Here is a 72,089-nt window from a genome sequence, read left to right on the forward strand (position 1 = left end):
TGTAGCTCAGCACATTAATGGCCCTGTGCTTATCCTGGATTCATGAGTCTGCTTTAGAGAACGGTCTTCTTCTCTTAGGAAACGGCCTGATTTCCATACTCATATAGGTAAGTCTTGAAGATGTTTCTGCGAGACACCTTGTGATAAAAGTTAGACTTATTAAGGATTTTCATCCATCTTATTTTCTTGCAGAACCTGCACTAAACAGAAATGAGAAGTTTTATACTTAGTGCACCATAATCACTTCCATAACTTGTTGGTACCACATTGAACCTTGTTTATCTTTTTCAAAACATAGGTTGGGTTTCTGCTATGGGTGATTGAACTTTCATTCACAGACCTTAGTCCCATTTCTGTATACTTCATTGAAATTATTTCCTTTGGGAGACTCTTCATAATTGGTCTTCCAAGTTCTAGTCCATTTCAATGGCTAACTGCAATTACTCCTTTCTTGAGTAATTGACTTACCGTTCAATTTCCAAGACTTGCATATCTTGACTTTTTCATTATAACTCTCATTAGAGACATTATAGATTCATATCCTGATTCTCACAATTAATCAAGGCCACTTTAAATGGCTTCTTCCAAAATGGGATCTCTACAAATTTGTTTCCAAGCCATTCCTCCTCATTAATTGCATCTACTCATGCAATCAATTTTCGAAACATTATTAAAAATGTTCCTCTTTAATTTCACAAAATAATTATAACTTCTCTAGTTATCCTTATTAACATTTATGGTTAATTCACAAGAAGTCATTATAGACTTGCTAACACTAGAGGTATAGAAAATTTGTAGGCAACTTACTTGCTATTTTAACAAGCACATTATTACGATGAGTAACTCCTCTACTCATGCCCAATCCTCTATAAATTTATACCCAAAAATCATAGACAATGTCTATTTAACATTTAACATTATGTAATGCAAATGTTCATAATTTATGCATCGGCAATATCATAACACCTCATTGTCGGATATTTGGTTGGCCGCCCAATTTTCCAATATGTTACATATTAGCCGGTACTCCACTCCTTTCAATGTCATTTAAGACATGCCCATTTCCAAGTTTTGGAACTTATAATTCTTTTTGCAAGAATTATACTCATATCATATAATTTGTTATCTCAACAATTATTGATGATTTTGGTAAAATAACCTACCGACTAGAAAATTTTGTATGATATTCTCATACAAATTTTCCCCCATTTCATGATAATTTTCAAATGCTGAGATGCAACTAAATGTCATGAAATTCGTTTAGAAACTTGTATGCATCATTTCCTTCGCTTTAAATGGCATACAGGTCCTAATAATGGGAGAACATCTCATGTCTCCAGATTTTAAAAAAATCTACAGAAATATAAAATTTCTAGTTCATGCATACATATGTGACTAGTAGTCTTCGCATGATCTTTTGGTAAGTGACTATACAGAAAAGGTACTTCTCATTAAAATGAGGAACAAACGGCCTACCAAAATGTCTAGTTTCATGACACCCCACTCAAACGAGCATATGAAACTCAATTTCAAACAGTCAGGGAGAAATGGTCATGTGCAAATTAAAGCACGTCTAAAGTAGTTCCAAGACAGACTTAAAATGAACATCACAATCACCGATCGGGTGACATCTTTTATAGTGCCCGCCTGCCCGGAATCCGGATACCTAACCTACTGTTTAAGTTCCCATTGTATATTTTCTCATAAATTCCTAAGAAAGGAAATTATCAAATCTTCCATACACAAAACAGATGCAAGATCGAGTATCATTTCAATATGCATGCGTAAAAGCAAATACCAATCATGTCATACAAAGGGAACAAGAAACCACTTACAATGACAAGTACTCGAATGAAGAAACATGTAAGCTATCTTACTTCGTTGCAATCATAGGTCTAAAACCTGATCACAGATAACCAAAACGGGGCATCATCATCACATGAATTCCACTGATCCATAATTCCTAAAGAAGGATATCTTCAAACCCATATAGCAATACAGTCACTACTCATTGGGTCTGGCTCTCACTTGACCATTAATGATGATTAGCCTCCACTGCATACCCTTTCGTGGTTTTGCTAACTATCTCAAATCCCAATAACAATACACATAACAATGGTGATTCTTAATTAATTGAAGCGACATGCTTATGTTAATTATGTTTTCACTAAATTCAATCAACATATTGATACTTTATCAAACAGTTCATGTGCAATACGGGATTTAGAGATTCCAAAACCATAATGATAATGCTGACATTTATTTATTTTTCCTTTTAACATTCCTTTTCAAACGAAAGGACACTTCATACAAAACATTCCTTTTCAAATGAAGGACACGTCTGTCTAATTTGAGATTAAACAATTAAGAGGTCAAGTATGGCTTTAGAATCCAAACTAGTGGATTTATATATTAATCATAAATTATCAGGGGCTAGTTCTCCAATCCATTATCTATACTTAATTAGACAATAGAAATTATGATCCATGTAAACACGGTAAGAATAGAACAGAGTCAGAGATGAAGGGGTACTTATCTGATTTCATGGAAGTTTCCCTTAGCGAAAACCAAAGAACCATGTTCTGTCTACCGCAAGTTCGAAGTTTATTGTCCAACTTCCCTCTTCTAGTTTCATCTGTCTTGTTTCAGTTTCATCGTTTTGCAAAGAATACAAGCCGCTGGCTCCGTGACTTAATTAAACACAGTTCCTGAAGTAGCGAAAATCAACCAGGAAGTCCTTAAAATCCATCAATGTTCCATCCTCATCCTCCGTTGTCAGAAAAATTAATTGGTGAAAACTGTTGGAAATTTCGGGCTAAAAAACCGAGATTAAGGAAAACAGAGAACGAAAAGAATGTTGTATCATTGGAGTTTCAAGGCCTTGCGATTCTTTTCAGCAATTATTTCGACCATTCCCAAATAATTGGCGAGTACAACCGGTTAGCGAAATTTTGCTTTCAGGATACAATGAAGCCCTAACAACTTAATTGGATTCAAGAGTTGTACTTCCCTTGACCCAACCAAAAACACACGGTATTTAGATTCTGATGATGCTTAGAGAGAAAAGAAATCAGAGATTATGATGTGTTTTTCCATTGTTTGAATGAAAACAAATCATCACTACTTATAGGGAACTCATGCTTATTGGAAATGCCTCTTCACTTCCAAAAGACACATAACGTATCTATTGAGAATGGTTATGTCTTTTATGAACCATCACACCCTTTAGAGGTGTCTCTTCATCTCCAACTAACATCCATTGTGTTTATTCAACACAGGAAGCTCCCCGTCATAGCGGCAAACCAAAAACGAAAACATTTTATTTTCTATGTTATTGAAAATATCCAACAGACAATTGGCATTGTTGATATTCTTAAACACATAATCGAAAATTACATGAGCAGAATCTCCAACAAGTTTGTTTATTTGGGAAGAGTTAATCGAGATTCTATAGTATTGCAAAACATACGAATAACTTTGGATTCATAGATCCATATTATAAGTTTCATGATGTCTTCGGAGTACTTAAACGATATTTCAGTTTCTTCCAAACACTGATCTTTCTCTTCCCTGCTCCAGCTCTGATCCAGGGACGTTACACATGATATATATTAGCCAATTGTGCTGATTCTTTAAAAAATATTGAATAAAGATTTTTACTTACTTGAGCAACTTTGTTTAGCTTTTCTCTGTCATTCTGTAGTAGTTCTGAAAGCACCCCACTATTCCACTTGTAAAATTCCAACTCTTTTTTCTCAAGTATCTTCTCAGATGCCTGAACCGATATTTAATGAAACGTAAAGATCTAAATATATAGCTAGACTTTGAATCTATCCTCCTTAAATTAATTACCATATGCATACGTCCACCGGTTGCAAGCCCGAAGTAAATATCATAGAAATGGCAAAATATTGCTTTAGGATTCTTCACTGCTATTTCCTCTAGATAGGACGCATATGCAATCCCAGCGGTAGTTGGTGGTGGAATTTGAATTCCCATCTCTTCTGTAAACCACTCCAAATCTTTAGCTAATGCTCTTGACCTTTCTAACCCTGTATTTCTCAGCTCTGCATCTGCATGCAATAAAAATAGATGCATTATATATGTGAACAATATGTACTTGGGGAGGTTATTGAATGTGAATCATAAACAAATTTCCTACGAGGTTTTTAATGGCATATTCACACTTACAAGAAGAATAGTCTGCATCCCTGACGATTTTCTCAAGTGCATCGTAGACAACTTTGCCATCAACAAGAAAATTAACATACCCATGTAACGAAGGCTTCTCTTTCATTAAAATTTGAGCCATTGTTTCGTTATTGACACCTTTTCTGGATGGATCTTTTACGTGTAATTTCATTGCCGTAGATCGTAGTTCCTCTACGAATGTCATGTTTTTATGCTTATGATATTCATCGCTTTTGTTCATATTAGCGGAGGCAACAACAGCACGGGATATTGATGGCACATGTAATATTCTCCCATGACTATCATTTTTACTCTCCCATAGAGCAAAATGATTCAGCTTCAATGAGAATGACGACTTATGGAAACCATGACGGGATTTCATAAGATCATGAGAAACATAAGTGATCCTAGTAAAGGAATCGATTTTGTTTAGTGTTTTGCTCGAATGAGTTTTGTTCGAAGAGTACTGAGATTGAGATACCAATGTTTTTGAAGTAGCCATGAAATGAGATAACAATATTTATTTGTTGAAGAGAAATGAAGAACAAGAATAACAACTGCAACAAAGATAGAGAGGAAGAGAGTATACGAGGTGGAGTGATGGAAATGCATCCACCCTTCAGTATTTATTATCGACCATATCATTAAAATATATTCTACAGGAGTTACTGTACAAAGTAAACTCCGTAATATAAAATATGTGGTATTTGCATGCAACTTGCAAATCTAGATTTCATCAAGGCCGCCCAAACACGCCATGAATAATTTTTACTATCATTGACTTAGAAAGACGAGCATTTAGCTTAGAAATATCAAATTATCAACTTTTAGTATCCGTAAAATAGAAAAAAAATTATTGTTTAGAATTCAAGACTCAAAACAGTGCCGAGTCTTAATAAAAAAATATCCATAACGGGTATGATATCTTGCAACTTGCAAATCATAATATAGATGCAGAACCTTGCTTCTCGGAGAAGCGACAACCAAAATAAAATTTGCCTGCAAAGCATTTTGAATACATTGACTTATAAAAATCATTTCAAGTAAGTATTACAGTTCTTGCTTCTCCACTTTAAGTCTAAAACAATGTACTAAGCAAGAGATTCCTAATGCGGGATGGAATCAGTCCTACAAATTAAAGTGGGAGAGTGTTATTACGTGATTTATACACCGAGAGTGGATTGGACGTCCTGGATTTAGGCCTGTCAATGGATACCGATTTTCCGTTAGCCGATACCGATAATCCGTTAGCCGTTACCGCTACCGTCCGACATAGCGGTAAACGGATATCCGATACCGATAAGTTAACGGATAATCCCTTCTTAACGTAACGGTAGTGGAACCGTGCATTTCCATTAGGTTTAGTTCCGTTATCCGCTAACGTGCGTATTGCACGTGTAAATTTTTTCACTTGTGTTGTGTTTGTGTATCGTCGAAAATGGAGATGGAGTCATGGAGATGTCTTTTTCTTTTCAAAAGACATGATTTTTTCTTTTGCTAGAAGCCTAGAACATCTGAATATTTGTATGTCTGTTTTTGTGTGTGTGTGGCATGGATTTAGAACCTATTTTGTTGGATTTAATAGCTGATATGTGTTTTTAGCCTATTTTCTGTTTGTACCGGATGGTAACGGATAAATATTCGTTATCCGGTAAATCCAACGTAACGGCAACGTTTTTGATTTTCCTATTTCCGCCGGAACTTAACGGATAATGGATATCCGCTAATTTTTAATGGCAGTGGATATACGGATATCTTTCGGGTCATTTCGGTTCTGTAGCAAAGGAAGACAAATTAGATAGTTAACATTACAGTTGGCATCATGATTAAAATTAACGGAAATCCAAGAAAGCTATGGTCAAATAAGATTTCCGTTTACTCTAGACAGTGTGTAAAGTAGGGCTGCATAAGACCCGCCCACGATATCCAAACCCACCCGTACCCGTTAAATTCGTGGGTTTTTAATCCATACCCGCCCGTTGTGGGTGCGGGGTTGGTTATGGAAAAAAAACAGCCGCTGTCTGTGGGTGCGAGGTTGGTTTAAGCTAATACCCGCTCATACCCGCAGATTATATACCATTAGATAAAACTAATCCTAGTCGTCCATTATGAAACCCTAATACTAGTAGATAGGATAACTGATAACCCTCATTCACTTTCTACACTCTTCTTTCTGTTCGGCCTCTCCTCTTCTTCCTCCTCGGTTCTTCTTCTTCACCTACGAACGACAATTACCAGAAATCTTCACCAGAAATCGACAACAACAACTTCGAATCTTCACCAGAAATCGACAACAATCGAAAAATCAACAGATGCAACACTTAATCTTCATCTGTAAACTTCCTAGATATGAATATTTTGGGGGTTTTGGTTTTTTTTTTCTCACTTAATCAAGGAGAATAGAAGTTACTCTAAATACTTGAATATAAAGCGGGTTTAGACCCGTTTAAACCCATACCCGCCCAACCCGTAGCGGGCGGGTAACAAAACCCGCCCGCTGTTTGTGGGTGCGGGGTTGGTTATGAAAAAAAAAACCGCAGTCTGTGGGTGCGAGGTTGGTTTTAGCTTATACCCGCCCATACCCGCCCATGTGCAGCCCTAGTGTAAAGTGTAAACGAACTCTAGCTGTTATTTTTCTTACAGAGTACCAGGAGTTTGATATTTGAGGAGAGTAGCAAATAAATTTTGTATCGGCGCTGATAACTTGAACTATCGGTAGAGAAAACAACAGTTAGACTCGTGAGTAAGGGTACTTGTGGGCGCTTATCCATAATCCTGCAGGCATCTAGAATAGGGTACATTATTTATATGTCTCTATTTTTGACACTGAATAAATATATCCTTATACAACAATAAATATGTCCTACTTTTTAATAACCTTCTCCATTTAAAATTAGATTACCCTAATACCCTCATCCATATAATATTTTTCTTTATTTCAAAATGAAACAAATTTCTTCCACCACCACTAACATTCAACTACCATTCCACCACCACCGTTCAACAACCACCACCACTAATATTCCACCACCACCTACCAACCGCTAGTCCTCAACCGCCAATAATCCGTCACCGCCACCAGTAGTTCGCCGCCATCGCCACCACCGCCGTCGCCACCACTGGTTCAGCTATTTTTGTATCAACAACAGTAGTTGATCCAAATAAAAATAGAACCAACAGTAGAAGTTGATCCAATTTAGGGGATCAACAATAGTAGTTGATCCAAAAAAAACAGGGATCAACAGTAGAAGTTGATCCAATTTAGGGGATCAACATGGTAGTTGATCCCCTAAATTGGATCAACAATGAAAATTGATCCATATAAATGGAGTGAACTTAGCGTGAGTCGAACACGCATCATCTGACATGGAGTCAGTCATGCTACCATTGCACCACAAGTTCAACATTGGAAGAAATTTACATGATTTAAACTACAAGCATGATTATACTTATCCAAGGACATATTGTCAACAATAGGAGTTGAAAGGATCAACAACAGTAGTTGATCCCATAAAAAATTGGGTCAACAACAGGAGTTGATCACATAAATGGATCAACAACCGTAGTTGATCCCATAAAAAATTGGGTCAACAATAGCAGTTAATCCCATAAATTGGATCAACAACAACAATTGATCCCATAAAAACATATAAACAACAATAATTGATCATCACCTGTAGCTTCATGAACAACAACAACTTCAAGACCAATCTCTCCATATGAACACCAATACAACACCCTTGTTCTGCACTACCATATTGCAGCTGCTATATCACTGCCTGATTCAACCCAGATAACCACCATATTTCATTCAGCATCAGGCTTCAATCTCTGTAACAGCAACTCATACCAACACTGCCACTAGCCAGCATCAACTGAACACCAACATTCATCTGCTTTTCAAGAAACCCTAATTCAACTTTACTCCATCTGAATCTTCGATTCTTCTTCAATTGATTTAATGGCAACAGTACCCTTAAACCCATTTTAACACCATCGTCTTCTTGTTTCAATCAAGAGCAGAAATATCTCTTCTTCTTTTATGAGTTCTGCGAATCAGCCTCAGATCCAATCCAACCCCATCTTTTCTTCCAATCAACCCCATCGTTTTCTTCGAATCAACACCATCTTCTTTTAAAACTTAGTTTCTGATTCAAATCTCTATATCATAACCTCTGTTTTTTGTTAGATCTTAGTTTTGGAAAAGAAAATTGTTGTTAAAACGGTGAAATCTGAGATCGAATCTAGGATATGAATCTGAATAAACATATAAATATGAGTTTAAGAGTTATCGATTCATGAATCTTTTGCAGCGATGGGGTCATGTCGGAGGAGGTGTGGTAATGGCGAAGGAGGTGTTGCTGAATATATTTGCAGCGGCGGAGGAGGCGATGGGAACTGTCGTTGGAGAGAGAGAAGAAAAGAGAATTTCGATCTAAACTGGAAAGAATAAAAACGCTGATTTGATTTATTGTGTAGAGAGGGTAAATAGGGAAAGAATGAAAAATATTAGTGGACTCAAAGAAGCTTATAGATGGAGAGGGATATATTTATTGTATGATAAGGATATTTGTGAAACCCTTCAAAAAAAGGACAATAATTCAATTTCCACGCTAGAATATATAGTTTGACTGACCTGCATCATTAGCTGCTTCTGGGCTTAGCGCATTATCCCATGAAGTCGTCAGATAGTCCATTTTAAAATTGCCAATTTGCCATATGACTTGCCATTTTTCAAGAACTTTTTCAAACACAAAAAGAACATTACATGTACAGAATGTCAGCATCTCCTACGAGTTTTTTTCGTTGAAATCTTTTTTTTCTTTTAAGCAAAGAAAACAAACAGTTCACTACTCTCTTTTATTATCGGCATAGAGGGCCCATACTACCCAAACAGGTGGGGACGGGACACACCATATGGCTTACATTTTTCTTAGCCCATTGGGTGAGTTTCATGCTACCTTATTATCCCTATGGTTTACATAGACAAATTGGAGTAAACTGAATTTTTGACTTAGGGTTCTTATTTCATCAAAGCTTGAATGAATATGATGATCACCAAGGAAGATCTTCTTGTTAATCTGTTTAACAATTCCGGCTGCATCACTCTCTACAATAACATTCTTCTCATTCCTCACCAAGGCTATCATTAGAGCTTCTCTGATTGTTTTCACTTCTGCTTCTTCTGCTGAGTAGCAAATTAGGTTTATTGATTCAGCATATATGAATGATTCCTTCGAATCCCAAATAATTATACCCATTTCTCCATTGCTAGAGTTCATATTCCATGCTCCATTTGTATTAATTTTTATCTAATTTTCAGGCGGAGGCACCTAAGTCGAATTTTCTTGACCAGATTTATCCATTGTTGCAAGTCAATTAAGCGGTGAAGACATATTTGGAATCAACATCATTGATTGAGCTCTTGTCATAATAAAAATTGGTTCTTCTGTCTTGTTATTGTGAGTTATCTCGTTTCTGTTAGCCCATATGTACCACAGAAAGCAAGCTACCATGGGGAAGCTTTCAGATCTACCAGAAGAGTCTTTGTAGGGACTTAATTGGAGCCAGTGTCTGATTCATTGATGAAAGTGATGATTCTGAAATTGTTGATTGTTGACATTGATCATAAGCCAAACTCTTTTTAGTTTTCTACAAGTGAATGCATATATAATTGATTCTGACTTTATTTTGCATTTAGTACAAACGAATTCAAAGATATGTATGTGAGAGTGTAGAATCGCGCTCACTGGTAACACCTTCCAGAGCTTTCCGGACAAAAGGTTGAACTCTTGCAGGTATTTTTGTTTCCAGACTGCCATCCATAGATCAGCATTAGAATTATCATCCCTTACACTAAGGAAATTGTAAGCAGATTTAGTAAAGAATTTTTCATCTTTTGATGGTGTCCAGATTCTTCTATCACTAGAAGTTTATAGAGTTAGGGGGATTTTTTCAATCAACATTGTTTACTGTTGATCAAACATATCTCTAAATTTTGTTGTGTCCCTAGCTCTTGATTCCTGATCAATCAAGTTGAAAACGTGGGGGTACCAAAATACACCACCAACTTTTTCTTAGGCAACCTGTATGGACTAAACTCAAATGCAATTCCGAGAGTTCAACTTAATGAATCTCAATCAAGGAATTATACGAAGAGTTTATATCTTTTTCTCTCACAATTAGAATGTTTACAGAACCAAGTCCGTGAACGTAATTATGTGTGAGAGTTCTTGGACGATTTTAAAGATCAGTGTCCAAGAATCAATCAAGTCGTACCTAATAAACAAGGATGGATGTATCTACTTTGATTGATTAACGTACAACCTGTGATATTTCAATTATAAAGATAAACAATATAATGCGGAAAAAGAAATAACACAGACACCAGAGTTTTGTTAATGAGGAAACCACAAATGCTGGAAAAAACCCGGGACCTAGTCCAGACTTGAACACCAAACTGTATTAAATCGCTACAGACACTAGCCTACTATCAGAACATCGAACTTGAATGTAGTTGAGACTGAATTAAACCGTCACAGCAATTCAGTTGCAGTCGCGCTCCGTATGTCTCTTGAATCCCAGCAGGACTTTGTGCAAATGATTCCCTTAGCTAAAGTCCGTTATAGCCAAAGAGTTGTTTCAACTAAATTGAAGACTTTAAAACCAAACTGCCTCACATAGAAAAGCGTTTTTGTGATTTCCGTTCTGATCAAATATCAAGGTGAGGTAGGAAATCGATTGCAATAGACAAAGTCTAGCAAACCTCAAAATACGGTCTTATGACTCCCGAAGAGCATCCTAGATTATTATTCACCTCACAAGTCGAAACTTGTGGAATCATAAAGTCGGATACGAAGATACTTTGTGATTTCTATTTATCTTGTTTGAGTGAGAAACTCAACGATCAAAACAAGATCAGGATACACAAACTATCAAGATAAAGATAGTTGGACCTGGCTTCACTAATCCCTTGGTGAAGACTTTTTAGTCGCTAAACCCTAGAAGGGTTTGAGGGAGAGGACGACTCTAGTTTACAACTAGGATACACAAGAATAGTGTCAGGGATTCAAAGATCCCAGTTGTTAGAAGTTCTCCTTTTATAGACTTTCAAGACCAAGGTTCTTTTAGGTTTAAGCTAAGATAACTTTGGAACCAAGTAATCAATAATCACCGTTAGATGAAAAACTTGACTTAAGATTAACATATCAGAATATGCACTCTGGTTAGGATGGATCGTAACCGAACCATGTATAATGACATGTTCATGTGGGTTAGCCGAAACCATCCAATTGAACTATATACTTAACCATTTTCATATAACACTTTAAGACTTTTGATGAATCACACATATGATCATAAATGTCTAGAAAGTGTTTTCAGAGAGTTGATCAAATGCCGATTATCTCACAGAAATAATTTTGATGCATCTGAAAATTTTCGACAGGGTAAGTACGTGTACCTGGTATGTGTACTGTACTTGCTCGTGAATGTCTTTATTATGGTACGTGTACCGGGTATGGATACCCTTAAGATAATAAACAAGTTCAGGAACTCACAGATCTTTTATGGTTTGCATACCGGGTATGCGTACCGTTTTCGGTATCAAAACCAACAGATCTTTTCCGGTTTGCATACTGGGTATGCGTACCATTCCTGGTTCACGAGTCGGGGACTTTTTGTGGTATGGATATCGGGCATGCGTACCACAAAGTCGTTGTCGAACTATATCTACGTATGTATGTATATTGAGTACATGTACTGCGGCTCCGGACTTATAACAGTTCTCCCAGTATGTGAACTGATATGCATACTGTCATGTATCCAGATTAGCAGTAGTTTTATATATTGTAGTTGCAGGAATTCCGACACTACACCCCTCATATGATTTCATTGTTCATCAACTCATTTTAGGTTTACACTCTTAATTTTATTGATTAATCTTCGAATGTTCTTATAAGAAAAGATAAAGAAATTAAGAATGATCTCTGCTCTGAACTTTCTCTCTCCTATTTACTTGTTTCTTACTCAAAAAAGATCTCTCCCCTCTTTACAATTCGAACGACTATTTATAAGGAAATACATAGTGGATGACAGCTAATCTGTCCCTTATTTTCGGGTATGGTTTGCGACATTCTCGCAACCTTACAAATGTTAATTTCGCAAACTCTCTAATTTTCGCAGAACTATCATATCTTTCTCGTGATCTTTGCTGACGTCATTTATTCCTGAAATTGTTCTGCGACGTTGTTGTGCTGTGCCATTGATGATTTCGCTGAAACGTTGTCGTTGCGAGATTCTGATCCTACATCTTGCCTCTTCTCATATCTTCTCTGCAAATTAGAGAATGATGTGAGAAATGCCGCAACTACTTATATTTTCATATTCTGCATTTATTACACGTATTCTTTCTTCCATTTATTTCTCGACACGTCTTTTGTAACCGTTACTTTTTAACCGCTTATATCTTTCCGTATTAATCGTGTTTATTCTCTCGAGGATAAATTCCCTCTATATATATTCCTTTTCACTCTCTTCTTCTCTCTTTTTTATCTTCTTTGCAATTTCATCGTTCTTCTGCAAATTCCATTATTGCAACTTTTCTTCTTTCTTCTTCAATATTTTTAATTTCTTCTTCATATTCATACTATTTCTTCTGCAAATCTTCATAGTTCATAATTTTCTTTGAAACAATCTCCCTGCTATTATCTTCCATGGATTCATCAAGGTTAGTTTTCTTTTTTCTTCTTTATGAGTTTTGCTGAAATTGAACTTGTTTATTGCCTTATTTGATGTTGTTTATGTGATTCCCATACTCTTGTTATTTCAGCAAAAGCGCTTCCAACACTAGATTTACAGTTCAGAACCCTAACATTCCCAAGTCGCAGCATAAGGTTGTTGCGCATAAAAGAAAGTCTGCGAATGAGAAGGTAGTAAGAAACACTATCCTTTTATAATAACAATATTGTTGCCTCTGTTTCTTATCTGGATTGTAATTCGCAGGGTGATAAAGATGTTAATAAACCAAACAAGAAATCTCGCCACCTTAAAACTGTTCCAACTGCTGTTCCCTTCCACTTACTCGTTTCTTCTAAATCTTCTGCGACATCAACGCAAGATAAACCTTTGTCTCCAATTCGCGAAAATTCTGCCTCATACTTCATTTCTTCAGCTGACCTCTCAATGATTGAAACTCCCCTTGTTGATCCTGCTGTAAATGAAACCTCTTCTCTTCCTATTGAGAATGTCTCTCAACCTTCTATCTCTACCAGTTCTTTACCTAAGTCTCTTCCTCTTTCGAAAGAAACCGTGGAAGGGATAGATATTTCCTTCAAAGTTTTATCTGAAGTTCTGGATGATGTCAAGAAGTCTTCTACTGATCCCATTAAGTCTAATGTTTGCGAAATTCTGAGCAAGCATTTGGGTTCTGACAGAGCTGCTTCGCAGACATCTTTGGAAAAAGAATGTAATGCTCTTCGTCTCGAAAATCAGAAGCTTCAGAATATTTTACTAGATCGTGATAATCTTCGCAAGAAGAATGATGAATTGAGAGGTATAATTTTCTTATTTGTGTCTTTAATTCGCCCTTTTAATGGTTTTATCCTTCCCATATTTAATTATCCTTGAAATCCCTCTTTCGCATGTTATGCTTTAAACCAGAAATGAATAATGGAGAGATATCAATTTGAATCTGTTGTTGAAGAAGCTCGTGTTGAATAAGAAATCTTGATGAATCAATATAACCATTTGGATAACCTCTATTCATATTCTCTTGATCATATAAATAATCTTACCAATGAAAATACCCAATTAATTCAAAGACAAGATTTATTAAGTAATGAAGTATCTCGTCTTTCTTATTCTTTAACTAAAGCTAATTTAGGGATGGAAACTTTATCAGATGAGAATAAAACCTTATCCCAAGAGAAGAGAACTTATTTAAACAAGATGGCGATATCTTCGCAACAACTTAGTATTCTTCAAAAATGTGATGACCAAGAGCAATCTCTTCGCTCTTTGAGAAATGAACTTAAAGAAGTAACAGAGTCATCTATCGCTGAAAGAGATACACTCATTCAAGGTAGAATAGCTTTAAGTGTAAAGGCGAATCAGCTTAAAGAACAATATTCCAAATTAGAAGAATCTTATTCTTCTCTTGCGAAGAAAAATGCCTTTCTTATTTCTAAAGAGAAAAATCTTCAGTCTCGACTTAAAGGTTTAGTTGGAGATAAATTTGATGACGCAATGGACCGTTGGGAGAATATGTTGTCTTGATTCAACACCTTATTTCGCAAAAGGAAGGTAGTCATAATAGTTTGACTGCCTTAATTATCTTTTCTTTGTCATATCTCTCTGAATTTTATCTTAATGAAATTTTGTATTCTATCTTTCGCAGAGTCTGAGAAGAATCTTCATTCTTCATTTCTGTTTTGGAGGCTAAATATGCCAAAATTCGCAAAGAAAATGCATTGCTGTCTCTCCTTACTGGTTCTCGCGACCGAGCAGAAAGAAGACTTGATTATCTTGCTTATTTTAAGGATATTCAAGATAGGAATCATCAGAGAGCACTTCTTCGCCAAGTTCATCTCCGGGCTGAAGTCCTTGTAAATGACATTTTATTGTCCAACTCTCTTCCTCCTACATCAATTGATCCTTTAGAAGTAGATGATGATGAAGTTCCTCGTCCTGCTGATAGTGATTATGATTACGAAAGCGGTGCAGAGGATAATTTCTTGGAAGATGAAGAAGAGGTTCCTTCTAAAGAAGATCTGCTGGTGTTAATCAGAATGAGAAAGAAATTTCTCCTGAAGAAGTAATTGCTGGCGATAATCAAGATGCTAGTCAGGCGAAGATCAAAACCGAAATGAAGGAGAGGCTTGCGAGAATATTGGCGAAGAATTTCTGTTATCTCCTGCTACTGAAATTAATACTGAAGCTTGAGCTTCTTATCTAGCTTTGTCTTCTTGAACTGTCTTATTTTTATCACTTTTGCGAGTTACATTTTTCAACCAACTTTGGAGTCAACTTTTCCTTTTAATATTTTGTTGATGAAAGAAATGCTTCTTGTGTATTGATTCCCATACTTGCCTCTCATTATCTTTCTTGCAAAAAATAATCTGTTACGAATACTTATAATATTTGTTTTATCATATGGTCTTATTTTGCCTTCCTAATTAAAGGTCTTATTATGCCACCTCTTGTCATTGCGACAAAATCGCAGGACGTCCTTGCACTTTCATGCAAAAACCCATTGATCTTGCCTTAACTTTTTCTTTTGTATTATGGCCTCTTCAGGAATGTTGCGACAATATGACAGGCCTAAATATTCTTGCGAAAATAAATCCCATGACATTGCCGTCTTGCGACGAAATCGCAGGACGTCTTCGCACTTTCATGCGAAAACCCATTGATCTCGTCTTATCCTTTTCTTTTGTATTATTGCCTCTTCAGGATTGTTGCACAAATATGACAAGCCTTAATATCCTTGCGAATAAAAAGCCTCATGACATTTGCGTCTTAAGACACTTATCAGCTCCCTAATGGAGGGTGCCGCCCTTATCTCCCCCCTGGTTGCCCCTTCAAGGAGGCGTACTTCTACCATACAAGGTTAGCTCCTCCCATCCAGTCTTAACAACAACCAGTTGTTTTCGCAGCCTCTTATCCCTTTTACCTATAGGGCTTATGGTTACGAGACTGCACCCTAAGTGGGGTTTTCTTCAGGCCGAGTGCAGTATAAGCCAAGACTTGTCAAGAATGGCAAGGTACGCTTCAAACGTCCCTGGCACTCTTGACTCAACCGTGTACCTCGGCGCCTTGATCAGATCTGCACTCCTTGGGAGAGTCCTTATTACCTTAGTCGCCCAACCCAAGTCATATGCTTAAGCTGAGAATCCAAGGTGCCTCTCCCGGATGGGCTTTATTGACCCCAAATCTCCATGACTCAGGTTCCGGTGGCGGTGTAGCCTTTCCCTGAGCCATGCAACAGGTACCCCCTAATATGACGTACTTTAGGTCTTACATTTGCCTCTTGCGAAATTTTATTCGCGAACTAAGGTGTACGCCATAAAGGTTCGCCCCTTTCTTTTATGTCATTGTTCTGTAATTATCTCTGCGAAAATTTCGCACATCATGATCTTGTTTTGATATGAGTAATCTTGCAATTATTCTTTCAAAATCCATAACTTCTCAAAGCTTCTTACGGATAATATTTTTTTAAATACAACTTGTTCCATGGTCTGTCTAACCTATGACCAACATCTCTTCCTTCTGGATCCATTAATCTATAAGCTCTTGTTCCAACTATATCCTTAATGATGTAATGTCCATCCCATTTTTTTCGCTAATTTTCCACCATTTTCTCGCTGATATATAGGTGTTTCTCGCAGAACTAAATCTTCTGGTTGAAATTCGCGTATTTTCACACGTTTATTATACTCTCGGGCTAGTTTTCGCTGATAATTCTCCATATGTTGTAAAGCTTTTTCTCTTGTTTCTTCTAACTCATCAAGTTTATTAAAATCAAGCCCGCACTAAGATTTTTCTCCCAAGCTTCTCTTTTTGTTGTCGGAATAACAACTTCTGTTGGTAACACTGCTTCAACTCCGTATGTTAAACAAAAAGGTGACATTCCAGTAGATTCTCTTCTAGTTGTATTATAAGCCCATACTGCATTATGTACTTGTTCGCACCATGCTCTGTGATGTCCTTCCAATTTCTTCTTTAATATATCTGCAATTGTTTTGTTTGTTGCTTCTACTTGCCCATTAGCTTGTGGATACAAAGGAGTAGATTTTCCACATTTTATCTTGAATGCATTAAGTAGCATTTATATATTATGTCCTTCAAATTGTTTCCCATTATCAGATACCAACTGTGTAGGAATTCCGAATCTGCAAATGATATTTTCGAATATGAATGTAAAGATATCTTTGTCGCGAATATGCTGTACTTCCTTCACTTATGTCCATTTTGTGAAATAATCTGTTGCGACTATTAAGTATCTTCTTTGTCCAGATCCTGGTAAAAATGGCCCCATAATATCTAAGCCCCACTTTCCAAAAGGCCATACACTAGTTGAAGATGACAATGGTGCTCCAGGTGCATGTATTTTCTTTCCATGCCGCTGACAATCTTCGCAACGTCTTGATATTTGTTTTGCATCTTCATGCATATATGGCCAGTAATAACCTTGCATTTTTGCTCTATGTGCCAAAGATCTTCCTCCACTATGATTGCCAGCATCCCCACTATGTAACATTTTTAGCACCTTTTCTCCTTCCTCTCGTGTCAAACATCTGAGTGATGGTCCATTAAAGGATTTTCGGTATAGCAACCCATCTCTTAATTCATAATTCGTTGCACGGCTTTTTAACTTGTGTGTTTCCAATCTATTTTTTGGTGTTTCTCCTTTCGCCAAATACACATGAAGTTCCATTCTCCAGTCTGCGATATTGTTCATTTGTTCTTCTTCTTCATTGTCTATTATCATCACGTCCACGTCTTCTTATTCTTTATTGATTGATGGTGACAGAAGTGTTTGTATTTTTATACATCTCGCAGTTGGATCTGTCATCATGCTTGAGATGAAAGCAAAAGCATCTGCGAGTCTGTTATCTTTTCTTGAAATGTGCCTCCATTTTATTTTTGGAATTTTCGCTGACAATTCTTCAACCAGCTTCTTGTATTTCTTCAAGGATGGTTCATTTGTAGTATACTCTCCCTTTATTTGTCGAATAACTAGCTGTGAATCACTAGTAATCCTGGCATTTTCTAGTTTCATTTCTATTGCGAATTTTAATGCATGTATCACAGCTTCATATTCTGTTTCATTATTAGTGGATGCAAATTCCAATCTGAATGAAAAAGCCATTTTTATTCCTTCTGGCAAAATTAAAACAATTCCAACTCCATTTCCTTCTCCATTTGATGATCCATCTACCAATATCTCCCATCTATTTGGTTCTGTTAATACATTGATGCAACGTTGATACCGCATCTTTTATCGCATGTATCCATGGTCTTCCTAATAACATATTATATGGCAATCCCATATCCACCACGCACAACGTTACATGTGTTTCGATTTCTCCAAGTGGAATTCGTACTACTATCTCTCCTTTAGGTTTTGTTATCGATTTTCCAAAGCCGTGAACAAAATATGTTGAACTGGACATTTATTCATCTTTAAATCCCATTCCCCGGAATGCATGATAAAATATTATATCAACTGAACTTCATGTATCGATTAAAGTTCTATTCAACATCTATTCTCCTGTGGATTTTATTGTTGTTTCCTTCTCTTTTCGTGTAATAGGCATTGTGATGACCAACGGAGATGTGTGGTTCAAATTTTCTTTTGGTATTTCTTCCACCATGAATGCAATTTTTTGCTTTTCCCAATCTTTCAAGGGTGATGTTTTTTCTACCGCCATAACTTTCTTTCCTTCAAAATTTCGTTTATGTATTCTTCCTTTGATGTTTTCATGGAATTCATTAGTCATCGTTTTTGTTATCATATTACACTCCAATCTTTTGCCATTTTCATTAATTCTATTCATCTTTCTTCTAACTGATTCACTGATTTGTTTAATGACTTTCTTGACTTGAATATTCTCAATCAACATTCTTCAACTTTCGATCTTCAAATCCCTGTTTCTAGCGCCATTATGTAGTTGCAGGAATTCCGACACTACACCCCTCATATGATTTCATTGTTCATCAACTCATTTTAGGTTTACACTCTTAATTTTATTGATTAATCTTCGAACGTTCTTATAAGAAAAGATAAAAAAATTAAGAATAATCTTTGCTCTGAACTTTCTCTCTCCTATTTACTTGTTTCTTACTCAAAAAAGATCTCTCCCCTCTTTATAATTCGAACGACTATTTATAAGGAAATACATAGTGGATGACAGCTAATCTGTCCCTTATATTCGGGTATGGTTTGCGATATTCTCGCAACCTTACAAATGTTAATTTCGCAAACTCTCTAATTTTCGCAGAACTATCATATCTTTCTCGTGATCTTTGCTGACGTCATTTATTCCTGAAATTGTTCTGCGACGCTGTTGTGATGTGTCATTGGTGATTTCGCTGAAACGTTGTCGTTGCGAGATTCTGATCCTACATATATCTCTAATAATCAGTTCGAAACATTCTCGAATAACATCAATGACACATATCATTGTTCCATGCTATTTTCAAATGATTAAATCTTGAATCATAATTTAAGTCATAAAAATAAATTTTTCTTAACCAAATTCATCAAGTATGAAAAAATGTTCTTGTTTGAGGGTGAAAACGATTTCTGCTGATTTTGGTAATTTCGGGTGTGTGGGTGAGAAACGAGTTTAAACCCTAAACAATGTACTGCAAGGGAGTACTTTAGATTCGAGAGATCAATCTGTACAAATCCGCACTACACCATTTTTAAGGATTCACAACTAAAATTCGTAACGACCCAGCAGCCGTTACGAATTTTCCTGTTACAAAAAGCCGTTACAACCTAGTTGTAACAAGCACAAGCCGTTACGAATTTTTTCATAATTAGTAACATGTGGCTGCCGTTACGAATTGTAACATGCTAATTTTTCGAGCATGCTATTCACACGCTTGGTCACATCAAGGGTGGTCACACTTGGGGTTTTCTGGGCCCACGGTTTCTAGCCATCCATCTACACCGTCTATTTCTAAACTAATATCTCTACCTTTGATATTTTCTCGAGATTCCCTCTCAATCATAAAACCCTAGATATATTTTCTTTCACAAAATCTACCTCACCAGTTCATTCTTCATCTCTATCTCCCCGTCTAATCATCTCCCTCTATCAAACCAAAATGTTCATAGCAAATTTTTTTGTTGAGAGAGTGAGAGAGATCTTCGGCAGAAAACTCTAGTTTGAAAGTTCTTCAGTAGAAAATCCTTAATCGACTATGAGTGCAAATCAATGAAAAGTTCTTGAAGTCAAATCAGTAACTGAATCTGAAGATTTAGACGATGAAGAAGAGTTGATTAAAAGATAACCAACAACTGAATCTGAAGATTCGACTGTCAAAAACAAACGAAAAAGATAAGTTTTATTTCTTCTTTTTCATTTAAATCCATCTGTGATTATTATCTAGACGATTTCAAAACCAAATTTTACCTATTTCATGTAGAAATTCTTACTCAATGCTTGATTAGAATACAGATCTATAATCGCTTGACCTTTATTTGTCTATTGAGATTAAAATGTCGAAAATTTTCAACAAAAAATTCTAGGGTTTTCTGAGCTAAAAATACAGAAATCAATCCATCTTTAAACCTAATTGAAAATCAATCTTTAGGTCCGTGATTAGCATGCCTGCATCTTTATTACCCATATTATTGATTTGATTTTTATGAAATTCAAATTTACTATCTCATTTTGAACTTATATCTGGATGCTGATGGTTTTGGTTTGTTTTATCTTGTTGCAATTGAGATTGGTTGATGTACATAGTATGATAATGCTTTGAATGAATGGGTTGCTTCAGAAATAAGATGCGAAGATGATGTTGCTGCCAAGCAAGTGATATCTTGAGCTGAGTTGTATTGGAAGCTGAAATGATGTTACAATGCGGAGTTGTAGATGTTCCAAAAGTTACCGACATAGCTGAAATGTGCTATGGTGTTTGTGCAGTGTTGCAATGGTTGTTGGTCTGATAGAAGAGAAGATGCAGTAATGCTTAGCACTGAGATAGTGGAACTTCAGATTGGTCTTAAGAACTATGACCCTCAAAAGGACAAGTGTTTAAGTGGTTCAGTGAAGATGGTCTCATGTATGCCTTATGTGTATTGTTTGAGGATAAGGAAGTTTGGGAGGATAAGGTACCTGGTTGATGACATTTTTCTTTGTATATTTTGCTACTCGTATGTTTTTTAATTTTTCTGTTCACTCTTCTCCCTCTGTCTTACGAGCGGTGAAGATTACGAGCTAGAGACATTATTTGTGTGAGGAAATAAGCATTGATTCTGAATGGTGCGCTGTTTTTCTTTCCTGTTTGTAGGAGAAGACACTAGAGGAGTATGAAAAGGTAGTTGAAGAGAAGAGAAAAGTTCTCCAATGAAGGCTGGAGAGAGGAAAGTTGAGTTGGACCAGGCGTTTGAATTTATGCAGCTGCTTTCACTGAATGAAAGGAAATGATGAAATTTTCGTCAAGCTGGTAAAAGTGATTGCTTCCCGTGCACTTGTTCTTTTGTGGCTTCCAATGCACTTTTTCTTGTTGTTTACATTGGTTTACCTTTAAAGTTGATTGCTTCTTATGCACCGGTAAGATTTAGACATCTTATGTGTTTAAATAAGCTGCTGGTTTAAGACACTTTTTGTTGCTTGCCAGGACAAGGGTGTTGAGAAGGTTTCTTTGAAGAATTCTGAATTGCCTAAGGTATCTGGTTGCAAGATAATTGATGTCATCAGTCAAGGTGCAGCCCATGTTATTGCAAGCGATCGGTGTGGCGTTATTAAAGAGGTGAGAATGTTGTTTATACTTTTTTTAATCCCTATAAATACTTGACCCCATTTTTTCAGATTTATCTTTTTTGGATGATTGTAATTCACAGTGTTGAAATTAGCCATGATATCTAGGGAAGTCGTTGAGTATGTGAGCTGTTTTGCACATTTGCAGTCCGATGCTAATTTAAAGACCGAGATGAAGTCAGATGTTGAGGAGGAGTGGATGAAACTTTTTCCAGTAGAGCTAGTTAAGGTATTCATTGAATCCTGATGATGTTCATATACTACTGGTCGAGTCTTGTTTGAGCATCTTTCTCTTGATCGAAGATAATGTTTTTCGATGTTGATTTTTGGACTAGAAAATTTACATGTTACTTTTTTTCTTGCAGGTATGCGAGAACCGTCCTCAAGGAGTTGTTTTGGTGAGATTCAAAGATATGAAGGATGCTCACAAGTGTATAGGGCTAACGAATGGAAGATGGTAAGTACTGGTATCCTTTATCGTTCAAAATTATTATTATCTGTATGGTTAATTGCTCAACTGGTAACGGGCATACGTATATACATCCCTTAAGAAGCTAAAAGTATAGCACAACATATATATCCCTATCATACTTTGGCTTTGTCTTCCCACTATGTAGTATGTATGGAATTAAAAATTGTGTCTAAAGTCACTTAGTTCAGACCCTTTCGCATACTTACAAGCAAAAGAAAAAAGATATGGCTTGCGATTTCTTTTTTCGCGATCAGTCGGTCACCCATTTTATTTCTTTTTATTTCATGTTTGTTGGTAGGCAAGTGCATGCCAGCATAGATGATGGATCCATTAATCATGTTGCTATCCTGGATGTTGTGTATGACGAAGCTCGATTAGGTTGGAGATCAGGTGCAAGTTCTGTAAGTTTCTGTGTATTTTCTAAGTTAGAAGAATATGTGAATATAAGAAGTTTCTATGAATTGAACTTAGTAATTCCCTCTGTATTCCCTTAGTATTTGATACTTAATAAAAAAAAATGATACTTAGATGACTTTGTGTTCTTTTTGTATGGAATGAATTTTCTGCGGATACTTCCATCTAAGTATATATTTTTTGTGTTTGCAGGTTAATTGGATGATGCTCTGCTGCAACAAGTTTGGAGCAAAAAGGTTGGAGAACAAGGCACACATTAGGTTGCAGTAAGTTTCTATGTACATTCCAAGTTAGATGAATTTGTGAACACAGGAATTTCTATGAACTAATACTTGGTATATATATATTCCCCTAGTATTTGATACTTAACAAATAAAATTTGGTACTTAGAAGAATTTAAGTTCTTTTTTGTATGAATCCATTTGAATGTGATAAGAATTGATTGAATTGAGATGAATGTGATTGAATGAAAAAATTGTTGATTGTGGAGGATAAATAAAAGGTGTATGAAGATGGTTATTTGGAATTCCGGCGTATTCCGGCCGAGAATGAGCTACCGGCGGACCTTGACCTGGTCAAAATTGGTCATTGCTGACTGATCTTGACCAAGTCAAGGTTGAACGACAGTAATTTTTTTACAGTTACAAAAATATTCGTAACGGCTTGAACTTGTTACAACATCCTGTTACTAAATAAATTCGTAACGTCTCGGGCATGTTACGACAGTGCCACGTAGTAACGGCTACAAGCTGTTACAAGGGCCTTTACGAAAAATATTCGTAACGGCTGCTGGGCCGTTGCGAAAAAATTGTAGCACCCCTTTTCGTAACGGTCAAGAGCCGTTACAACCCCGATTCGTAACGCTCAAAAACCGTTTCGAATTGGAAAAAATGGTGTAGTTCCGGCCTAAACCAAGAAATGGCCGTTTCAGACTTGTTTCGGTCACAAAGTGAAGAGAAGGTTTGGTTTTGGGGAGGGAAGCGAAGAGAGTGTTGAGACCAGAATAGTTGATTCTGGAAGAGTAGTTGTTTTACGACTTGTATCAGAAAGTGGGAAGCTAACAGATGGAAAGCTAGAAAATATTTTCTGAGTGTTGTATGCTCCTGACCTGAACTTCTTGTTCGGTGGAAATAGGTAAGGCCTATTTATACAAGTCGATGTGAAACGTACTCTGGTCTCATTAAGAAATGGAAAACGGGTGAGTAAATGGGAGGAGGTGATAACCGGTAACGCCTGGAATTGATGTTCCATAAAAGAAAGTGTTTCACCATTACTCCCTGTATTTACTAACCGCCTCATCCTTATGACACTGTCTTATAACACTACGCCGCACGCTGTAAACCAACAAACCAATACCCAATGAGCATCCCCCAGTTTGTGACATGTGTTGATCTCTCGAGTGTTTTCGTGGAAAACATGTAGCATCTTGTTGTTGTTTGGCAAGTTGAGCTTGGGAGACTTGCCGCCTCGGTGGTGACCTACGACGGTCGAGATTTTGCATCTTAAGAGGAAGGGTAGCCGTTGATTACTGCAACCCTTCGTTTGGTAGCCAGTGGCATGAAATCATGGCCGGTGTGGCTTTAATATGGCCTAGTTTAGGCGCGTCCAAAGTTAGGGTTTTGTCTTTGTTTGGGCGCAGCTAGGGCTTGGCATCAGGCCAAAGGTTTCCATGCGTTAGCTGGTAACCTTGGACGGCTAAGATCTGCATCTTAGATGGAAAAGTGGTCGTTGATTGTTGCAGGCCTTCGTTTTGGAAGCCGCAAAGGTAAGGCCGGCATGGTATGGCTTGGGTGCGGCAAGGTGGATAGCATGGCATGCCATTGGTACATGTGGCATGGTCTGCATGCCTTGGCGCGGTTTGGGCATGGCCAAAACTAGGGTTTTGGCGTTGGGCCAAAGGTTACCATGCGTTGGTTGGCGACCTTGGACGGCTAAGATTTGCATCTTAGATTGAAGGATGGTCGTTGATCGTCGCAAGCCTTTGTTTTGTTAGCCGCAAAGGGAAGGCCGGCATGGTATGGCGCGACAAGGTGCTGGCATGGCATGCCATTGGCACATGTGGCATGGTCGGCATGCCTTGGCGCGGTTTGGGCGTGGCCAAAACTAGGGTTTTTGTGTTGGGCCAAAGGTTACCATGCGTTGGTTGGCGACCTTGGACGGCTAAGATTTACATCTTAGATGAAAGGATGGTCGTTGATTGTCGTACGCCTTCGATTTAGCAACCGTGAAGAGAAGGCCGGCATGGCATGGCTTAGGCGCTGCAAGGTGGCTGGCGCGGCATGCCATTGGCACATGTGGCATGGTCGGCATGCCTTGGCGCGGTTTAGGCATGGCCAAACTAGGGTTTTGGCGTTGGGCCAAAGGTTACCATGCGTTGGTTGGTGACCTTGGACGGCTAAGATTTGCATCTAAGATGGAAGGGTGGTCGTTGATTGTTGCACGCCTTCGTTTTAACAGCCGTGAAGAGAAGGTCGGCATGGTAACGTGGCTGGTATGGTTTGCCATTGGCACGGTGGTGCGGCTGGCATGGTTGGCATTCCTTGGCGCGGAGACATGGCTGGCATGGTTTTCCATTGGCACAGTGGTGCGGCTAGCATGGTTGGCATGCCTTGGCGCGGAGACGTGGCTCGCATGGTTTTCCATTGGCACGGCGGTGCGTCTGGCATGGTTGGCATGCCTTGGCGTGGAGACGTGGCTGGCATGGTTTTCCATTGGCACGGTGGTGCGGCTGGCATGGTTGGCATGCCTTGGCTCGGAGACGTGGCTGGCATGGTTTTCCATTGGCACGGTGGTGTGGCTGGCATGGTTGGCATGACTTGGCGCGGATATGTGGCTGGAATGGTTTTCCATTGGCACAGTGGTGCGTCTGGCATGATTGGCATGCCTTGGCGCGGAGACATGGATGGCATGGTTTGCCATTGGCACGGTGGTGCGGCTGGCATGGTTGGCATGCCTTGGCGCGGAGACGTGGTTGGCATGGTTTGCGATTGGCACGGTGGTGCGGCTGGCATGGTTGGCATGCCTTGGCGCTGAGACGTGGCTGACATGGTTTTACATTGGCACGATGGCGTGAGAATTAGGGTTTGGTATGTACGAAGATGATGTCGGTCAATACTAAGAGTTCTGTCGTGGAACATGATACATGTAAAAAAAAAGGTACCCTGGTAATTTTTACGTAGGCATGCTGATTGATTCAATAAATGCGCTAGTGGTCATAGTGACGTCGTGTCAGATATATGGTTTTACGAACCCTAAGCTAAAAACCACCATCAAAAGTTCTTAAATATAAATAGTCATATTTCGAGAACAATATTTACGATAAAGTTAACTCGAAATTTATGTTATGCATGTACTGTCTAATTTAGTCATGCAACAATGTCTCATAGATAAAACAGTGAAAATTTTGAGAAATGGGTGGTTCAGTCTTTGCTTATCTTTTGATATTGAAGTTCTCCAAATCTTCCGTTGATCTTCGCCTTCAAACGGTAGAACGCGGTGATATCTGATTCTCAACTACACACTTTTATCCTAATCTAAGACCTGACTAAGTATAGACTAGAAATCAAGATACAGTTTTAACAACTAAATTTGAGAACAAGCTTGAGATAGCAACACTTGTGAGTTCGACCGAGCAATGATCTAACACAAGTCTTTTACTTTTATATTCCTTCATGGCACTGTATTAGCCTTTGGAGTAGCATTTCCTTTACCAAGGATCCAATTGTCGCACCATGGGTCTATGAAGTTGCCTTCCCCCACCACCCAAGCAATGAAAGGTTTTATCTTGGTCATGGTATGGTGAAGGAATTTCCATACCCATGAATAAGTTCAAGGGCATTTATAATTTAAAACATCCACATTCTCAAAGTACTTGGCTTTTAGCACTGTTGCTAGTAGTGAATATAGATTTTCTACTAGCCTACACACACTCCTAGATAACATAGCCAAATTGTTTGTTTCACTTGTTCTGAAACCTAATCCTCCTTCTTCCTTTGTTTTGCAGAGACTTTCTAGATCTACTAGATGCAACTTCCTTTGTTTTTGTTTTTGGATCTTCTTCCCGCCAATATCTATTGAGGTGAGTATCAATCTTATGACATAAACTTTTCGGAATTAATAATGTAGCCATCTGATATAGTAACATTGCATGTCCAACATGCTTCACCAAGGTACTCCTCCCTGCTTGTGCGAGAAACTATGTTAACCATCTATTTACTCTTTTCTCCACAGAGCTTAGTAAAGAAATGTGTGTTTGCGTCTTGAACTTTAGGATTGTAATTGGAGTACCTAGGTGTTTCTCTCCAAGGTTCATATTAGGGATATTTAGAATTCTGGCTAATAATTTCTTATGTTTTAGATGAACCTTCCCATCAAATAATACACCAGACTTATTATAATTGATTTCTTGACCACTTGCCTTACAATTAACTTGCAGGCAAGATTTGATAGCATGGAAGTCAGGCATGGTGGAATTTTTGAAGAGGTGGTTGTCATCCACAAAGAGCATACGACTCATAGTTGGTGTTTTTTTGGCACACTTGATACCTTTCACCAGGTTAGTCTCTACCAAGTGATTCATATTGGCATAGAAAGCCTCGGCAATAATGTATAGGTAGGGGGCATAGGATCTCCCTGCCTAATGCCTCTTTCTGGATTGAAGTAACCCATAGGACTCCCATTAATACGTATTTGATCTATGTACCTTGGTGACCATTATTATAGAGGTGGAATTCATAATAATAATATAAGAAAACTAGAAAACATAACACACTAGAAACCAGATTCGAAAAGAATATCTTCTCTAGATTATGAACAAGAAAATGATTACCATTTCTCTCTTTGTTACCCTCACAATATCTCTAGGTAAATAACCCTACTGTTTGCTAAGCTTGCTTTTACAATAATAATTGTCTCATAAACTTATCTATATGTGATTTGTCTCACAAAGCTCCTTTCTTAGATGTGTCTGAAACCACATTATCTAGATCTAGGTGTGCATGTATCACAAACCACACTCCAGATGTCTTAGCTATGAGATAAACATCTCTATTTATAGCTTTAACGGTTTCCCAAACCCTATAGGAATTTATTTTCTTATCTAAGAATAATTCCTTTTCTAGGTATATTCCTTATCGAGGAATATTACCTTGTCTAGGAAGTATTTCCTTATCTTGGTATACTTCCTTACTTTGGTTTGGTTTCCCGAACCTCCTAGGAATCTGTTTTCCTTTTATAGGAATGTTGTCTTAAATCAGTAATCCCTCCTAAATTATAATTTTATCCCCAATCCATCTTGAGGATCACTAGTTCCCGGAGAGAAGAAGATACACATGTATCATGCGCCCCCCTTCAAGAACTTGAACTCCCGTGAAAGTTATATTTGGAGGTTAGGGAACTCAAGAGTTCCTTTCACCCTGCTGAACCATCTCTCTTTGCTGGAAACTTGACCTTGACATCTAATTTGAAAAGCGTCCATATCTCCTCGTCTTGTCTTAGTCACTCTTCGCTCCAGAACGCAATATTGTTCGAGTGGTTCCTTTTCTTCTTCTTCTTCTTCTCCTTCTTCGTTCTTTTCTTCAAAAACACCAGATGAAAACGTAGTCTTTTTCTTCGTCTTTGGCTTGGGTGTATAAGACTTCATGTTTGTTTGTAGCGCAATCACCTTTTCTTTCATATTTTGTGGTTCTCTTTGGTTAAGATCATCAACTGACTTTCCCATCTTTGGTTAACTTGTTCTTTTAACATCTTCTTGCTTCTCGAGTACCTCACCAAGATTTTTGTAAAGAGATCTAGTGAAGACCATAAACCACTGGAATCTTCCCTAAAGGTAACGAACCTTTCTCTGATACCAACTTGATACGTATTGATCACTGTACCTTGGTGACTATTATTATAGAGGCAAAATTCAGAATAATAATAGATGAAAACTAGAAACCAAATTCGAAGAAAATACCTTCTCTAGATTATGAACAAGAAAACGATTTACAATTCTCTCTTTGTTACGCTCACAATCTGTTTAGGTAAATAACCTTATTGTTTGCTAAGCTTGCTTTTACAATAATAATTGTCTCACAAACTTATTTGTAGGTGATTTGTCTCACAAACCTCCTTTCTTAGATTGTCTGAAACCATACTATCTAGATCTAGGTGTGTCTGTATCACAAACCACACTCTAGATATCTTAGCTATGAGCTAAACATCTCTATTTATATCTTTAACGGTTTCCCAAACCCTATAGGAATTTATTTCCTTATCTAGGAATAATTACTTTTCTAGGTTTATTTCCTTATCAATGAATATTACCTTGTCTAGGAAGTATTTCCTTATCTTGGTATACTTCCTTACTTTGCTTTGGTTTCTGAACAATTTTGGAAGCTCTCAGTTAACCGTCTTAGGTTATTGAGGCATGTATTTATATTGAGTTATACGGATATGAGTTAAAATGGACTCTAATACAGGGATCCAACATATATATGGACTTATACACGGACTTTACATGGACATATATTCTACACACCCCCTCAAGCTGTACACGGTGAAAAACAACGTGAAAGATTGCTACATAAGAAGTTAAACCTTGCAGTCGACAAGCCCTTAGTAAATAGATCCGCAAGTTGATGCTCAGTAGAGATATAGCGCAGTTGCAAAGACCCAGAAGAGATCCTTTCACGAATAAAATGGTAGTGAATCTGTATATGCTTGGAACGATAATGTTATATCGGATTGAGAGCTAGCTATGTAGCACTGATGTTATCACAATAGAGAATAAGAGATTGCGATAGAGATACACCAAGATCACTCAGTAGATACTCAATACAAATAAGTTCAGCAGAAGTAGATGATAAAGCACGATACTCAGCTTCGGTACTACTGGTAGAAACAATGGGTTGCTTCTTTGAACCCCAAGAGATGAGATTTCTGCCTAAGAACACAGAGTGACCTGTGGTAGAGTGAGAAGTATCAGGATCACCGCCCCAATCAGCATCAGAGTATGATGTGAGCTGTAAGGAAGAATCACGCCAAAAATAAATGCCATGACCTAAATACCCTTGAGATAACGAAGAATTCGTTTAACTGCCATGAAGTGATTATGAGTTGGCTTGTGCATAAACTGACTAACTTGGTTGACAGCATAGGTGATGTCAGGTCGTGTCATGCTTAAATATTGTAAACCGCCAACTAAGCTTTGATACAAAGTAATATCAGGAAATAAAACACCATCACCAGATGTTAGCTTAGAGCGAGGAGCCACATGAGTAGATACTGGTTTGGATTCAGCAAGATCAACACGTTTTAAAAAGATCCAAAGTGTACCCGGTTTGGGTGAGAACAAGACCGGAAGAAGTTCTAGTGGCTTCCAAACCAAGAAAGAAGTTTAAGTCGCCCAAATATGTCATAGCAAACTGAGTTTGAAGCGTTGGTAGTATAGATTAAATACCTTGAGTGTCACTACCAGTTAAAATAATGTCAACCACTAGACTGCCTGACAAACATAGAGTGATCATATTGAGAGGATTTAAATCCATGTTCTGTAAGAAATGAAGCAAAACGATGAAACCAAGTACGGGGTGCTTGTTTCCATCCATACAACGCCTTGTGTAACACACAAACGTGATCAGGAAATCGAGGATCCACAAATCCTTGAGGCTGCTCCATATAAACTTCTTGATCAAGAGACCCATGTATGAAGGCATTTTTAACATCTAGCTGCTTAACATGCCAAGAGGAAGAGACTGCCAAACTGAGAACTAAGCGAATAGTCACGGGTTTCACAACTGGACTAATCTTTTAATCATAATCAATCCCATGCAGTTGAGAGTACCCTTTAGCAACCAAGCGAGCCTTACGTCGATCAAGTGATCCATAAGATTTCTGCTTTACTCTATAAACCCATTTGTAACCAATAATATTCATTCCCGGGCGACGAGGAACAAGAGACCATGTGTCATTACGTAACAACGTGTTAATCTCTTCAAGCATAGTTGCCCACCATTCTGAAGACTTGGAGGCCATAGTAAAACATGATGGTTCCGTAGGTAAAGAGTTATACTCAGCTGCAAAACTGTATAATATTGGATACTGAGTAGAGAAACAACCTTTGAAGCTTCTAGGTTGAATAGTATGGTCCTTAAGTCTTGTAGTCATAGGATGCACATTTGTGGTCGACTAAAGTGGCTCTTGTACAGTAGGCAAGTCCGAAGAAGACGATACAGAGGACACATAATTTTGAGAAGAATATGGAGAGGATGGATCAGCAGAAAAATATAATTTGGTAGGTGATAATAGTGGCGCACTAGAATTTTGGAAGATGCTGGAGTAGTTGGTGGAGTAGGCATATGAGAAGATGGAGTAGAAAATGTAGGAGTTGGTGAGATAGGAGTAATAGATATTGAAGTAGTAGACAACTCAGGAGTAGAGAGGGTATGTGCTAGATGTGTAGCTGCAACTGTATTTGGCCAGCTTAATAGAGTGCGTGTAGCTGGAGCAGAAGACAAAATGTTGAGTTTAACACCGACATCAATGGGATATGGAAAGACAGACTCATAAAAAATTACGTGTCGAGATATGTAAACACGATTACTAGAAACTTCTAAGCATTTGTAGCCCTTATGTTTATCACTGTAACCAATAAACACACAGGGAAGTTTTTCCGGTTGTAAATTGTGTTGGCGGAAATGAGATAGTAGAGGATAAAAACGACATCCAAAGGCTTTGAGAAAATCATAGTCTGAAGCTCTATTATGCACAGCAAAATAAGGAGTATTGTTCGACAAAACATGAGTGGGAAGGCGATTAATCAAGTAGACAGCAGTGGCATAGACTTCATCCCAAAAAAATTCAGGTAAACCACTTTGAAGCATAAGAGAGCAACCAGTTTCAGTAATGTTTCGGATTTTCCGCTCAGCAAGGCCATTTTGTTGTGGCGTGCTAGGACAGGAAGATTGGGTTTGAATGCTATTAGCAACCAAATAAGATTTTAATGGATTAGCATACTCAGTACCACCATCAGATTGCAAAACAAGAATGGATGTCGAAAATTATTTTTCAATCATAGCTTTGAAGTCCGAAAAACAGCGAAACACTTGAGTTTTATCAGATAAGAAATATAGCCAGGTAAAACGAGAACATTCATCAACAAACTGGAGAAAATAACGAAAGCCACAGTTTGATGAAAAAGGTGCAGGACCCCATAAATCCGAATGAATAACAGCACCAATTTTATTAGAATAGGTAGTTCTTGACAGGAAAGGAAGACGATGGTGCTTGGCACCTACACAAATAGATTGAAAAGGGGAAATACTAGACGTAAAACATAAAGATTGACTAGACTTAAGAGACTGAAAGACACGATTATTAGGATGACCTAGACACATATGCCATATTGCTGGACTTGTACGAACTCCAATTGTAGTGGCAGAAAAAGCTGATGAAGTGGATGACCTAGGAGAACAATGAATGCTGTTGAGAATGGGATACATGCCATCTTCAATCTTGACCTTGTACAGAGGAGTTCCCGTTCGTCGATCCTGAATACAAAATTCAAATTTATCAAAGACAAAAACACAATCAGAATCACGGGTGAGTTGTCCAAAAGATACTAAATTTTTGGCAATTGAAGGCACATGAAGAGTATTTTTCAGTAATATCTTAGATGATGGAGAGGTTATGGTGATATCACCAGTCCCTGTAATGGGAAAAATCCGACCATTGCCTACAAGGACTTTGTCATTACCGTTATAATCAACTCGATTGGTCATTTGAGAAGCATCAGAAGTCATGTGTGCAGAAGCAGCAGTATCAGCAAACTAATAATTTTCATGCGGCATGGACTACAGTTGCATTGCTGAAAATGCCTGAGGTAAGTCACTGGTATGAGCTTGTGTGAGGCAATTGCAAGTCGAGGTCGTATGACCAGTATTTCCACACCATTGACACACAACAGAGGATGAGAGTGGTGGGCCAAGAACTGAGGGTGCATTGTTACCACGACTATTTCCATAAGGACGACCAAAAGAACCAGTTGAATAGTTGTTGTTGAATTGAGGGCCTCCATTGTTTCCACGACCAGGAGTATTAGACCAGTTTTTTGGAGTAACCATTGTTCCAACCGCCATTATTCCAGCTACCATTGTTCCAGCTTCCACGACCATTTGGGTTCCAATTTGGACGAACATAATTATTCCAGTTGGCACGACCATTACCAGTTGAGTTCCAATTTCCACGACCATTAAAAGAGCCACGACCACGATTTTAAGATTGACCACGACCACCATATGGAGAACCAGCAAAGCAAGCAGTCGAGTTTTGCAAGTCAAATGCCGAAGTTTGAAGACTTTGAAGATATTGCAAATGAGACTCATGATGGAGAAGGAGAGCATGAAGTTCAGTAAAAGTTGGTAGAGAGGTTCTAACAATAACAACCATATAAATACTTGTCCAATCATCTCCCAATCAACGTAAGGTTGTAGAGATAAGTTCAAGATCGGATACAGGTTGTAGAACATCAGCTAAGGAGTCAGAGATTTCCTTGATCTTGAGAATATACTCAGAAATAGAAGAGTTACCTTTTTGAATAGTTGATAAGCTTGCCTTGAGTTGTAGGATTCTGGATGGATTGATGGTAGAACAAGTAGAGCGAAGATACTTCCATACTGCACGAGAATTGCCTCGTTGAGCACTTCAGATTTCATAGTTTCAGTTAGAGAGCAGTTGATCCAAGACATGATATTTTGGTCGATGACTTCCCATTCTTCATAATATGGATTAGGGGTTTTCTCTTCAGTTACGGCATCAACAAGTTCTTGAGCTGGTACTTCATATGAATCATCAAGATATTTATAAAGACAGTGAGATTTCAGAATAGGTATGATTTGAGAATCCCAAAGAAGATAATTGGTTCTGCCTAAGAGAACAATTTTGGTTGATGAAGGAAGAAACGATGAGGTCATGAAAGATCCAACACTGATTGATTGAGAGGCATCAATAGTTGGAGCTCTTGTATTGTGTGACATAGTGCTAGAGGAAGAAGATGAAGCAGTAGAAGAGTCGTGAGTTGAAGCAGTTGACATTGTGAAAGAAAAGAAAAGAGAAGGCTAGGGTTTTGAAGAAGAAAAGAAAGGACTTTTGAGGCTAGGGTTTCTGAGAGATCGTTCTGGCTCTAGATACCATGAAAAATTATGGAAGCTCTCAGTTAACCGTCTTAGGTTATTGAGGCATGTATTTATATTGAGTTATATGGATACGAGTTACAGTGGACTCTAATACAGGGATCCAACATATATATGGACTTATACACAGACTTTACATGGACATGTATTCTACAGTTTCCCAAACCTCCTAGGAATCTATTTTCCTTTTATAGGAATACTGTCTTAAATCAGTAATCCCTCCTAAATTACAATTTTATCCCCAATTCATCTCGAGGATCACTAGTTCCCGGAAAGGGGAAGATACACATGTATCACCCATTAAGCAGAATGGAATAAGTGGTTGTGCTTAGACAGTTCATTATAAGTTTTATCCAGTTTCCATGAAATCCCAACTTAGTCATGGCTTTCGCTAGAAAAGACCACTCCACTCTGTCATACGCCTTGGACATATCGAGTTTGATAGTTGCATAACCCTTTCTTATTTTATTTTTCTTGATAGTATGTATGAGTTCTTGAGCCAATATCATGTTATCTGCAATTTATCTCTAAGGAACGAAAGCACTCTGATTAGGTGAAATCACTTTATCCATCAGAGGCTTCATCCTGTTTGCCAAAGTCTTTGATATAACTTTATACACAGAATGGAATAAGTGGTTGTGCTTAGACAGTTCATTATAAGTTTTATCCAGTTTCCATGAAATCCCAGCTTAGTCATGGCTTTTGCTAGAAAAGACCACTCCACTCTGTCATACGCCTTGGACATATCGAGTTTGATAGCTGCATAACCCTTTTTTCTTTTATTTTTCTTGATAAATATGTATGAGTACATGAGTCAATATCATGTTATCTGCAATTTGTCTCTTAGGAACGAAAGCACTCTGATTAGGTGAAATCACTCTATCCATCAGAGGCTTCATCTTGTTTGCCAAAGTCTTTGATATAACTTTATACACAAAATTACATAAACCTATAAGTCTAAATTGCTGACAATCTTGTTGATAAACGAAATAAAAACACAAACGAGGGGAGCTAGGCCTTACCTCAAGAAGAAAAATAAGAGATTCAGAAAAGAAAGATAATGAAGAGTTGTCGCTTCCTATAGCTGAACGAATAAACAAGTTCATTGTCTCGTTTTTCATATCAGCTACAAGTTTGTTTATTAGGGAATAGTTATTTAGAGATTCACTAGTATGGCAAGCAAAGCATACAAATAATTTGGATTTATTGATCCATGAAGGCATGACATATAATTAAGATTTCAAGATACTATAAGTTTCATGATGTCTTCGGAGTACTTAAACGATATTTCAGTTTCTTCCAAACATTGATCTTTCTCTTCCCTAGTCTAGCTCTGATTCAGGGATGGTACACATGAAATATGTTAATCATTTGCAACCTCAAAATTAATCGTATTAATTCGTTAAGCATTCCTGAATAAAAGATTTTTACTTACTTGAGCAATTTTGTTTAGCTTCTCTGTGGCATTCTGTAGTAGTTTTGTAAGCTCCCCATCATTCCATTGGTAGAATTCCAACTCCTTGTTCTCCAGTAACTTCTCATATGCCTGAACCTGATAATTAATTAAACATAAAGCTCTAAATATATATGGCTAGACTTTGAATCAATTTCCGTTAAATTACCACATGCATTCATATATTACCCTTTTACCAAGCGTTCGACCACCGGCTGCAAGCCCGAAGTAAATAATGTAGAAATGACAAAAGATTGCTTTAGGATTCTTCACTGCTATTTCTTCTAGATATGACGCATACGCAATCCTAGAGGTAGTTGGTGATGGAACTTGAATTCTCATTTCTTCTCCAAACCACTCCAGATCTTTAGCTAATGCTCCGGACCTTTCTAACCCTGTATTTCTCAGCTCTGCATCTGTATGCAAGAAAAATAGACATATGTAAACAACATATACAAAGTGGGGTGGTTATTGAATAATAATCAAATTTCCTAGGAAGGGTTTAGTGGCATATTCACTTACAAGAAAGATAGACTGCATTGGCGAGGATTTTCTCAAGTGCATCGTACACAACTTTGCTATCAACTAAAAACTTAACATACCCATGTAATGAAGGTTTCTCTCTTTTCAAAACTTGAGACATTCTTTCGTGATTATCTCCTTTTCTCGATGGCGTAGTTCCTCTTCGAACGTCATTTGTTTTTTATAATCATTTTTGTTCGCACTAGCTGAGGCAACAACCGCACGGGATATTGATGGCATATATAATATTCTACCATGACTATCATTCTTACTCTCCCATAGAGCAAAATGATTCAGCTTCAATGACAATGACAACTTATGGAAACCAAGACAGGTTTTCATTAGATCATGAGAAACATAAGTGATACTAATACTGGAATCGACTCTGTTTAGTGTTTTGCTCGAACGAGTTTTGTTCGAAAAGTACAGAGATTGAGATACCAATGTTTTCGAAGTAGCTATGAAATAAGATAACAATATTTATTTCTTGAAGAGAAATGAAGAACGGGAATCACAACTACAACAAAGATAGAGAAGAAGAGAGTACAAGATGGAGTAATGGAAATGTATCCACCTTCTGTATTTATTATAGACTACATCATTAAATCATACTCTGGAGTTGCAAAGAAACTCCATAAACATAAAATATATGATATTTGCATGCGACTTCCAATTTAAGATTCCGTCAAGACAGACCAGACACGCCATGAATAATTGATACCTGCCGGTACCGCTGGCTTTGAAAAATAAAAGCATTTAGCTTAGACATATCAACTTTTACTAAATAGAATATTTGTATTGTTTAGAACTCAAAACTCAACCATTGCCAAGTCTCAACAGAATAGAATCCTTATGAAGTGTATGATACAAATAGGATTCATGCATCTGTAAGATAATTTAGACGGGGCAGAACAAAGTCAAAAACATCACCACATTAAATAGACAAGGCAATAATACAACATAGTCAGGACGTCATGTATATTACGCAAGGGTGACGCTAGATCATTAACATAATTTTTAAAACAGCATTCAACAGACAAAGATACAATCACTGAGTCAAATACTTTCCACGAATTCCTTTGCCTTCTTTTTCCTCATTTAAGTCTGTCATTCCTTAACCTCTCAAGCTCTTTCACCATTTGCCAATGCTCAAGTGAGAGACTGGTCTCACCAAAGCTAGCGGACATAAGACGAGCCATTGTCAGCCACCTACAATATTCAAATACCCTAGCTCAAAAAAAATGAACCATACCAAGCAAGTGGAAAAATATGAGCCAGGTAAAAAACAAATTAAGAAACCTGCTGAAGTCATTGCTTCCTAAACTTCGATCTTCTTGCCTAGCTTCAACCAAATCATTCTCGATAACCTGTAATTCAAAAGATCCTCTTTAGTTCAAATGGTTTAAATGCATAAACAAAATAAGTTTCAGATAACAAAGTTTACAATACCTTTTGCAATTCAGGGTCAATAACATGTGGTAGTGATCTTAGAGTGGCCAAATACCACCTCCAAGCTTGCAGGGCATTTGCGTCTGCATTAAGAGACGAACCCACAGTAGATGGTTGAAAGGGTAACACCAAATCGGCTGGTAAAATATTTGATTTTCCCTCAGAAAGGACTAATAATTGCACATCGGAAGACATTTCCAATTTATAGTACTCAAAGTCGTATTCCAACTGACACAAAAAAATAAACATCCAAACAAATCAGTATTGCCCATCCTCACACTTATAAAACTCCACAATTCGATGCTCAACAGATGTAGGATTATTATAAAGATGTATTAGTATTGAAGGTACCTTTTGCATTTCCATCAGACTCTTAAGAACCTGCACATTCTCAACCCCAGTAGAGTTAAGGGTCCCTGGATACAGCTGAGTTTCATCAAGGATTAAGTGGGTACCATCAGCAAGCTGTAAAGTTCCAGTGATAAGCCTGAAGCCAAAGAAGAATAACATATTAGGTCGTGCTTATACGAGAAATAGCAATGCCATATAAATTTAAAAAGTATCTGTATCAAGATGAACTAAGAAAAGAACTGAGGCTTACCTGTTTGTCCTGTAATCTTTCTTAGGGGAAAGTGAAGCAGTGTTGAGATACTCCACTGTTAGAGGTAGAGCTTGAGTCAAAGGTAAGAGACTCTGGATCGCAAGATTAAGTTGATTCCCGAAAACGGATACAGTTTCTTTGGTAAAACCTGTCAGATTTAGCGATAGTTTCCCAACGGCAACAGTGTCAACCCTGGCGTGTACCTGCTTATGTTATGAAACATTTAATTAAGTGGGAACTAAGATCAGGATTCCGTATCAAATTAGGCACACTTGAAGGAAATATATGGTTACTTCCCAGCTAGAACATCTATACTATAGCTCAACAGGAAGAACAATTACCTGGGATAGGAGATGCAACAAAACAGATTGAGCTGCTACACCATCGTTACCAAGAACAGCTGTAAGATACCCAACTAAGGATTCCCTTATTCCTCTGATAACATAGGGTCCTCTCTGTAAAATTTAAGTGAAAAGGCATCAGTAACAAACAAAGCAAATAACAGCGCCAAAAAAGGCACAAGTATTTTCTGAATTTAAGGAAAAGTAAACCGTATAATCAAGACTCGTGCAGATTGATTACCTCAATGACAGGGGAACCACAGAAGAAATCTTGAATCGAAATTTTTTTATGTATTAAACAATGAAGTCTTGGTACCTGTCCACAATATGTTTCAAACACGAATTAACTCACAGCAAAGAGAAGGACGATAGGTTAATTGCTTAGTGAGACAGTTAAATGTGGGTGACAGCTTTTTCAGTCAACAGATATGTTTAAGAACCACTACGAATTTTAACCACAAGAAAAAGTAAGTTTTCTGAGAGTACATAACTATTAATTTGAATTAACAAACCTTGTTTGGAGGCAAATTGACCAGCTCATCTTCAAAAAGGGCATCTGACTCATCAGTCTCATTCTTAGAAGCTACAAGTTCTGGGTCGAAAGTGAACACGCCAACAAACTCAAAGACATCATTCAGCTTCAATTCAGTTTCCGGTGAGTCATATATCTGCATATAACAGTTTAACTGGAGCACATCAAATATCTCCTCAAAACGAAAGACACAAAAGTGATCAAAGGAGATGTATTCACTCTAATGACAGATAAATATATGGTTTTTTGGTTGGACTACTGTGCATGCAATCTGAAACGAGGAGAAAGAACCGTTTATAGTAGTGTCGGTAACTAATCAAAGAACATTTTCAGCCTTTCAGTTACCTTGACTAAACATGAAAGAGATTTTGTGTCGAAATCAGGAATCACGCTTTGCGTGGAAGAGGTCTCTCCAATTTCCAATTCATGAGACTGAGACGCTTGGCAAGGGAGTCCATCTTCTCGCTGTTAAGAAGAAAGAGACGTTTAATCACAACTTAATAAGACTATCAAATCTGATGTTGTTCAAGGGAAAACTCTGAGCACGGAGATTATGTAAATAACCATCTTTTTTGTGCTTGACGGTGAACCTTTCGCTTCATGATTGGATATCTGCCCATAAGAAGTTCGTCAGGAAGGTAATGAAAATGGGAATTATAGTAAGTATTGAGATCTCTCAAAAAGTGACAAAACATACATTGCAATCCATTGTATCTACAGATGTATCGTCATCTCTCCTGCGCTTCTCTCCATGTTGAGAAGCCCAATTATCACGTCTGTATATAGCTGCCTCTGATGAAGCAGCAGCAGCCGATGAAGAAGCCTCCACAACCCAAGGACTTTGTCCTGGAACCTATATTGAACAAAAGTAAAATCAACAAACCTAATACATGATTCAAGAACAAAATTGACACCCCATATGTTAAATCAATGAAAAAAAATGGACCAGAAGCACAGTTAAATGGATTTGTCATTTGCTAGGATTGTTAGTTACTTGTCAACTAGCATAACTCAGTACATGAAAAACGCCAATGATAAAGGTTCAATCTTTTTACTTTTCAACTAAATATCTTAAGTCTATAAATAGCTCACCGGCACACAGTAAAGAAGACGCCGTTCCCACATGCTCATTTCTGATGACGAACTCATAGGGAACGAAGCAACATCTGTGTACTTGTTTGTCCTCCATGTTGATTCATCCTGTAAAACAACCCCAAAAATTATTCCCAGTTAGTATAAATAATCAGGAAAAAAATGAAGAACCCCCAAACCGAAAAGGCTAAAAGGGCAAAGCAAAACCTTGTAAGCCCCAACATATAACTCATTTCCCAGCATATCTTGTACCATTCCTCTAAACCGAACCAACGAATTGGGCTTAATCCGACCGATTGTAGAGGAATCGAGAATCGGAACCTTCAAAAAAAAAAAAAAAATAGGGTTTTGTAACATCGAAATTACACAAAATAGACTTTTTTTTTATAATCGAATGAAGAAATATAAAAACTAGGGTTTGTAAGAGCTACCTGAGATATGCCATTTTGATCAAAGAGGCACTCCTTCAAAACTTCAATTGCACCCCAGTCTTTGCTGTTGAAAGTTTTGGGATCAGAACCAGAAGAAATTGATCTCTCAAACGTTATCCTTACAGCACCGAGAGGGTTAGCAAGACAATCGAAAGGAATACCACCCATCTTCTCTTTCACTCTCTCTAACTTTCTGCTTTGCTCTGGATGAATTGTTGGCGGGAATGGAAATAGAATAGGCGCGAATGAGTTTCTCCCTCTTAAGTAGGGATTAGGGTTTTCGCGCCAAATCTTGCGTTCCCGCCATTTGATGGTGGATCATCAAAGTCCGTGTCGGCACGTTTGATGGATCTCAAATTAACCCAGCACTAGGCCCATTCTTTAGAGCCCTAATGAAGTTTAACCTTTTCTAAGAACCATAATATTGGGCATACCAAAATCTTTCAAGGCATACTGAATGAAGACAAAAAAGGTTGTTGAATAACAAAATCAGATAACCCCTTAACCCAAATATTTTTAATGGTAAATCTGCCCTTTACGTATTAGTGTTAATAATCTTGATTAGTGATTAAATATTTTGTTTAGTGATTAAGATAATTTTCAGAATTATAAGAGTTGTTTAGATGAAAAATTTGAGGAAAAAAAAATCAAAGTTTTGGTTTGGTTAAGAAGGAGAGAAAGAGAAGGAGAAAGTGAGAAAATTCTAATTCTTGATTCAATGGAGGATGAGGAGGGTCATCATTCATCTAAAAAACCTAGGAAAATACACATCAACTACAACAATGATCCAGAAATGGATGATTTCTTAGATTATGAGAATGATTTTACACCCACTCAAACTCAAGCTCAAACTCAAACACAAACTCAAGATGATGATTTTTATGAGCCAAATCCTGATGATGAATACATTGATGAGGAACCCAATTCTTCTAATACACAGGTACACTTATATCCTATACTTAATCTCACTTCTATAGCTCTCAATTATCAAAAGTTAGGTTTTTTGAATCATGGTTCGGCGAAACAGGTTGAGGTTCGGCTCACATCTATGAGCCGAATCTACCATTGATGAACGGTTCGGCTTACTGAATCTGTTTACTGCATGCGCCGAACCTATAATTTCCAATTCCAACCCTTTTGCTAGACACTAGTTTGGCTAATATGAAAGTTTCATAGTAAGCCGAACAACATCCTGAATAGCCCGGAATAGAATCATTACTAATTCGGCTTACATATCCAAAATCGTATGTGCCGAACATAATTTTTTAATTTCTGGGTTGAAATATTGTTACTGGTTCGGCACATATGGAGAATATCGTATCAGCCGAAACCTCTTATGTTTAAGGTTCGGCACATAATTTGATTATAGTATGAGCCGAACATAAATTTGTAAATTTTTGGGTTAAAATATTGTTCGAGGTTCGGCACATATTGAGGATATCGTATAAGCCGAAACCTCTTATGTCCAAGGTTCGGCACATAATATGATTATCTTCTGAGCCGAACATAAATTTGTAAATTTTTGGGTTAAAATATTGTTTGAGGTTCGGCACATATTGAGGATATCGTACAAGCCGAAACCTCTTATGTCCAAGGTTCGGCACATAATATGATTATCTTCTGAGCCGAACATGCATTTGTTAATTTTTGGGTTAAAATATTGTTTGTGGTTCGGCACATATTGAGGATATCGTACAAGCCGAAACCTCTAAATGTTTATAGTTCGGCACATAATGTGATTATCGAATGCGCCGAACCTTGTTATTATATTCCCTTTCTAGTGTTTAACCTTGTGATATTCTTTGTAGATCGTGCTTGGACCCATGGAAAATCAACCTGATCCAGTAGACATAATTCACGAGGATACCAAGGATCACTTCCAAAATGATTTGGTATGTAAGAACCTTTTGCTTACCTTAATGTTGTCGGAATATTCCAAAGTTTTGCTTACTAATTACTTGTTTTGGAATGAACGTAGATATGAAAAACTAAACCAGAAGTTCTGGATTGGTTTGAGGAACACGCGATGAAGATAAATTGTGTACTAGTTAAAGGACAACAAAGCCGATGGGATCGGTTTGAAATGATTTGTGAGCGTAGTGGAACCGGCGCTAGCAAGGTTAAAAAGGGTATTGTATACGTTGGGAAGACCGGGAGAAAGAATAGGACGAAGACGAAGAAAAGAAATTGCCCTTTCAAGATCGTTTTCAACCTCAAGAATAAGTCCATGAACAAAGAAGATCAATATTGGATAATGAATAAAGATATGGATTGTCGTCATAACCACCCACGTCCCAAAGACCTTCATGGACATGCGAAAGTAGCGCGACTCAAACCCGACGAGATGCTAGAAGTGGATAAAATGACACGAGCACGTTTTCCACCTTCTAGGATTCTTAGCAAATTGAAGGCGGACAACAACAATAACAAGTCGACTATGCAAACTATCTACAATGCAAGACAAAAGATTAGAATAATCAATTTGCAAGGTAGGATGGTGATGCAACAAGTAATGTGGTTAGGGGTGAAGAATAATTACGCTTGCCAAAAGAAGTTGGATGACTTCGGTCAAGTCACACACCTTTTCCTTGCCCACCCGGAATGCGCCCAATTGGCTCTATGCTTCCCACAAGTTATTATATTGGATTGCACGTACAAGACTAATAAATATGAGATGCCGTTGATGAACATTGTGGGGCATACTTCGACAAAGGCACCGTTCACCGTGGCTTTTTGTTTCATGAAAAACGAGAAGAAAGAGAGTTATGTTTGGGGGTTAGAACAATTGAAGTTAATCTTCCGGGAGGGTGCTCTTCCTAAAGTGTTCTTTTCCGATCAAGATTCATCGTTGATGTATGCTATTAAGAAGGTATTTCCGGATGTATTCAATTTTATTTGTACGTTTCACATATGGTGCAACGTGAGGAAAAAATGTCAACCGATAATTCAACCACTTAAGTTGAAAGAATTAGAGAATATTGCTAAGCTACCGTTGGAGACACGAGTAAAGAAAAAGAAGGAATTCTTGAAAGCATATGAACATAATGAGATGTTGTGGGCTTATTTCCAAGGCGAATGGGAAGCTTTGATATGGTCAATCACCGAGGATGTCTATGAAGAAAATTTTAAAATGCTTATTAAGCATTGGAAGACCGCCTACCCCGATGTCATTACTTACTTGGTCAAAGATGTGTGGGAACCTAATAAAGAAAGGTTCGTGAGTTGTTTCACAAATCGGCACAAACACTTCGACAACCAAGCCACAAGTATGGTAGAGTCGGCTCATTATCGGTTGAATTAGAGAATATTCCTTCATTTTTTTCAACATCTCCCTACCCGCGGCATTGGTCCTGACACAAGTATAAAAGTTATAAGACTAGTTCGGCGCAAGTATGAATCATGTCTTGAAATTTTTATTAGCTTACACAGAGAGTGGATCGGCTCATACCACAAAATAATTATACGCCGATCCTAAATATTCGGCTCAAAACCTATATTGTCGAGTAAGCCGAACCCTGTATTCGGCTCACAACCGATATTGTCGAATAAGCCGAACCTATGATTATGAACTCAAACATGTATTCGGCGCAACATGATATCATATAAATAAGCCGATCCTACACACTTGTAAAATTTATGAAATTTCAACAATGATATTCGGCGCAGCCCTAATACTATCGAATAAGCCGAATCTAGACTTATGAATTGAAACATTTATTCGGCGCAAAACTAATACTACCATACAAGCCGATCCTAAGCACATGCAAAAATTCTGAAATTCAAACAACATTTATTCGGCACAAAACTAATACTACCGTACAAGACGATCCTAAGCACATGCAAAATTTCTGAATTTCAAACAACATTTATTCGGCACAAAACTAATACTACCATACAAGCCGATCCTAAGCACAAGCAAAATTTCTGAATTTCAAACAACATTTATTCGGCACAAAACTAATACTACCATACAAGCCGATCCTACGCACATGCAAAATTTCTGAAATTCACAAAACATATTCGGCACAAAACTAACACCATCGAATAAGCCGATCCTAAATATAAGTCTCTGTTTTACTAAGTTCGGCTCAAAACAGATTTCAGATATACGCCGAGCCGTTCATATGCAATTTCAGAGTTCAGTTTCAAGAACAGCTCGGCGCACATCTAACATTTGTTTTACGCCGAACCATACCTGTAACCGCCGCAGAACACATGATTTTGACGAATTAAATCGACCAAAACAATCAAAAACATCAAATACGAGATGGGTTTGTAGAACTAACCTTCTTATTTTCATTTCCGGCGTTGGTTATTTTTCAATCTCTTCTTCCGATTGATTTTGTGGTTGATTTTGAGTTTGTTCTTCACTCTCTAAATCTTCTTCTTCATGAATAGGTTGTTCAATCGATCGATTTGAACGAGATACTGCCTTACGACGATCCATTATATAGTTTCACAAATCGACAATTAAATTTCCGCGATGAAAAAAAAGAAAGGGAAGGGTGGAGTTCGGTTGTGGAGAGGAAGAAGAAGAAGGTGAATGAAACTGATTTTAGGTGTAGTTGATTATAGGTTTTGTATTAGGGTTAGGGACATATTAGTAGTAATTTAATGGATTTAAGGGCATATAGGTAATTGAACCACCCCATAGGGTACCCCTTATAAGGTCACCCAAATTAGGACTAGTCCTTTGTATGCCTTGAAAGTTTTAGGCATGCCCAAAATTGGTGTTCTTTTCTAAAAGTGAAAACTATCGTTGAAGTCCATTGTGTCAGTTTTTTTTGAACGGTTTTTTGGGGACCATGGTTTTTTTGAGGGGACCATGATTTTATTAGGCCACCTTCCCTATAGTTATAAGGGGTGTCCTAAAGCATTGAAATGACTAACCTACCCTTAACCTAATTTAATTTTAAACCAACCCAATAACCGCCTATATATATATAACCACCACCTCCTCCCACCATCACCTCCCACCATCGCCGATTACTACCACCACCACCTCCGATTATCACCACCACCAACCACCTATTACCACCATGATGAGTGCCAAATATTGTATATATTTATCCCTTTTTGTTGGCATTTAACTCATCTTTTGTGCATTAATTCTACATTTTATCCCATATTCTGTATTTTCATTGTTTTCAAGAATAAATATTTTTATTAATTAATTTTGCATTTTTAGGTAATAAATAAAGTTCGGATGAGTCGCGGAGCGAAAAGAGCAGAAAAGTAGTGAAAAGCCGGGAGAAATTACGCAAGGAAGCCGCGAAGAATGGTGCGCACAACCTCATTTTCTACACACAAAAGCGCCTCCGTTCTCAGCCATCAGATCAGTTCTCAGAAGCATCCAACGGTCGCTTCTTCATAGAGCATCAAAATCTGAAGTCTCTGCCAAGCACCACAGCGCTGAAATTCCAAGCCTTTAGATTAGATGGTAGTTGAATCCAACGGTCGCTCACTTGCTGTGCATCAAAGTTTGATATCTCCGCCTAACACTACAACACCTAACTCCATCTGGCATCGTTGATTTTGTTGTATCATATAATCTGACGGTCGCTACAAGCTTCACTTCACATCACCATCCGATCCACCTACCAGCTTCGCATCTCGCGGCCCATCTCACGAAACATCATCTCTTGATGAAGCCGCCTAACACCCTAGCAACCGAACCCTACCACCTAACCAGACACCCCCCGTCTCTCCCAAACCATCGAGCCCCTCTTCCATCACCTCCCCTCCACAGCAGAGACACCATGTCCTGCCACCACCAAACACCATCTCCTGCCTCCACCGTACCAGCCTTCACTTCACCCCCATCTCCACTGCCAAACCACCCACTTCCCCGACATCACAGACGCCACCATCTCTCCTAACTGTCAAGTTAGTTCATCCATTTCACGCCTCTCACTGATGGCATGTGAACTCGAGGAACTAGGTTGATAGCTAGAAATTGACGCAATTGAAGGCATGGAGAGGTAGAGAAGGACAAATAGAGTTATGGGTCGACAACAATTTCAGAGAATTAGGTGAGATTTCTCCAATTTCTAAAAGCCCTAATTTCTCAAATTTGGGGATTTTTATTGAAAACCCTAATTGTCTGTGGGTATAAATATGGGTGTGGGTGTGTTGTAGAAACTATGTTTGGATTAGCCGACATCCAGGACTTTCATGTCCTGTTAATTTCAGTTCACATGTTAATTTCAGTTCACAAGTTAAATTTCAGTTATGTTCATTGTTAATTGTTCATTGTTAATTTCAGTTATGTTCATTGTTAATTGTTCATTGTTAATTTCAGTTATGTTCATGTTAGTTGTGTTAGTCTCCTGTTAGTTCAATTTTGTTAAAGTTCTGTTAGACTCTAGAATATCTTGTTAATGTTCCTAATGTTTGTGCAATATCCTTTTAATTTCCTGTTAATGTTGTTCACTGTCAGTTAAATGTTCCTGTTATGTTTAAACTTGCTGTTAGTTTGATGGAATGCTAGGCTAGATACCTTTGAAGCATTGAACTGATTGTGTAATGGAAGAAATCAGTGCTCATAGCAAGCTGATTATCTTGCCATTCCTTTTGTATGCTTAGGTTGCACTGAGTTGATTGAGTAGTGGGGAGAAACTAGTGCTCACTAGTGACAATGAGCAAGCTAGTTCTCTTCCCACTCTAGAAGAGTGCCTTAGTTTTGCTCCATTTCAGTTTCACCATCATCCCTGCCCTTGGCCTTAGGCCTTGGTTTGTTTTATCATTTTTCTTTGATGTCTAGTATTTGCTTTGTTTAGTTCTTGCATTGTTCTCTGCTTGTTTTTTCTTTACTGTCTTCACTGTTTTGTTCACTGCCATCTTTTCTTTCTCACTTGCCTTGCACTGCTGCATTGTTTTTCTTCATTTGTTTTTCTTCCCTGCCTTGCAAACTGCTAGTGCTGCTGTGCACTTGCCTCTGCCCTGCAGTACTGCTGCTGCTTCCTTCTCTGCCAAGCTGTTGCTGTTGCTGCTGAGCTGCTGCTGCTGCTGCTGCTGCTGCTGTTGCTGCCAAGCCTGCTGCCAAGCAAAAGCCCATCAGTCCAGTTCAAGGCCTAGTTCTCAGTTCTAAGCCCACTGTCCATTGTTTGTATAACCCAAAAGCCCAATTCAGTCAACTGTGGGCTTAACCAAAACCCAGTTGTTTAAGACCAAAGCCCAATTACACTTCAAAGACCAACTGAGCCCAAGCTCAGTTCCTTTTATTGTGAACAAACCCATTAGTACTCAAAGCCCAATTTAAGCCAAAAGGCTTCATAGCCCAATAGCAATTTAGGAACCCAATTAGCTAAAACACTTCCAAAACACACCCGATCTCTGTGGATCGACCCGTACTTGCACGAGCTACAACCGACGACCGTGCACTTGCGGTATTACTGTAGGCCCCCATTTCATTGCGCATAATTTCTATACCCTTTTCGAGGCCTGCCAAGTTTTTGGCGCCGTTGCCGTGTTGGGGAAGGTTGCAGTGTTGACTGACGACCGTGCACTTGCGGTATTACTGTAGGCCCCCCGTTTCTTTGCGCTTAATTTTTATACCCTTTTCCGGGCCTGCCAAGTTTTTGGCGCCGCTGCCGGGGATTGGTGCTGTGTTTTTCTTAGCTATTTTTGCATTTCACTGCATAGCATTTGCATCTGCATCTGCTTCACTTCATTTGTTGTTGGACCTGCTGTTCTGAACCTGTTTTCCTCTGCTGGGACGCCACCAAGGAAAAGAACCAAAACCCAACTGGGTTTTTGCAACAATATCAGAGCAGCTGGTCTGTGCTTAAAAGGTAACCCATTTAAGAGAATCCGAATTGTGGGCTTCCAATTTTTTTAATTGTGGGCATGTAATATTAAAGCCAATTTTTGGGCTTCTCTTATTTTCTGTTGGGTTTGTAATAATTTATTTGTGGGCTTGTTTGTTTAATTTGTGGGCTTGTATTTAATTTTTGAGCTTGTTTAATTTGGACTTGTATTTTGTATTCTGGGTTTTTAAACCCAGCTGAGCTTGTAACCGACCACGCTAGTTGAACTCGTTAGTGGGCCGAGTACCCAAATTCTAGGCCAAGATTTTGGACTCAGTTCCACCAAAAGTTTTCAACCAAGCGGAGCCAAAGCAAACACAAAAGGCTTGCACAGTGGGCTTGCTCCCATTCAAAAACCAAATTTTATTTTCTTTTTCAAAAAAATAAAAAAAAAAAAAAAAAAAAAACCAAATTTTATTTTCTTCATTTTATTTTCTTTCAACCAAATTTTCTTGTAGATAATGTGTTAGTTAAATTTCCTTTTGTATATATTTTGCTAATCCAATATGATCTCGGCTGAAATATGTTGGATTTTTGCCTTGAATAAACGGAGTTTTAATTATGCTTTCGCCGAAATCGGGTATTCTCTCTCCTTTTACTCTACTCAGCATGTCCCTTTCCATATGTTGCATTTTAATTCTTTCCATATTTTGAAACATTGAGGACAATGTTTAGTTTAGGTTTGGGGGTATAGAGTAGATACCACGATAATATGCTATAATTGAAAACGAACTCCTTCTTCTTTTGAAAAAATTGAAAAATTCCAAAAAAAAATTAAAAAAATGAAAAATCATAAAAAAATGGAGCTCATTTACCTTGAAATGTTGACTCTTGTGCAAATATGTATTTTTATTAGGAGTCTTAGTCTAGATATTTAGGCACCCTGATTCTAGCACAATTCACATTGTGATAAGAAATTTGCACGCGCACGATCTACCAATACATGTTTGGCCTCGATCTTCAAGGTGTTTGATAGGAAGTTACGATTGCCAATCACTTTAGAATACTGAACGAAACTTGACTAGCTTGTTCTTTGGTTGGTTGGGATAGAAGGTGGAGGTTACATTAAGAAAAACAACCATCGAATTTAACTGGGTGCATCAAAAAGGGCTACCTCTTGCAAAGTGTCATGTAATTTTTGTTTCCTTTTGTATTTGTATCAAAAGTGTTTACTCTTAAAAAAAAAAAAAAAAAAAAAAAAAAAAAAAAAACGATGTATATTTCAGAAAAAAAAAAAAAGAGAGAAAAAATATCAGAAAAATACAAAAAAAAATCAAGTATTTATCAATTCCATCATCTCTTGTTCCAAAAATAAAAAGAGAATAGTCAATGTAAATAAGAGTCATGTAAATAGTCATCTTTTGTTGTTTTTGTGTTGTAAGCAAGGAGGGTGTATGCCATTGATGTACAACGCGAGCAATTGTGAAATACCTCCAACTCATTCACAATTCTCGTAAAGTCCGGACAACTAGCTAGATTTCGACCTCAGTTCTTAGCCTGAGAAACTATCTCTTGGTGATTAGTAGTCATGACTTCAAATCTTTCTTTACACATGTGTAGATACACTTTACACTCTTATCACATGTCTTTTTTTGTTATCAGTGCTAGGATTGTGCCTTCGATAGCTAGATTGACATCTCCATTTTGCTGTGAGCTTAACTGTTTTGCACATGTCACATTTGATGGAATCTGAGCTTATATTTTGACCTAGAACTTTGTAGGTACGTTCTAAGCAAACCTTCACGAGACTTCAACTCGTCCACTAGGGACACTTAGTGGTTTAAAAGGCTTAGTGCATACGCTAAATGCATTCGAGAGACCAGCGACAGTGGTATAGTTAGGATTTCCTTAGTTTTGTTTTACTTGAGGACAAGTAAAATTCAGGTTTGGGGGTATTTGATGAGTGCCAAATAATGTATATATTTATCCCTTTTTGTTGGCATTTAACTCATCTTTTATGCACTAATTCTACATTTTATCCCATATTCTGTATTTTCATTGTTTTCAAGAATAAATATTTTTCTTACTTAATTTTGCATCTTTAGGTAATAAATAAAGTTCGGATGAGTCGCGGAGCAAAAAGAGCAGAAAAGTAGTGAAAAGTCGGGAGAAATCACGCAAGGAAACCGCGAAGAATGGTGCGCACAACCTCATTTTCTACACACAAAAGCGCCTCCGTTCTCAGCCATCAGATCAGTTCTCAGAAGCATCCGATGGTCGCTCCTTCATAGAGCATCAAAATCTGAAGTCTCTGCCAAACACCACAGCGCTGAAATTCCAAGCCTTCAGATTAGATGGTAGTTGAATCCAACGGTCGCTCCCTTGCTGTTCATCAACGTTTGATATCTTCGCCTTACACTACAACACCTAACCCCATCTAGAGCCGTTAACTTCGTTGTATAAAAACATCTGACGGTCGCTACCAACCTCATCAGGAGGAACCATCCGATCCACCTACCAGCTTCGCATCTCGCAGCTCAGAGTCACAGAACATCAAGACTCGATGGATTCGCTCAACACTCTAGCAACCGAACCTATACCAGCCACCCAAACGCACCCTCCTGCCCAAAACAGTCGACCTCTCCTCCCTCACTTCTCCACAGCAGAGAACCACCATCACCTTCCCCTGCAACCGTACCACCACCTTCTTCACCTCCACTGCCACCACCACACCTCCACCATCATCACCCTATCACCCAACAACCAAAACCCATCTCACCCCTAGCCCTCTAGTTCCCTATTTTCTCATTTTTTCACGCTTCTCTGCCTGAAACCCTAGGCGTGAAAAACTGATAAATTAGGTAACCTAGAGTTGCAATTAGAGCATGGGAATGGAGTAGGAGCAATTACAAAGCATGGGTCGAGTTTAATTTGATGTTGCTACATCAAATTAGGTAAGAATTTACCAAACCCTAACTGTACTGTCATTGGAGAAATTTGGGGATTTTTATTGTAAACCCTAATTGGGTATTGGGTATAAATATGTAGTGTGGGATTGGTGTAGAAACTATGCTTGGAATAGCCAGCATCCAGGACTTTCATGTCCTGTTAATTTTCAGTTTCAGCTCAGTTCATGTTTCAGTTCAATTTCAGTTAAATGTGTATGTTTTAATTTCTTGCTTTGTCACTGTTAAATGTGCTTATGTTATGTTCTGTTAATGTTATGTGCTTGTTTAATTTCATGTTTGATTTCCAATTCATTCCTGTTACATTTGTCCTGTTAACATGTGTTGTTGCTCACTGCCATGTAATGTTTGTGTAATGTTGTGTTTAATTTGCTGTCACAATTGATGGAATGCTAGGCTAGGTATCTGTGAAGCTTTGAACTAATTGTGCAATGGAAGAAATCAGCGCTCATAGCAAGCTGATTTTCTTGCCATTCCTTGTGTATGCTTAGGTTGCAGTGTTGATTGAGCTTTGGGAGAAACTAGTGCTCATAGCAAGCTAGTTCTCTTCCCATTCTTTTAGTATACCTCCTGAATGCCTTAGTCTAGCCTTGCTTCATTTCAGTTTCTTTATCACCCCTGCCCTTGGCTTAGGCCTTGGTTCATCTTGCACTGTTTTATGCTTGTAGTTGCTTTGTTCTTTGTTTCTGTCACTGTTTTACTTCCATGTTTATTTGCTGATTTATTTCTGTAGCTGCTACATTGCCTTCTCTGCAACTCTGCTTCTTTCACTGCATTGCACTGCTGCTTTGCATTGTTTGCTTTCCCCTGCTGTTGCTGCTCACTTGTGCTGCTGCCACTTCTTCTCCTGCTGCTGCCTTCCAAAGCCAGCTGAGCCCAATTCAGTTCATTGCTGTGCACTCAAGCCCAAAGCTCACTTCAAACTGAAGCCCAATTCAGTCAACTGTGGGCTTAACCAAAACCCAGTTGTTTAAGACCAAAGCCCAAGTTCATTATTAAGGCCCAATCCAATTCAGGCTTAATCAAAAGCCTAAGTTAAGGCCAAAGCCCAATTACACTTCAAAGACCAACTGAGCCCAAGCTCAGTTCCTTTTATTGTGAACAAACCCATTAGTACTCAAAGCCCAATTTAAGCCAAAAGGCTTCATAGCCCAATAGCAATTTAGGAACCCAATTAGCTAAAACACTTCCAAAACACACCCGATCTCTGTGGATCGACCCGTACTTGCACGAGCTACAACCGACGACCGTGCACTTGCGGTTATAATTTGTAGGACCTTTTAGAAGCCTATCAAGTTTTTCCCCGGCCAAAAACTAGTGCTCATAGCAAACTAGTGCTCATAGCAAGCTAGTTCTCTTCCCATTCTCATAGCAAGCTAGTTCTCTTCCCATTCTTTTAGTGGAAGAGAACTAGCTTGAGGACAAGTAAAATTCAGGTTTGGGGGTATTTGATGAGTGCCAAATATTGTATATATTTATCCCTTTTGTTGGCATTTTAACTCATTTTATGCATTAATTCTACATTTTATCCCATATTCTGTATTTTCATTGTTTTCAAGAATAAATATTTTTCTTACTTAATTTTGCATTTTTAGGTAATAATAAAGTTCGGATGAGTCGCGGAGCGAAAAGAGCAGAAAAGTAGTGAAAAGCCGGGAGAAATCACGCAAGGAAGCCGCGAAGAATGGTGCGCACAACCTCATTTTCTACACACAAAAGCGCCTCCGTTCTCAGCCGTCAGATCAGTTCCCAGAAGCATCCGATGGTCGCTCCTTCATAGAGCATCAAAATCTGAAGTCTCTGCCAAGCACCACAGCGCTGAAATTCCAAGCCTTCAGATTAGATGGTAGTTGAATCCAACGGTCGCTCCCTTGCTGTTCATCAACGTTTGATATCTTCGCCTTACACTACAAACCTAACCCCATCTAGAGCCGTTAACTTCGTTGTATAAAAACATCTGACGGTCGCTACCAACCTCATCAGGAGGAACCATCCGATCCACCTACCAGCTTCGCATCTCGCAGCTCAGAGTCACAGAACATCAAGACTCGATGGATTCGCTCAACACTCTAGCAACCGAACCTATACCAGCCACCCAAACGCACCCTCCTGCCCAAAACAGTCGACCTCTCCTCCCTCATTTCCACAGCAGAGAACCACCATCACCTTCCCCTGCAACCGTACCACCACCCTTCTTCACCTCCACTGCCACCACACACTCCACCATCATCACCCTATCACCCAACAACCAAAACCCATCTCACCCCTAGCCTCTAGTTCCCTATTTTCTCATTTTTTCACGCTTCTCTGCCTGAAACCCTAGGCGTGAAAAACTGATAAATTAGGTAACCTAGAGTTGCAATTAGAGCATGGGAATGGAGTAGGAGCAATTACAAAGCATGGGTCGAGTTTAATTTGATGTTGCTACATCAAATTAGGTAAGAATTTACCAAACCCTAACTGTACTGTCATTGGAGAAATTTGGGGATTTTTATTGTAAACCCTAATTGGGTATTGGGTATAAATATGTAGTGTGGGATTGGTGTAGAAACTATGCTTGGAATAGCCAGCATCCAGGACTTTCATGTCCTGTTAATTTTCGTTTCAGCTCAGTTCATGTTTCAGTTCAATTTCAGTTAAATGTGTATGTTTTAATTTCTTGCTTTGTCACTGTTAAATGTGCTTATGTTATGTTCTGTTAATGTTATGTGCTTGTTTAATTTCATGTTTGATTTCCAATTCATTCCTGTTACATTGTCCTGTTAACATGTGTTGTTGCTCACTGCCATGTAATGTTTGTGTAATGTTGTGTTTAATTTGCTATCACAATTGATGGAATGCTAGGCTAGGTATCTGTGAAGCTTTGAACTAATTGTGCAATGGAAGAAATCAGTGCTCATAGCAAGCTGATTTTCTTGCCATTCCTTGTGTATGCTTAGGTTGCAGTGTTGATTGAGCATTGGGAGAAACTAGTGCTCATAGCAAGCTAGTTCTCTTCCCATTCTATAGGAATGCCTGTATTCTTGCCTTAGTATTGCTTCATTTTAGTTTTTCCACAACCCTGCCCTTGGCCTTAGGCCTTGGTTCATCTTGCACTGTTTTATGCTTGTAGTTGCTGTGTTCTTTCCCTTTGCTGTTTTGCATTGTTCTCTGCTTGTTTAGTCATTGTCTTGTAAATTTTCTCCATTGTCTTTCCTGTTAACTGCCTTTGTTCTTCATTGCCTTGTGTTGCCCTGTGTTGCTTTTGTTTGCTATTTTCTCCTGCTTGTGCAGCTGTGTACAGTGCTGCAGTCTTCTTTTTTTGCACTGCTGCATTGCATTCCCTGCTGTGCAGCACTTGTGCTGCTGCTACTTCTTCTGCTGTTGTTTTCCTTCCCCTGCAGCTGCTGCTGCTGCCCTTCTGCTGTGCAGTCTTGCTACTGCTGCTGCCTTCCAAAGCTAGCTGAGCCCAATCCAGTTTTTTTGAAACCAAAGGTTCAAAGCCCAAGGCCCAGTGCAATTCCAAAACAAAAGCCCAAGGTTTAGTTCACTGAGGCCCATTTCATTAAGGCTCAAAGCCCAGTTTAGGTTAAGTTTAAAAGCCCAATCCAATCAACTGTGGGCTTAATCAAAAGCTTAAGTTTAAGGCCAAAGCCCATTTACACTTCAAAGACCAACTGAGCCCAAGCTCAGTTCAACCCAAAGTCTATTGGTACCCAAAGCCCAACAATAGCAATTTAGAACCCAAAATAGCTAGAAACTCCAAAACACACCCAGTCTCTGTGGATCGACCCGTACTTGCACGAGCTACAACCGACGACCGTGCACTTGCGGTATTACTGTAGGCCCGCGTTTCATTGCGCTTAATTTTATACATATCTCCGGGCCCACCAAGTTTTTGGCCGGGGATAATTTATACACCCTTTTCGAGGCCTGCCAAGTTTTTGCTATGAGCACTAGTTTGCTATGAGCACCATTCTTCGAGACCGTGCACCATTCTTGAAAACAATGAAAATACAGAATATGGGATAAAATGTAGAATTAGTGCATAAAAGATGAGTTAAATGCCAACAAAAAGGGATAAATATATACATTATTTGGCACTCATCACACCACCACCACCTCCGATTATCACCACCACCTACGATTACCACCACCACCACTATATATATATATATATAGCTTAATTTAAAACAGTAACAAAGATATTCTCACAAACCTATTACTTGTCATTCGTTTTTGGTTGAATAAATGAGAAGTAATCGTTAAAATGAGTTGAAAATGGAAGTTGCAGAGAGGTTTAATGGAGGGTTTTTTTTCCAGAGAAAAGTTCGGTTATCAAGAATTAAGTTTTTCTTAACCGAACTCAGAGTTCGGTTGATTCGCAAAAAAATACTTTTAACCGAACTCCTTGTATTAGAACAACACAAATCCATAAGTTCGGTTCCTTCGCAAAATAAGGATATCACCGAACTTTAGTTTACGAAAATAATGAGAAGTCCACAAGTTCGGTTCGTTCGCAAAAATGTTAAGTTTTCTTTGTAACTGAACTCTACCTTTGAAACTTCGTAACCGAACTCTACCTAATTGGCCAAGAAATAAATTTCGTATTAACCGCATGTTTGCCTAATTGCATATATGCATATATAAGCCCAGTTCGGTTGATTCGCAAAATATGTTGAAGTTTGCGAACCAACCGAACTTCTAACACTAGGTTACTTTTAACCTGCAGTTCGGTTGGGAACTTGGTTGCGTTAAAGTTTGCGAACTAACCGAACACACAAGATGTACCCAAATAAATTGTTAAGTTCAAATTTCGGTTACCTACCATTTTATCCTAGGTAACCGAACATTACACTGTACGACCAAAACCTCCATTAACGAGCGAGTTCGGTAACCTGCGTGTTTGGAAAACGTAACCGAACTACACTTTCAGGTGTGTTCGGTTACATGTTCTTGACATATGGTAACCGAACTGGCCCAAATCTACATAAAACTTTTCATTTTTTTTGAAAGTTTGGAGCAATTCAACCAACATTATCTAAGTTTGAAGCATACCTGGGTACCCCAAATACCCTTCCTCCGGTTGTGGTTGGTAAAATCCATCGTTTTTCATGTTTTCCTTCTTCATCTTCTCTAACTTTATTCTCTCAATAATTTTACTTCTTTAAAAAAACCATCTGATTTTTTAATCTCACTAATTATCTTTAACTTAATCATCTCACTAATCATTACACTAACTATTATTAACACTAACTAATCATCACCCAAAATTAATCAGGAGGGTAATCTAGGTGTTAATATAAATATCTAGATGAGGGGTGACCTGGATTTACTTCTAATGTCTTTACCCAAAATAAAATCATGATCCCTCAAAAAAATCATGGTCCCCAAAAAATCATTCTTTTTTTCACCCAAATATCCAAAGGTGGACAACTACACGCACGCCCCCATTTTTTAAGAAATTTCTCTCGGACCCATATTTTTCTAAAATTAGAAATCTATATATCACATAGCGGATTGATTTCGCTTTCGATTTTTCGTTTTTAGGTTTAGGTTGATTTCAATTTCTGTGTTTTTGTTGATTTATTAGGATTTTGAAGCACAACCATAGATTTCAAGGGAATGAGCGAACCTAAAGGAGGTCTTAGATTTTTTTTTTTTCTCGTTTTTGTTTGGTCTAGTTTCAAATTTATTTTTATTCATTTTGCTTAAAAAAGTTAGTATAATTTTGAATGATTGGTGTATTGTTTTTTGTTGATAGGACTAAAATACGAGCCAAGAGAATCTAAAAAAAGTGATATAAAGTGACAGACAAATTCAGTTTTTCTGAAAGTTAGATGTTTGGTCTCAATTATTCTTGCTTCTGAATATTTAAACGGGTAGCATATGATGTCGATGCGGATGGGGGCGTAACTGCTTAGTACACTCGTAAGTCATACCTCAAAATGCAATTGATTTCTCGAAAAAGGAATTAGATCAAATTAATGAGGAAGTTGGGTTTAATGAATTGATTCCAAAATTAGATATTTTTATTGAATACACATGGATGATTCCTCCTAGATAGAACTCCTAGGTTAAAGGATTAACTACTAGGTTTTAACTAAAGAGAAGAGAGACAAGATGACGAGGTTAAACAAGACAGTTTCAATTGATTTGAATACACAGAATATACAGAGACTCAATGCATATATATGCATAACTAACTTGAGGGTTAAGATACTATCTTTCCCAAATAAACACAATTCCCTAATATACAGAGACTTCCAAATATACAGGTTGAGTTAACTTGAGGGTTAAGTCACGTTGTGTTAACACCCTCCCGCAAGCGTAACGGGTTATCTTGAACTGTAAGCTTGAACCTTAACAGAGAAAACCGATCACTAGAAAGTGGTTTGGTGAATATATCCGCAATTTGATCTTTAGAGGATATAAAACGGACATCAAGAAGCTTGGAAGCTACTTGATCACGAACAAAGTGATAATCAATTTCTATATGTTTCGTCCGAGCATGAAATATAGGATTAACTGTGAGATAAGTTGCACCAAGATTATCACACCATAATATGGGAGGAGAGCATGTGGATATACGAAGCTCAGAAATAAGCGACTGAATCCACATAATTTCGACAGTAGCAATAGCAAGTCCTCGATATTCAGCTTCAGTACTAGAACGAGAAACAGTCTTTTGTTTACGAGCACTCCAAGAAATAATGTTACCACCCAAATAAACACAATATCCACTTGTAGAACGACGATCATCAAGAGAACCAGCCCAATCAGAATCAGTATATGCACTGAAAGATAATTGTAGAGAAGGGGATGGCTTAAGGAGTATACCAAACGTACTTGTATGCTTGAGGTAACGAAGAATACGTTTAACTAATCCCCAGTGAAACTCTGTAGGAGCATGCATAAATTGACAAACCTTATTGACAGCAAACGCAAGATCCGGACGAGTAAAAGTTAAATATTGCAAAGCTCCAACAATGCTACGATATTCAGTAGCATCTGTTAATAAAGTGCTACGATCATAGGAAACATCACCAGAAGTGCTTAGCGGAGTAGTAATTGGTTTAACGCCATCCATTTTTACTCGAATAAGAAGATCTTGAGCATAACGATGTTGCGAGAGAAAGAGCCCCGAAGAAGTACGAATTGCCTCAATCCCAAGAAAATAGGATAATTGACCAAGATCTTTAATTGCAAATTCTTGCTGCAAACGAGAGAAAATAGAGGAAATACCTGTAGTACTAGAGCCAGTGACAATGATATCATCCACATACACCAACGAATAGATCACACCATGAGTCCCAGTATGAATAAACAAGGACGAATCACACTTGGAAGTGACAAAACCAATTTGCAACAAAAAATTGCTAAGTCTGTGATACCACGCACGAGGAGCCTGTTTAAGTCCATAAAGAGAACGATGTAATTTGCAAACATGTGTAGGAAAACGAGAATCAACATAACCTGGAGGTTGTTTCATATAGACTTCCTCTTGAAGTTCTCCATGAAGAAAAGCATTCTGCACATCAAGTTGATGAATGGGCCAATTGGAGGATAAAGCCAATGTAAGAATAATACGTATAGTGCATGGTTTAACAACCGGACTAAACGTTTCAGAGTAATCAATTCCTTCTTGTTGATTGTATCCTTTGGCAACTAGGCGAGACTTACGACGTGCAATGGTACCATCTGGATTACGCTTGATTCGAAAAACCCACTTACAACCAATAACATTCATAGAAGGATGATACGGGACTAAGGACCAAGTACCATTTCGAAGTAATGCATTGACCTCATCGTCGGAGGATGTACGCCAGTCAGGGTCCTTATGAGCTTGAGAAATACAAGACGGTTCAAGAACGGAATCACAGATGAGAGCATATCGTGAATTTGGTTTGAAAATGCCATCTCTAGCTCTTGTAACAGGGGAAGCATCTGTTGAAGTTACAGATTGAGCAGCAGAAGACGAAGGCAACAATAACTGAGAGTCGGACGAATCAGGAACAGGAGACAATGAATCGACAGCATCAGGTGTTGGCGACAGCGGAAGAGTAACAGCAGGTGACGGCTGAGAATGAGAGACAGAAACCGGCAGTGTATGATTAGAGAAGGATGCTGTCGGCTGAGAAGTAACAGCAGGTGACGGCTGATGATTGGAGACAGAGACAGACGGCTGATGATTGGAGACAGAATTTGGCGGCTGATGATTGGAGACAGAGTTTGGCGGCTGATGATTGGAGACAGAGTTTGGCGGCTGATGATTGGAGACAGCGTTTGGCGGCTGATGATTGGAGACAGCGTTTGGCGGCTGATGATTGGAGACAGGGTTTGGCGGCTGATGATTGGACACAGAATTTGGCGGCTGATGATTGGAGACTGGCGGCTGATGATTGGAGACTGGCGGCTGATGATTGGAGACTGGCGGCTGATGATTAATAGGCACTGATGACGGCACGAAATTATGAAGAGCAGACAAGGGAAGAATTACCTGTGAAGGAGTCGACGACGGCGAAGGTGACGACGCGGATGCAAAGGGAAAGGTAATCTCATCAAAAACAACATGTCGACTGATGTATATTCGACCCGTAGGAATATGAAGACACTTATAACCCTTATGAGAGGGGCTATAGCCAATAAAAACACATGGAGAAGACAAAGCATCCATCTTATGAGACCTATACGGAAGCAAGTGAGGATAACATAGACAGCCAAATACACGAAGAGAAGTGTAATCAGGTGAAATACCAAAAAGAGTTTCATATGGAGAAGAATTATTAACAGAAGTCGAAGGGACACGATTCATCAAATAACAGGCAGTGTAAAAGGAGTCATACCAATAGGAAGACGGCACAGAGGCCATGTTAAGAATAGTAAGACCAGTTTCACGAATATGACGATGACGACGTTCTACCAAACCATTTTGTTCAGAAGTATGTGGACATGAAAAACGATGAAAAATTCCAAGTTCTTGAAGATGTGGAGTGAGTTTGCGATATTCAGCAGCATTATCAGATTGAAATATTTTTATCTTTCGACCAAAAAGATTTTCAACATGCTTTTGAAATAAGAAAAATATAGAGAAAACATCAGATTTTTGAGACATAGGAAACATCCAAGTAAAACGACTATACGCATCAATGAATATAATATAATATTTATATCCTTCATTATATAAAACATGAGAGGGTCCCCATACATCGGAGAGAATTAAATCTAATGGATTCAAATAAACTGTTGTACTGGATTGAAAAGGTAATTTATGACTTCTATGCTCATGACAAAAAGAACAAAAATTGATAGTTTTATTTGAAACTGGAAGAGAAAACTGAGAAATAACTTTGCGAACTGTGCGCATCATTGGATGACCCATTCTAGCATGCCAGACTTGTAAACTAGCACGTTCTCCTATGTAAGCTTGAGGAACTGGAGATGAAACATCAAGTTGATAGAGACAACCCTTCCTAATGCCGCGAAGAAGAACCTTCCCGGTACATCGATCCTTCACAAGACAAAAATTTGGATGAAATTCAAATAAGACATTGTTATCAATAGTGAAACGAGAAACAAATAAGAGATTATGAGAGATTTTGGGTGTAAAGAGGACATTACGAAGCTGCAACTTACGGTTGGGAGTCCCTAAAATTGAGGAACCAACATTAGAGATTGGTATAGAAGAACCATTACCCATCTGAATTTGATCAGGGCCAGTATACTCAGTAGGAAATTGAAGACGAGAGAAATCATTGGTAATGTGATCTGTAGCACCACTATCAGGCGTCCAAGAAGGTGATGATGAAAACCCAGATCCATAAGCAGCATAAGCCCGAGGTGCAGAGGATGGTGGTTGACACCTAGGTGGTCGAAAACTCTTGTCATAACGATTCCAGCAGTCTTGGGCTTCATGATTTTTACGCCCACAAAGCTGACAACGAGGAGAAGAAGAATCATAGGTCATAGGCCCACGTTGATTGTCAGGTGAAGGAGGCCCACGTTGATTCTGAAAACGAGCAGGCTGAGATGAACCAGGCCCATGGTGATTTTGATTTCTGTTATTACCAGTAGAGAGAAAAGAAGAGAACTGAGAGTTGGGTGCTGAAGATGATCCAGAAGATGAAGAAGAATGATACGAAGATTGTCGATTCTGGGCAGCGAGATTAGCAACTGGTTGAGAGTTGGAAAGCTTTGTCTGTTGATCAATACGTAGTTCAAATGTCAGGAGAAAAGTAAGAAAATCTTCAACAGACAACGAACTCATCGTGGTGGTTAATGATGTGACAATAGCATCATAGGCATTGTCCAAGCCAGCTAAGAGACAATGACGAAACTCTTTGTCTGTGACAATGGTATCTGCTGCTGCCAAGCTATCCACAAGATCACGAGCACGGTCTATGTACTGACGCATAGTTTGAGAACCTTTACGTAATGCTCGCAGTTCACAGTGAAGATGATGAACTTGAGCATCAGATTTAGAGCCATAAAGAGATTCCAGAGATGACCAGATTTCTTTAGACGTTGTTAATCGATGGACATGACGAAAATTAGCCGGGGTAAGAGAAGAAAACAGCCAACTAACTAAGAGTTTATCCTGTTTTCTCCAGGAAAGATAGACAGGATTTGGAAGATCAGCAGTAAGAGTTTCTGTAGGGCATGGGGTTGCACCAGTGACATAACCATCCAAGTCATGTCCCTGAAGGTAAGGAAGAAATTGAGCACGCCACAGGGAGTAATTGGTGTCGTGTAGCTTTACGGTGATCATATGATGTGGCTGAGAGAACTGAAAGGAAGACATCGTAGAGGACTGCAGAGAAGACAAGGTAGAGTTGATTATAGCAGAAACTGTAGAAGAGTCTGTAGAAGATGTGGTTGATGATTCTGTCATGACTAAAATAGGATCGACTAACCTACTGATACCAAGATAGAACTCCTAGGTTAAAGGGTTAACTACTAGGTTTTAACTAAAGAGAAGAGAGACAAGATGACGAGGTTAAACAAGACAGTTTCAATTGATTTGAATACACAGAATATACAGAGACTCAATGCATATATATGCATAACTACTTGAGGGTTAAGATACTATCTTTCCAAAATAAACACAATTCCCTAATATACAGAGACTTCCAAATATACAGGTTGAGTTAACTTGAGGGTTAAGTCACGTTGTGTTAACACTCCTCTTTCTCCTGGGGAGTGGGATTATTGTTCCTAGTTGGAATTTTGCCATACTATGAATGGTTTACATTTAGTTGTGCAAGTATGATGACAATTTAATTGATATATTTTTCAGTTGCTTTCAATGATCACAAATTTGTAATCTTAGTTCTCTCTGAAAAAGCGGGGGTCTAACAACCACACTCAATATTTTGTTTCGCAATCTGTATGGACTAACTCCAACATATTTCCAAGAAAATCAACTAGACCGTTAGACTCAATTAAGGAAAATACATTTAAGAGTTATATCTCTATTTCTCAATGTAATCAGCAAATCTAACAGATAGAAATCCGCGAGCCTGATTATTATGAGAAACAACTTGAACGGTACCAAAGACCAATGTTCAAGTGTCAATCAATTTATATCAACAACCAAAAGTTGAATTATCTAATTGATTGAACTACGCACGACCTGTGATATTTCAATTATATAGAAAATATAATTCAGCAAAGAAATAACACAGACACCAGAAGAACCCCGCTTTTTCAGAGAGAACGGGGAAACGACAAATGCAGAAAAACCCCGGGGAAACGACAAATGCAGAAATCCCCGGGACCTAGTCCAGATTTGAGCACCACACTGTATTAAGCCGCTACATACTCTAGCCTACTACAAGTTAACTTCGGACTGGAATGTAGTTGAGCCCTAATCAATTTCACACTGATTAAGGTACAGTTGCGTTCCTTACACCTCTGAATCCCAGCAGGACTCTACGCACTTGATTCCCTAAGCTGATCTCATCTACAACTAAAAGTTGCTACGACCCAAAGTCGAAGACTTGATAATCAAATCTGGCTCACACAGAAAAGTCTATTGAATAGATAAATCTGTCTCCCACAGAAATACCTACTAGTTTTTGTTCCGTATTTTGATAAATCAAGGTGAATAGGAACCATTTGATACACCAGTCTTATATTCCCAAAGAACAGCCTAATAATATCAATCACCTCACAATAACTTAACAATATAGTAGTAGAACAAGTTATTGCGGAATCACAAAGAATGAGACGAAGAGCTTTGTGATTAATTTTTATATCTTACCTATCGGAGATAAATCTCGAGCGAATCTTAGAGAAAATAGTACTCAATACGATAGAACAAAGTAAGATCAGAACACGCAACTACAGAGAAAATAGTTGGGTGTGGCTTTAGAATCCCAATGAAGTCTTTAAGTCGTTAACCTATAATGGTTTCAGGAAAAAATAACGTTAAAGGATAATCGACTCTAGTCGCAGCACTATCACACCGGAAGTGTGGGGATTAGGTTTCCTAGTTGCTAGTGTTCTCCCTTATATAGTCTTCAAATCAAGGTTTGATAATCTTGGAACAAAGCAATCAATATTCACCGTTAGATGAACCTGATTTAAGATTCAAGCTAATGTCTTTCAACCGTTAGATAGATCTTATATAGTTACACACAAATGAAATATACCTTCATTTAGATATGGGTAACCGTACCTAAACGTGTATATTGAGTTGGCTCAATAACAGTTAACAAAAGTTAGCTATATGAACACTTTTCTCTTAACCTTGTTCATCTTAACACTTCTAGATCAATTGATAATTAAATGAATTTAATTGTGTTGCTCATATAGTTGTTCAATTATTTATATTCTCATAGAAGTATACAAGACACAATTTTTAGAGCATATCTCGGTCGACCTCGCATACGTTGCTATATCAAGCATGTTTGTCAATGTTAGTGATCAAAACTATAAGTCTTGATTTCTAGTCTACATATCTAGGTCTCAAACTAGGATAGAAAAGTGCAGTTGAGCTCAAGGACTTCATGGCGATTCATCATACAACGACGAAGATCTACTCAAGGAACCGTGGAAGTTCATCAACAAAAAGGTATGTGGAGACTTGAACTTATCTACCACTTAAAAGTCTATCTCTTCTATCTCCTACTTCTTATGAGACAAAAGTCATATGCTATATAGACTGGATCATACACATTTGATAGTTCGAGCCGAGTATATCTCGCCTATGTATATCTCGAAATCATGTGTTGGTAAAGAGTTTCGCTTTTATCGGGTTTATCTTCACCTAATGACGAAAGTTATAATGTTTCAATCACTTTGAAAATCGCTTTGATGAGAAATAGTATAACAACTATATAACGTCCTCTAAGAATGTTTCATCGGTTGGAATGAGAGTTTAGGTCTATATAACCAATGATGTATATAAGCATTGTATGGAAACACATATATGCATAAGTCATATTCCTTAATTCGAAGTTTGCGAACTTTGTTGATTGAGAGAAACCGGAGGAATTGGCTTTGCCAAGTCAGCGAACTCAGTCCGCGAACTGACGGAAGTTCTCTTGCCGAGAATTTCTGCTGGGATTTTCCAAAAACTCATTTGCATGTTTAGTCCGCGAACCTAGTCCGTGAACAAGCAGAAGTCTCCTTGCCGAGATTTTCTGCTGAGTTTGGAAAACTCTGCCGGTTGTCTTAAGTCCGCGAACTTGTTTGCGTACTTGGGTGGGTTATGATCCAAATATGTGCTTTGAACATGAAACTTAAATTACTAAGGAATGCAGTATGCAAACCGTGGCTATAAATTCCATGAGCCGATTCAATCGAACCGAATCATCATTGTTTCAATTGTGTCTTGTGTAGTTACATAAGATCTCATAGCAATTGAACAACTCTCTAACTAGTTCATTTGAGTCAATTGAACTAGTTATGGTGAAGAAGAACAAGGTTAATATGAAATGCTCATAGGGTTGACCTTTTGGGTTACTATGATGAACCAACATACACGTACACGTTTGGGAACGGTTTTCACAAACCCAGTAAACGTATATCTCAAGTGTGTGTGACAAGCTAAGTTTTCAATCTAATGGTTGAGAAATATTAGCTTGAATCTAAATCAGGTTTTCATCTAACGGTGAATATTGATTGCTTTGTAACTAAGGCAAAATCCTGAGTTGAAGACTATATATATGAGACATCTAGCATTGGGAAAAACTAATCCCCACACGTATGTGTGATAATAGTGCGCTCGCTAGAGTCTATTATCCTCTAACCTTTGGTTTTCTTCTCTAAAAACAGGTTAACGACTTAAAGACTTCATTGGGATTGTGAAGCCAGTCCGATACTACTTTTATCGTAGTTGTGTGATCTGATCTTGCATCTTCTATCGTACGAGTACAATCTTATTGATTGGCTTGAGATCGTGAGAGTTCTCCGATAGGCAAGATAAAGAAGTCACAAACATCTTCGTCTCACTGTCTGTGATTCCTTGACGTCCTCTTGTATATTCAAGTAAGACTGTTGAGAGGTGATTGATTAATCTAGGCTGTTCTTCGGGAATATAAGACCGGATTATCAATTGGTTCCTGTTCACCTTGATTTCATATCTTAAGACGGAACAAAACACCTAGTGTTTTTCTGTGGGAGACAAATTTATCCTTTGATAGACTTTTATGTGTGAGACAGATTTGTTTATTATCAAGTCTGCAATTTTGGGTTGCAGCAACTCTTGGTTGTGGGTGAGATCATCTAAGGGAATCAAGTGCGTAGTATCCTGCTGGGATCAGAGGCGTAGGAGTACAACTGTACCTTGAATTAGTGGGAGACTGATTGGGGTTCAACTATAGTCCAGTCATAAGTTAGCTTGGAGTAGGCTAGTGTCTGTAGCGGCTTAATACAGTGTGTATTCAATCTGGACTAGGACCCAGGGTTTTTCTGCATTTGCGGTTTCCTCGTTAACAAAATTTATGGTGTCTGTGTTATTTCATTTTTCGCATTATATTGTTTATCTTTATAATTGAAATAATACAGGTTGTGCGTTAAAGGTTAATCGATTGGAGATCTGACCTTGTGGTTGTCGATTTCATTGATTAACACTTGGACATTGGTCTTTGGTACCGTCCAAGTTATTCCTTGTATTTGATAAAGACTCGCTATTGTTTTTATCTTGAGTAAAAATCAAATCAACGGAGAGATGAGATACTTTTATCTAGATTGAGTCTGACTGTCTAGTTGATTCTCTAGCAAAGTATTTCGGAGTTAGTCCATACAGATTGCTGAGCGAAATATTGGGTGGTGCTGTTAGACCCCCTTGTTTTCAATTGGTATCAGAGCAGGCAAACACGTTAAAGACCTCATCAGTCTGTGTTTGTAGCGATATGACTCTATGGACGGAAGTGCTATCACTGTAAACGTACCACCAGTCTTCGATGGCTAAAACTATCTATGGTGGAAAGTTGCTATGCGCACATTTCTTCAGTCGCATGACTTCCAATCATGGATCTATGTTGTGAATGGCTATGAAACTCCCGTTGTTATCGAAAGAGATGCATTTGTACCTAAAGAATTTCTTATGTATAATGCTGCCGAGTTAATTGTTGCGAGGCAAAACTCCGACGGGCTGAACGCCATCCTGCATGCTATTACCCCAAATCTTCGACATCATGTGGCCTTGTGCACGACATCTAAAGAAGCTTGGGACACTTTGGAAAGCGTATTTGAAGGTAACCCCTGTGAAAAGGAAGCTAGGCTTCAAAACCTTAATTCCGAATGGGAAGACCTTTATATGGCAGAAGAAGAATCGTTTGACAATTTTTATCACAAACTGTCTGAAATTGTTAATGCATCATGTGCATTGGGTAAGACCATTCCTGAAAAGGAAATTGTGATGAAAATCCTCTGATCGATGCCATCCAGATACGAGTCCAAAAAACATGCCATCGTTGAGGGAAATAACCTTAATACTCTTTCGCGAAACACACTTGTCGGAAAACTTAGAATTTTCGATCGCGAATACATGTCAAGAGATTACCATCAATTGTCTAGAAATCACGTCACTTCTCCTGATTGTAAGACCTGTCGTCCTAAATTGACAAACGAGAAAAGTGAGAATTGCTTTATTTCTATGTTGTCTCTGTTTATACAGAAACTTAAGAAAATACTCAAACGTAGTAAAAGAAAGTCTCAAAAAGAAACTCTGTTAGTCAATGTAAAGGATAAGAATATCCAGAAAAGTCGTACTAATGAAACTGATCTCACGTGCTATAAAAGTGTTCAGGTCACTTCCAAAGATCCAGAAACGGAGGTAAGAGAGATAACTAAAGCATGGATGAATACTCTTGATTATTGTCCTGAGAAAATCTGTGATTTCTCTCACAGTCTTTTTGCTGAAAATCATTCTCATAATTCCTTCATGACATGTCCGTCTGTGTCTCATGAGTGGGGTCAGCAAACCTCTCCTGATTTTGTGTTGAACTCCAGAAGTTTCTCGGAGAAGGCTCTACCAAATCTCTCTGTTCATTTGAGTTCATCTCAGGATCATCTTAGCACGATAAATCAAAAACAGTCCTGCCCGGCTAAACATTGTATGCAGAAAAAGAAAAGGAAGTCTACCTTTCATCAAAAGGTGTTTTCAAAAACGATGCAAGATTTGCAAAGATCTGCAGTCAAGTTTTTTAAAACTCTGATTACAATGGATAGGAAAGTTCTCCATAACTCTCCTTTTCAAATGGATAAGCAGAAACCTAGTGGAATGGGTGGTTTCTCTCTTTGCAAAGATTATCCCAGTCCAACCTTGGATTGGAGGCCTTATGCTCAGTTATCTTGTTGAAAAATGATTCTTGTATTTTCTTCCTCTTATACAAGAATCATGATATACAAGAGGACTGTAATATAATCTTGTTATTTTCTGTTTGTGCTTTTACCAGGTCTTGTTCGTGAACGGCTTCAGCTTTTTGGATAACCAACTTTTGTTAGGGTTTGGTAAAAAGGGTGTTTCTGGGAATTCTACACCTGTATTCCTTTTTAAAAGCTCCACCTCTTCAACACTCTCATTTCATCTTCTCTATCATGTCCTCCTCTAGTCTTTCAAGTAAAGAAAGTGATGTATGTACAGTTCTATTTCCTTCAAAGAAGATTCATTTCGATTCTTCTGACAATGAGACGTGTTATGACAAACATGTCTCTTCTTCTGATGAGAACCCTACTGTCTCTCAGTTTGATAAGCTCTCTTTAACCATGAATCTCGTCTTGGAACAAGTTCGTACTCTGAAAAATGAACTTGAAGTTTCTTCCAAAAGACTTGAGGAGAAAATGGATAGTCTTGAATCCAAGATTGACCTAATCGAAGATGAGCTTGAAGAATATAGGGAATAAGAGAAGATTATTCAAGGTGAGTGAAATGATTGTTAAGAGGTATAGATACCTAGTAAGTCTTCTTTTGGATTAGTTGGAAGAATAACTAGCGTTTTGAATAACGAAGATTGTGACTACACATAGCTATTTTGTTTTCATCTTCTTATGTTTATTTTTTAGGTTTATTGGTTTTAAATTCTAAAAATATTTGGAGGATGATGTTATTGCAATATTAATCTTTATGATTTTGTGATATTGCAATATTTTTATGGGATGTGTATTGTTTGCGTCCGTGAACTTGAAGGTCTCATATGTTGTCAAAAGTAAAGTCGTTCATGAATTGGTTTTCATATTGATGAAAGGAGGAATGGACTTTTGACAAATACAAAAGTTATGCCTATGCAGTCATTTATTTGATGGAAAATAGGATAAAATCTTTTGTGTGACAAGGATAAAGTCTATTATGTCATTATGCATATAGTGATGGAAAGATAGAATAGATCCTTGTATGTATTCCAAAGTAATGATCTTCATTGATCTATTCTTTTTGTATTATCGTGAAGGCTCCATTGTGTGTCTTATGTTGAGCACGATACAACTAAGTTGATTATTCTTATTGGCTTTGTTGGTTGTTCCATAAGATGTTATATGTTGAGCATTATGAACTAAATTAATCATGTTGGTTGGTTATTTAGTTATTTGCTCCGAAAGTCTTCTTTTGTCGAGCAAAAATTTTGACAATTAAATTGATTACCTTCGTGATTAGTTTAGTTGTTTTTATTCCAATTGTATTAATTATGGGTTCTCTTGTAATTAGTCTAGTTGAGTTTTCATATATTCCACAAGTTCTTGTGTTGAGTATATGAACGGCTATACTAACTATGTTCTATTGGTTGATGTAGTCGTATATTCCGTAAGGTTTTCCTTATTTTGAGTATGTGAATGATTAAGTTAGTCATCTCCGCATGATTACCTTAGTCGTAGCTCCGTAAGTTTACTTATGTTGAGCACAATCAATTAAATTGATCACTTTTGTGGTTTGATTTAGTTGCATATTCCAATTAAACTAATCATGGGTTTACTTGTAATTAATTTGATTGAGTTTTGGATATAGAAAATCATTTTCCTATGGTTTTTGGTGTCCAATTAAAAATCCTTCTTTTCTTTCGAAATTAAGGTCGCTCTTGTTGTTCTCTCGGGAATGACATCAAATGGGGGAGAGTTCTTTTAAACTTGTGCTTAATGGTAATATCTTGCGGGGTATGCGGCTGTGGAATTTTATAGGGGTTATCTTGTATCTTAAAACTCCTTGATGAATGCATTTAGCTTCGGCTTTATGATTGCATCTAAATTAAGTTGGTATGTATTTCTTCTTTTAGTCTATGAAACGTCTCTTCTCGGAAATTTCATTAGGAACCCGTTCTTGTACCTTTGCCAATTTTATTGACAAAAAGGGGGAGAATTAATGTGTAGTTCTACTACATATACATATGGTTTTCGGATCATTGTGTAAGGGGGGAGTGGTTTCCATGTGAGATGGAGTGTTGACTAAGTGGGGGTGATACATATTACCGTAGTATTATTGTTAAAGTCGTGATGCAATTGGACTTTGATGTTACATAATAATGCTATGTCACTGTATAATAATGATCGAGAATCTCGATTTCTCTCATTGTTATAGCTACGGATCTTCAACAACGGTGATGCTAAGCTTACAACCTTTGGGATCATTGGAGTACTTAGAAGGACGAAGATTTCAGGGAACGTTGAAGATTAGACTCTGGAATAGGAGCCACTAAAGTTTATCTTTTTTGTATTCCATATGTATTAATAGTTTTGTCACTAAAATTGACAACGGGGGAGATTGTTAGAGCATAGCTCGGTCGACCTCGCATGCGTTGCTATATCAAGCATGTTTGTCAATGTTAGTGATCAAAACTATGAGTCTTGATTTCTAGTCTACAAAGCTAAGTCTCGGACTGGGATAGAAAAGTGTAGTTGATCTCAAGGACTTCATGGCGATTCATCATACAACGACGAAGATCTACTCAAGGAACCGTGGAACTTCATGAACAAAAAGGTATGTGGAGACTTGAACTTATCTATCACTCAAAAGTCTATCTCCTACTTCTTACGAGACAAAAGTCGTATGCTATATAGACTGGATCATACACATTTGATAGTTCGAGTCGAGTATATCTCGCCTATCTATATCTCGAAATCATGTGTTGGCAAAGCGTTTCGCTTTGATCGGGTTTATCTTCACCTAATGACGAAAGTCATAATGTTTCAATCACTCTGAAAATCGCTTTGACGAGAAATAGTGTAACAACTATGTAACGTCCTCTAAGAATGTTTCATCGGCTGGAATGAGAGTTTAGGTCTATATAACCAATGATGGATATAAGCATTGTGTGGAAACACATATGTGCATAAGTCCTATTCCTTAATCCGAAGTTTGCGAACTTTGTTGATTGAGAGAAACCGGAGGAATTGGCTTTGCCAAGTTCGCGAACTCAGTCCGCGAACTGACGGAAGTTCTCTTGCCGAGAATTTCTGCTGGGATTTTCCAAAAACTCGTTTGCGTGTTTAGTCCGCGAACTCAGTCCGCGAACCTAGTATGCGAACTGGCGGAAGTCTCCTTGCCGAGATTTTCTGTTGAGTTTGGAAAACTCTGGCGGTTGTCTTAAGTCCGCGAACTTGTTTGCGTACTTGAGTGGGTTATGATCTAAAGATGTGCTCTGAACATGAAACTTAAATTACTAAGAAATGCAGTATGCAAACCGTGGCTATAAAGCTCATGAGCCGATTCAATCGAATCGTATCATCTTTGTTTCAATTGTGTCTTGTGTAGTTACATAAGATCTCATAGCAATTGAACAACTCTCTAACTAGTTCATTTGAGTCAATTGAACTAGTTATGGTGAAGAAGAACAAGGTTAATATGAAATGTTCATATGGTTCACCTTTTGGGTTACTATGTTGAACCAACATACATGTACACGTTTGGGCACGGTTTTCACAAACCCAGTACACGTATATCTCAAGTGTGTGTGACAAGCTAAGTTTTCGATCTAACGGTTGAGAAATATTAGCTTGAATCTAAATCAGGTTTTTATCTAACGGTGAATATTGATTGCTTCGTAACTAAGGCAAAACCCTTATTTGAAGACTATATATATGAGACATCTAGCATTGGGCAAAACTAATCCCCACACGTCCGTGTGTACTAGTGCGCTCGCTAGAGTCGATTCTCCTCTAACCTTTGGTTTTCTTCTCTAAAACCAGGTTAACGACTTAAAGACTTCATTGGGATTGTGAAGCCAGACCGATACTACTTTTATCGTAGTTGTGTGATCTGATCTTGCATCTTCTATCGTACGAGTACAATCTTATTGATTGGCTTGAGATCGTGAGAGTTCTCCGATAGGCAAGATAAAGAAGTCACAAACATCTTCGTCTCACTGTCTGTGATTCCTCGACGTCCTCTTGTGTATTCAAGTAAGACTGTTGAGAGGTGATTGATTAATCTAGGCTGTTCTTCGGGAATATAAGACCGGATTATCAATTGGTTCCTGTTCACCTTTATTTCATATCTTAAGACGGAACAAAAAACCTAGGGTTTTTCTGTGGGAGACAGATTTATCCTTTGATATACTTTTCTGTGTGAGACATATTTGTTTATTATCAAGTCTGCAATTTTGGGTTGCACCAACTCTTGGTTGTGGGTGAGATCAGCTATGGGAATCAAGTGCGTAGTATCCTGCTGGGATCAGAGGCGTATGAGTACAACTGTATCTTGAATTAGTGGGAGACTGACTGGGGTTCAACTATAGTCCAGTCCGAAGTTAGCTTGGAGTAGGCTAGTGTATGTAGCGGCTTAATACAGTGTGTATTC

General features: G+C 38.1%; 2 protein-coding genes and 1 pseudogene across 2 annotated transcripts; all 3 read right to left on the minus strand.

Annotated features, from left to right (window-relative positions):
• Positions 1-3,331: 3,331 nt before the first annotated feature.
• Positions 3,332-4,756, minus strand: LOC113308866 (heme oxygenase 1, chloroplastic-like). The gene is made up of 4 exons (XM_026557313.1): positions 4,192-4,756; positions 3,853-4,073; positions 3,665-3,775; positions 3,332-3,581 (listed from the first exon to the last, which is right to left on the minus strand). The coding sequence occupies exons 1-4, from the start codon at positions 4,691-4,693 to the stop codon at positions 3,423-3,425; spliced, it is 993 nt and encodes a 330-aa protein (XP_026413098.1). The 5' UTR covers positions 4,694-4,756; the 3' UTR covers positions 3,332-3,422.
• Positions 4,757-34,983: 30,227 nt separating this feature from the next.
• On the minus strand, positions 34,984-35,849 carry LOC113309261 (annotated as a pseudogene).
• Positions 35,850-36,632: 783 nt separating this feature from the next.
• Positions 36,633-40,379, minus strand: LOC113308028 (mini-chromosome maintenance complex-binding protein-like). Its single transcript, XM_026556503.1, has 14 exons — positions 40,165-40,379; positions 39,941-40,054; positions 39,734-39,841; positions 39,339-39,494; positions 39,206-39,253; positions 38,987-39,106; positions 38,622-38,777; positions 38,351-38,425; positions 38,110-38,223; positions 37,769-37,971; positions 37,519-37,654; positions 37,168-37,395; positions 37,018-37,085; positions 36,633-36,927 (listed from the first exon to the last, which is right to left on the minus strand). The coding sequence occupies exons 1-14, from the start codon at positions 40,330-40,332 to the stop codon at positions 36,813-36,815; spliced, it is 1,809 nt and encodes a 602-aa protein (XP_026412288.1). The 5' UTR covers positions 40,333-40,379; the 3' UTR covers positions 36,633-36,812.
• Positions 40,380-72,089: the final 31,710 nt, after the last annotated feature.

Source organism: Papaver somniferum, chromosome 9 (genome assembly GCF_003573695.1).
Source record: "Papaver somniferum cultivar HN1 chromosome 9, ASM357369v1, whole genome shotgun sequence".
Classification (NCBI taxonomy): domain Eukaryota; kingdom Viridiplantae; phylum Streptophyta; class Magnoliopsida; order Ranunculales; family Papaveraceae; genus Papaver; species Papaver somniferum.

Bases quoted from the DNA above. Each gene is read 5' to 3' on its own strand.
- LOC113308866 (XM_026557313.1), bottom strand. From the start codon at position 4,693: ATGGCTACTTCAAAAACATTGGTATCTCAATCTCAGTACTCTTCGAAC. The intron at 4,074-4,191 runs GTAAGTGTGAAT...TATTGCATGCAG, and splicing joins GGATGCAGACTATTCTTCTT to ATGCAGAGCTGAGAAATACA. The intron at 3,582-3,664 runs GTAAGTAAAAAT...TCCCTGGATCAG, and splicing joins AGCTAAACAAAGTTGCTCAA to AGCTGGAGCAGGGAAGAGAA.
- LOC113308028 (XM_026556503.1), bottom strand. From the start codon at position 40,332: ATGGGTGGTATTCCTTTCGATTGTCTTGCTAACCCTCTCGGTGCTGTA. The intron at 39,842-39,940 runs GTTTTGCTTTGC...GTTGTTTTACAG, and splicing joins TATATGTTGGGGCTTACAAG to GATGAATCAACATGGAGGAC. The intron at 38,224-38,350 runs GTAATCAATCTG...TAAATTTTACAG, and splicing joins GTGGTTCCCCTGTCATTGAG to AGAGGACCCTATGTTATCAG.